Consider the following 72,089-nt stretch of genomic DNA (forward strand, 5'->3'; position numbering starts at 1 on the left):
CATTTGTACTAATGTACAAGCGCTGAGAAATAGCAGGGCATTGATGAAAGGTGAGATAGACCTACGAGTAGGCAATGGAGCACGGGTTGCTGCTATTGCTGTAGGAACTTACCATCTATCTCTGCCCTCTGGGCTAGTACTAGAATTAGATGATTGTTGTTATGTGTCTGCCTTGACTAAGAACATAATTTCAGTTTCTTGTTTAGACAAGAAAGGATTCTCGTTTATAATAAAAAACAAATGTTGTTCCGTCTATTTAAACGATATGTTCTATTGTAGTGCACCTCTGATAAACGGACTCTATTTTCTAGACCTTGAGAGCCCTATCTATAACATAAATACCAAGAGGTTCAAGTCAAATGACCTGAACCAAACCTATCTCTGGCACTGTCGCTTAGGTCATATAAATGACAAGTGCTTATCCCAGCTCCATAAGGATGGTTTGTTGGACTCATTTGATTTAGAATCATATGAGGTATGCGAGTCATGCCTACGAGGCAAGATGACCAAGACTCCCTTCAGTGGGCACAGACCGATTTGTTAGGACTCATACATAGTGATGTATGTGGCCCTTTCAATGTCGCTGCTAGAGGCGGTTATAGGTACTTCATCACATTTACTGATGATTTCAGTAGATATGGTTATGTGTACTTGATGACACATAAGTCAGAATCCTTGGAAAGGTTCAAAGAATTCAAGAATGAAGTACAGAACCAGCTTGGCAAGAGTATTAAGATACTTCGATCAGATCGAGGTGGAGAATACCTTAGCCATGAGTTTTGTGACTACCTAGCTGAGTGTGGGATTCTATCCCAACTCACTCCTCCTGGAATACCACAGTGGAATGGTGTATCTGAAAGGAGGAATCGTACCCTATTAGATATGGTACGATCTATGATGAGTAACACAGATCTTCCAGCATACCTTTGGGGCTATGCTCTAGATACGACAGCTTTTATACTCAACCGAGTTCCATCAAAGGCCGTGATAAAGACACCATATAGGATATGGACTGGGAGAGATGCCCAGGTGTCTTTCATGAGGATTTGGGGTTATGAGGCTTACGTACGACGTCAAGTCTCAGACAAATTAGGACCCAAATCCGACAAGTACTATTTCATTGGATATCCCAAGGAAACTAAGGGATATTACTTCTACATTCCCAGTCAGCATAAGATAGTTGTGGCAAAGACTGGGGTCTTTCTAGAAAGGGACTTTGTTTCTAGAAAGACTAGTGGGAGCGTGTTCGATCTTGAAGAAGTTCAAGATGTGAACAATATCGCTGATGCCTCGATGGAAGTTGAACTGGAACCACAAAGTATTGTGGATGATGTTGTTCCACAAGAAGTTGAGGAACAACAACCAGTTCATGTAGACATACCTCTTCGCAGGTCTGATAGGGTACGTCGTCAGCCTGAGAGATACTCATTTCTCTTGTCTGACCATGATGACATTGTGCTCATAGAGGATGAGCCTACCACCTATCAGGAAGCTGTGATGAGACCAGATTCCGAGAAATGGCTAGATGCCATGAGATCAGAGATGGAATCCATGTACACCAACCAAGTTTGGACTTTGGTTGATCCACCTGAAGGGGTAAAACCCATAGGGTGCAAGTGGGTCTTTAAGAGAAAGACTGACATGGATGGACTTATTTATAAGGGTCGCTTGGTAGCTAAAGGTTTCAAGCAGATTCATGGTATTGACTATGATGAGACCTTTTCTCCAGTAACGATGTTTAAGTCCATTTGGATCATGCTTGCTATTGCAACCTACCATGACTATGAGATATGGCAGATGGATGTCAAAATCACATTTCTGAATGGAAACCTGCTCGAGGATGTGTACATGAAACAACCTGAGGGTTTTGTAGATCCACAGCATACTAGCAGAGTATGCAAGCTGCATAGGTTCATTTATGGACTAAAGCAAGCTTCTCGGAGCTGGAATCTTCGATTCGATGATGCAATCAAACAGTTTAGTTTCATCAAGAACGAAGATGAGCCTTGTGTCTACAAGAAGGTTGTAGGGGATATAGTTGTCTTCCTCATATTGTATGTGGATGACATACTACTCATTGGGAAGGACATCCCTATGCTTCAGTCTGTCAAGACCTGGCTAGGGAGTTGCTTCTCAATGAAGGACTTAGGTGAGGCATCCCGTATTCTAGGGATACAGATCTATAGAGATAGATCTAAGAGATTGCTTGGCCTAAGTCAGAGTACATACATTGACAAGGTACTCCTTCGGTTTGCCATGCAGAACTCCAAGAAGGGATTTCTGCCGATGTCACATGGCGTGAGTCTTTCAAAGACTCAAGGTCCCTCTTCTAGAGAGGAGAGAGACCGCATGGATCAGATCCCTTATGCCTCAGCCATAGGATCGATCATGTACGCCATGCTATGTACTCGACCTGATGTCTTGTATGCTTTGAGCATGACGAGCAGATACCAGTCAGATCCAGGTGAAAGTCACTGGATAGCGGTCAAGAATATTCTTAAGTACTTAAGAAGGACTAAAGAATATTTCTTGATATATGGAGGCAATGATGAGCTAGCTGTAAAGGGTTACAGTGATGCTAGCTTCCAGACCGACCAGGATGACTATAGATCGCAGTCGGGGTTCGTGTTTTGCATTAATGGTGGTGCTGTGAGCTGGAAGAGTTCGAAGCAGGACACAGTAGCTGATTCTACGACAGAGGCCGAGTATATTGCTGCATCAGAGGCAGCAAAGGAGGCAGTTTGGATTCGCAAGTTCATCACTGAACTTGGGGTGGTTCCTAGCATTGCTGACCCTATTGAGCTCTATTGTGACAACAATGGAGCTATAGCACAGGCGAAGGAACCTCGCTCACACCAGCGGACCAAACACATACTACGACGCTTCCATCTCATTCGAGAGATCATCGAGAGAGGAGATGTGAAGATTTGCAAAGTACCTACAGATGCTAACATCGCAGATCCCTTGACCAAGGCTTTGGCACAGAGGAAGCATGATGGTCACACTAGGTCATTTGGGCTTAGAGCCTACACTGATTGGCACTAGTGCTAGTGGGAGATTGTTAGCTAGAGCCCTAGAGCCAATCATTTGATGATTGTATTTTGGACTTATTGTATCATATTCTATATTAATAAAGGCATTTGGTTTTTGGTTATTATACTTACTTATATTGGTGCCAAATAAACTAAGTATAATAACGTCCTTGAGTAGAAGGTTCTTACCTATATCAATCGGTTAGCTGAACCGATAGTGAGATGATATAGGGAACACTACTCTTAATCATTCCTAGTCGAGTATTAACATTCAGGGACAATGTTAATGCAATAAGACTAGCATGTAGGTCAACTCGATGACTTGATCTCACAAGTCATGGATATAGAGATATCAAGTTGACACATGGGTATACATTAGAGAATGTATACTGAATGACCCGCCATGAGAAAGTATCATAGATCGTTATATGAGTGTCATATACTTTCTCATGTGACTATTAGTATGACTACTAGTCCTTAGACCTGAAGTCACCATGGTTCCCTACATAAGGAATTATGTACTTTGGTTTCGTCAAACGTCACCCGTAACTGGGTGGACTATAAAGGCGACTACTGGGTATGTAACAAATTATGCGGAGGGATGTGAGTGATGTAGATGGGATCTATCCCTCCTATATGACGGGAGAGACATCAGTATTCCTGATAGAGTGAGACCACGAAGTGCATGGCCATGCCCAAATGAGTCAATATGAGATATTGAGCTCATTTGATTTAGTGAGTCTACTTGGATTTCAGGATTTAGATTGATCAGAGGATGACACGGTCTATGCCTCATATTGATCAATCTAGATGTCTAGGATAGAAGGACATTTGTCATATATTGTGAGGAGTCACAATTAATAGTCACAAGGTGATGTTGGATCTCAACATTTCTTGTAACTTGGGTAGCAATGATGTATTGCTAGATGCCGCTCATTGTTTATGTTTTTAAAGGAGTTTAGAAACATTGCCAATGTTACAAGAACCTATTGGGTCACACACAAAGAACAAGTGGATGGAGATTAGGTTCATATGATGAACCAATTAGATTAGGTTCATATGATGAACCAATTGGATTCGGATTGATTTAAATTAGACTTATTGAGTTAGACTCAATTAGATTTAATTGTTGAATGAGTCTAATTTAAATTTGATTCATTAAGTCAATTTATATTAATGAATTGAGATTCATTAGATTGAAATTGGCTTGAATCAAAGAATGAATTCAACTCAACATGGAAGAGATTTGGTCAATTTTGACTTGACCAAAATTGGAAGTTGAAACATCAAGTTTGACTTGATGTATTGCCACTTCATGGAGGATGACTCATCCTACATGGCAGCCACATCATCTCCACCTCATGAGGTGTGCCACCTCATGGAGGTTACACCTCCCATTCCATTTAATGTGGCCGGCCACATTAAATGGGGAGGTTACATGTGTGTGGCCGACCACACTCATTGTGTAGGTGGTTTTCATTTTGTGTCATTCAAGTGGTGTTGAATGCTTCTCCTTCCTCCTAGCTTCTTCCTCCTCCTTTGCTGTGGTTGCCGTGAGCTTTCATGGAGGGAGAAGGTGTATGAGTTGTGTTCCAAGAAAAGGGTGAAGTGAAGGTCACAAAGGAGGGTACCTAGAGGATTATGTGAGATCCCTTTTCTTTCTCTCCTTTCTTCCCTTTTAAATCCTACCTGAGAGCCCTAGAGAGTGCTAGCACACTTGGGTGCTCTCTTCTCCATCCTTGAGTGTTAGAGAATACCTCTTGTTCGTGTGGATATCACTAGAGAGTTGTCTACGTTGACAACTTTGAGATCCGGCGTACCGTTGGACGAGCGGGATTTGCGAGGGCACGCTTCGAAGGTAAAAATGTTTTTCCTTTGTAGATCTACTGTAGATCGTAGTTTAAAACTCGTACTCATGTTTTTGGAAAGTTTTCTTCGCACGAGATCCAATGGCTAGGGTGATTCGGGGTTTCGACGACGCGAAAACGCGGTTTTCACCGCCCGAAAAACCCAACACCTTGATCATTTGTTGTTTTTGAATCTGCCAAAGCAAAGGAACACATATTATCTTGGTAGGGTGCAGAGGGACAATCTTGGTCCCGCCTATCAAGGTTTGGGTGAGTACAAACTCAATTAGATTGAGTGCAACTAGTTAACTCAATTTGACCGGGTATAACTATAAGCATTTTCCAACGGTCGGACGATAGGATAAAAATCACATTTATACTAAATCTTGGGCGATTTAGCCAAAGCTAACTCAAGTTTTAATGTAAATGAGATTTTTGATCCTATAAACAAGAGTTGCATAGAGATGTAATTGATAAATTTGTTATCTACCAATCATACTACTCTTGGGCGATTTAGCCAAAGCTAACTCAAGGCGTAGTATGATGTGGATCTTGTCCCACAAGAATTATAGCTAGTTGGAAGAATATAGTAAGTGTGGTTTGACCACATCTATGACTTGATTCCACAAAAGTTCTATAATTCAATGGGAGCATCATTTAATTAAAGGTCTAATTAAATGCTAGTTGGAATATGATATTTATTTTCTGCATTATTTCTATTGTAGATTGCCATGTCGACAAACATGAACACCTTCTCCCTGCGTTCTGTCCTTGACAAGGACAAGCTCAATGGAGCTAATTTCCTGGACTGGTACAGGAATCTGAGAATTATTCTCACTCAAGAGAGAAAATTGTACGTCCTGGAGCAGCCCATTCCCGAGGCACCTCCTGCCACTGCCACGCGAGCTGACCGATATGCTTATAAGAAGCATCAAGATGACGCATTAGATGTGTCATGCCTCATGCTCACAACCATGAATTCTGAGCTTCAGAAGCAACATGAGTTGATGTCAGCTTATGATATGGTTGAACATCATCGTCAACTATATCAAGGACAAGCGAGGCACGAGAGATTCGAAATCTCCAAGGCACTGTTTCAGTGCAAGATGCAAGATGGGACTCCCGTAGGTCCATATGTGCTCAAGATGATTGGGTACATAGAAAACCTACAGAGGTTGGGATTCCCACTTGGCCAAGAGCTGGCCATAGACTTGATCTTGCAATCCTTGCCAGAGAGCTACAGTCAATTTGTCATGAATTACAACATGAACGAAATTGACAAGTTACTGCCCGAGCTGCTAAGCATGTTGAGAACTGCTGAGCTAAATCTTAAGAAGGTAAAGCCCAACTCCATTTTGATGGTGCAAAAGGGCAAAGGCAAGGGCAAGCCTAAAGGTAAGGGAAAGTCCCAAGCCAAGGGCAAAGGCAAGGCACTGAAACCTAAAGGAGTGGTTGCCAAGGATGCTACCTGCTTCCACTGCGGTCAGACCGGGCACTGGAAGAGAAACTGCAAAGTATATCTGGAAGATCTCAAGAACAAGAGAAGTGAAACTTCTACTTCAGGTATATATGTTATAGAAGTCAATCTATCTATTTCTGCATCATGGGTATTAGATACCGGATGTGCTTCTCATATTTGTACTAATGTACATGCGCTGAGAAATAGCAGGACATTGATGAAGGGCGAGGTGGACCTACGAGTAGGCAATGGAGTACGGGTTGTTGTTGTTGCTGTAGGGACTTACTATCTATATCTGCCCTATGGACTTGTACTAGAATTAGATGAATGTTGTTATATGTCTGCTCTTACTAAGAACATTATTTCAGTTTCTTGTTTGGACAAGAAAGACTTTTCGTTTATAATAAAGAACAAATGTTGTTTCATCTATTTAAACGATATGTTCTATTGTAGTGCACCTCTGATGAACGAACTCTATATTCTAGACTTAGAGAACCACATCTATAACATAAATACCAAAAGGTTCAAATCAAATGAAATGAACTAAACCTATCTCTGGCATTGTCGCTTAGGTTATATAAATGACAAACTCTTATCCCAACTCCATAAAGATAGTTTGCTGGACTCATTTGATTTTGAATCATATGAGACATGCGAGTCATGCCTACTGGGCAAGATGACCAAGACTCCCTTTAGTGGACCCAGCAAGAGAGCGACTGACTTGCTAGGACTAATACATAGTAATGTATGTGGCCCTTTCAATATCGCAGCCAGAGGTGGTTATAAGTAATTCATTACATTTACTGATGACTTCAGTAGATATGGTTATGTGTATTTGATGACACATAAGTATGAATCCTTTGAAAAGTTCAAAGCATTCAAGAATGAAGTACAAAACCAGCTTGGCAAACGTATTAAGATACTTCGATCAGATCGAGGTGGTGAATACCTTAGCCATGAGTTTCGTGACTATCTAGCTAAGTGTGGGATTTTATCCCAACTCACTCCTCCTGGAACACCACAGTGGAATGATGTATCCGAAAGGAGGAATCGTACCCTATTAGATATGGTACGGTCTATGATGAGTCACACAGATCTTTCTATATCTCTTTGGGGCTATGCTCTAGACACAGCAGCCTTCATACTTAACCGTATTCCATCCAAGGTTGTGATAAAGACCCCATATAGGATATGGACTGGGAGAGATGCCTAGGTGTCTTTTATGAGGATTTGGGGTTGTAAGGCTTACGTTCGACGTCAAGTCTCGGACAAACTGGGATCCAAATCTGATAAGTGCTATTTTATAGGATATCCGAAGGAAATGAAGGGATATTACTTCTACATTCCCAATCAACACAAATTAGTTGTGGCTAAGACTGGGGTATTTCTAGAAAGAGATTTTGTTTCTAGAAAAACTAGTGAGAGTACGTTCAATCTTGAAGAAGTTCAGGATATGAACCATAGCATTGAAACCTTATGGAAGTTGAACTGGAACCACAAAGTGTTGTGGATGATGAGGTTGTTCCATAAGGAGGTGAGGAACAACAACCAGTTCAAGTAGACATACCTCTTCGCAGGCCTGATAGGGTACGTCGTCAGCCTGAGAGATACTCATTTATCTTGTCTGACCATAATGACGTTATGCTCGTTGAGAATGAGCCTACCTCCTATCAGGAAGCTGTGATGAGACCAGATTCTGAGAAATGGCTAGAGGCCATGAGATCCGAGATGGAATCCATGTACACCAACCAAGTATGAACTTTGGTTGATCCACCTGAAGGGGTCAAACCCATTGGGTGTAAGTGGGTCTTTAAGAGAAAGACTGACATGGATGGACTTATATATAAGGGTCATTTGGTAACAAAAGGTTTCAAACAAATTCATGGTATTGACTATGATGAAACCTTTTCTCCAGTAGCGATGTTTAAGTCCATTCGGATCATGCTTGCTATTACAGGATACCACGATTATAAGATCTGGCAGATGGATGTCAAAATCGTATTTCTGAATGGAAACTTGCTCGAGGATGTGTACATGACACAACCTGAGGGTTTTGTAAATCCACAGCATACTAGTAGAGTATGTAAGTTGCATAAGTCCATTTATGGACTAAAGCAAGCTTCTCGGAGCTGGAATCTTCAATTCGATGATGCAATCAAATAGTTTGGTTTCATCAAGAATGAAGATGAACCCTGTGTCTATAAGAAGGTTGTTGGGAGCACAGTTGTCTTCCTTGTATTGTATGTGGATGACATACTACTCATTGGGAACGATATCCCTTTGCTACAGTCTATAAAGACTTGGCTAGGGAATTATTTCTCAATGAAGGACTTAGGTGAAGTAGCCCGTATTCTAGGCATAAAGATCTATAGAGATAGAACTAAAAGATTGCTTGGCCTAAGTCAGAGTACATACATTGATAAGGTATTACTACAGTTTGCCATGCAGAATTCCAAGAAAGATTTTCTGCCGATGTCACGTGGTGTGAGTCTTTCGAAGACTCAAAGTCCCTCTTCTAGAGAGGAGAGAGACCGCATGAATAAGATCCCTTATGCTTCAGCCATAGGATCTATCATGTACGCCTTGCTATATACTCATCCTGATATTTCGTATGCTTTGAGCATGACGAGCAGATACTAGTTAGATCCAGGTGAGTGTCACTGGATAGTGGTCAAAAATATTCTTAAGTACTTGAGAAGGACTAAAGAATATTTCTTGATATATGGAGGTAATGACGAGCTAGCTGTAAAGGGTGACAGTGATGCCAGCTTCCAAACTGATCAGGATGACTATAGATCGCAATCTGGGTTCATGTTTTGCTTAAATGATGGTGTTGTGACTGGAAGAGTTCGAAGCAGGACACAGTTGTTGATTCTACAATAGAGGCCGAGTATATTGCTGCATCAGAAGCAATAAAGGAGGCAATTTGGATCCGCAAGTTCATTACTGAACTTAGGATGGTTCCTAGCATAGCTGATCCTTTAGAGCTCTATTGTGACAACAATGGAGCAATTGCACAGGCTAAGGAACCTCGCTCACACCAGCGGACCAAACACATACTACGGCGCTTCCATCTCATTCGAGAGATTATCGATAGAGGAGATGTGAAGATTTGCAGAGTACCCACAAAAGCTAACATCGCAGATCCCTTGACCAAGGCTTTGGCACAGAGAAAGCATGATAGTCACACTAGGTCATTGGGCATTAGAGCCTACACTGATTGACACTAGTGCTAGTGGGAGATTGTTAGTTAGAGCCCTAGAACCAATCATATGATGATTGTTATATGGACTTGATGTATCATATTCCTATATATTTATAAAGGTATTTCTTTATGGTTATTATACTTACTTATATTGGTGCCAAATAACTAAGTATAATAGCATCCTTGAGTAGAAGGTTCTTATCTATATTAATCGATTGGTTGAATCAATAGTGAGATGATATAGAGAACACTACTCTTAATCATTCCTAGTCAAGTATTAACATTCAGGGACAATGTTAATGCGACGAGACTAGCATGTAGGTCAACTCGATGGCTTGATCTCACAAGTCATGGATATAGAGATATCAAATTGACACATGGGTATGTATTGGAGAATGTATACTGAATGACCCGCCATAAGAAAGTATCATGGATCGTTATATGAGTGTCATATACTTTCTCATGTGACTATTAGTCCTTGGACCTGAAGTCACCATGGTTCCCTACATAAGGAGTTGCATACTTTGGCTTCGTCAAACGTCACCCGTAACTGGGTGGACTATAAAGGTGATTACTAGGTATGTAACAATTTATGCGGAGGGATGTGAGTGATGTAGATGGGATCTATCCCCCCTATATGACGGGAGTGACATCATGATTCTTGATAGAGTGAGATCACTAAGTGCATGGTCATGCCCAAATGAGTCAATATGAGATATTGAGCTCATTTGATTAAAGTGAGTCTACTTGGAGTTCAAGATATAGACTGATTAGAGGATGACACGGTCTATGCCTCAAATTGATCAATCTAGATGTCAAGGATAGAAGGACATTGTCATATATTGTGAGGGTCATAATTAGTAGTCACAAGGTTATGTTGGATCTCAACATTCTTGTAACTTGGGTAGTAATGATGTGTTGCTAGATATCGCTCATTACTTATGCTTCTAAATGGGTTTAGGAGGATTGCCAACGTTACAAGAACCTATAGGGTCACACACAAAGGGCAATTAGATGAAGATTAGGTTCATATGATGAACCAAGAGGATTAGGTTCATGTGATGAACCAAATTGGATCAAGAGTAATCTAAATTAAACTAATTGAGATTAGATTTGATCAACCATGGGAGAATTTAAGTTAAGTTTGACTTGACTTGAGAGGAAAGATGAAGAGTCAAGTTTGACTTGACCTTGACTTGACCAAATGCCATGTCATTGTGACTTGGTATAGGGTCGACCAATGATGATGTGCCACATCATCAAGGCAACTTCATGGTATGCCACCTCATGAGGGAAACCAAGAGTCTTGACTCTTGAGATTCCATGGAGGTTACAAACCTTATTGAAGTGGCCGACCACTTTGAGTGATGGAATGAATTGATTTTCATTCAAGGCATCATCTTTTTCCTCCTCTCTTCTTTCTTGCTCTCCCTCTCATCCTTGCTGAGACTCCTTGGGGTGCTAGCACACTCTAAGGTTTCCTCTCCATCTCTTGTTCGTGTGGATACTTCTAGAGGTGTGTACACTTGAACACACTTGAGATCCGAAGAACCTTGGACAAGCGGGATTTGCGAAGGGCTTCACTTCAAAGGTATATCCCTTGTCATGTAGATCTAAAGTAGATCTAGAGTAGAAAACTAAGTACATGAAAATTTTAATCTTCGCACGGATCCAGTGGCTAAGAACTTCAGGGTTTTCGCAACGTAAAAAGCGGTTTTTGTGGCCCAAAAGTTCTAACATGAAGAATCTACCCTGAACTTAGAACAAACTCAGAAACAACTAATTAACTTTATAAGAGGTAGGATAAGTCAAGGGGGAGCAAGCAAAAACCTAAGTCAAGAATATGAAGAAGAACATCAACCCCAAGAAAACGAACCAACTAGAACAATAAGGGTTAACCCAAACCATCCATTTGAACAATTAATTGGTGACCTAGACTTAAGAGTACAAATTATATCAGCCTTTAAAAACTTAAGCCAAATAGCCTTAATCTCCAACATCGAACCCAAAACAATAGAAGAATCATTAAGTGATCCATATTAGATCTTAGCTATGTAAGAGATATTGTCCCAATTTGAAAGAAATAAAGTATGAGATCTAGTTCCACTACCAGAACACAAAAAACTAATAAAAACAAAATGGGTCTTTAGAAACAAGCTAAATAAAAAGGGGAAGTTGTTAGAAACAAAGTCAGATTAGTAGTAAGAGGTTTTAATAAGGTTGAGGGACTTGACTACGATGAAACCTATGCCCCAGTTGCTAGACTTAAATCAATTGGAATGTTATTAAGTTATGTGGCCCATAAAGATTTCAAATTATATCAAATGGATGTTAAATTGGCCTTTCTAAATGGACTGATTAAGGAAGAGGTATATATATATCAACCTCCAGGGTTTGAAAACCTGGAATACCCTAACTATGTGTTTAAACTAAAGAAAACCCTTTATGGCCTAAAATAAGCTCCTAGAGCATGGTATGAGAGGTTGACCACATACTTAGTCTCAATCTTCAAACAAGGTCAAGTAGACCCAACCCTATTTGTCAAAATAGACAATCAAGATTTCTTTATAGCTCAAATCTATGTAGATGATATAATATTTGGGTCAACTAATTCAAAACTCCTATAAGAATTCATACAATTAATGGAACAAGAATTCGAAATGAGTCTACTAAGACACCTAACATTCTTCCTAGGTCTACAAATCAAATAAACAAATGAAGGAACTTACGTTTATCAACAAAAATATACACTTGAATTAGTTAAGAAATTTGGTATGGAAAACTCAAAAGAAATTAAAACTCCAATGACCACCAACATAATCGTAGACAATGATCCAAATGGAAAACATATAGACCTCAAATATTATAGATGTCATAGGAAGCCTACTATACCTAACTTTCAGTCGACCTGATATTTTATTTGTAAGTATGTGTGCAAGGTGCTAAACATGTGCCAAGGAGTCACACTTAGCCAATATTAAAAGAATTTTAGATACTTAAAAGGAACTTTCAACATAGGTATGTGGTACCCTAAAACGACGAATTTTGAACTTATAGGGTTTTCTGACTCAGATTATGTTGGCTGTAAATTAGACAGAAAAAGTACAAGTGGTGGTTGTCAACTACTTATCCCATCACTTGTCAACTGTTTAGTAGAAAGCAACACTATGTTGCTTTATCTACTATTGAGATAAAATATATAGCAATAGGAGAATGCGTTGTACAACTATTATGGATGATGCACACCCTAAAAGATTTTAATCTAAACCTTAAAAACATAAAATTACTAATTGACAATGTTAGTTCAATCAATTTAACAAAAAATCTAGTGCATCATTCAAGAACTAAATACATCGAAATCAAACATCACTTCATTAGTGATCATGTAACTAAAGGTGACATGAAACTCAATTACATTAAGTCCAAATCAAATTTAGTTGACATATTTATCAAATCACTTCCTGAAAATGAATTTAATAATTTACATCCACAATTAAGAATGTGTTTCATAGAATATGCCTACTACTCTTCAAATAAATTCTTAAAATAATTTAAAAATTCTAAGGAAAAACCTTTACTTTTCTTTCCTTAAAACTACCATTTCTTTAGACTTTGAAAATTGATTTTAGCCTTAACCTAGGTTAACCCTATAGAAAGTATGTTCCTATAGATCTAGGAAAAAACTTAGAACGGTGTGAGATGCATAGGCAGATTGCCTATATTTAAGATGCTTATATCAGTGCATCAACACAAGTTCGGGTGTAAAATACCAAACACTACAGTGATTAGGTTAAGCTATCCATTTTTAGTCAAACGCTAACTGGATGCATCTATTTAACTTGACTAACCAAGTGAAAGCTACTATCTTTTGATAGTCAGTTAGTAACTAGTGGTTAAACATTTAAGAATAGTTTTTTAAATATTTTTATATCAGGTCCTAGGGGAGGCAATTTGAAGCCATTTAAAACCTATTTTAAAAAGTTCTTGTTAACATGTTTTCAATTTTTTAATATCCTACAAATCAATTAGTTAAAGTAGAGGGTTTTGAAATTGTGCTTGAAAAACATTTCAAAAATATTTTTGGTTTAAAACTTTTTCTAAGCATTTCAAAACTATTTCTAAGTTAAACATACTTCGAAAATATTTTTTAAAGCATTTCAAGTTAAAACATTTAAATTCCCGATTTTGGAAAAGATTATTGCTTACCTAACTAAAGATTTTTTGAAAAAATTTTAAAATGAGTTGTCAAATCCAGTTTTAAAAATTTAGCTATCTTGAAAGCTACTTTACAAAGTATTTTTTAAAACAAGTTAATTGTCTTTGGTTACAGTTCCTACTCCCTCCAATTAACTTGTAAATTTTGAAATTGACAAACTTGATCTTTCGTGCTTAATTTACAAGACTCACTTTTCGTAACTTGCTTAATTTCTTTGTGCAATTTTTTTTAATGAATGTCAAATGGTTTAAGTTAGAAAACCTAAAAAAAAATCAGAATAACTTAACCCTAAAAATGATCAAGAGAATGAAACAAAACTAACTTAGATCATTCTTTTATTATTTTTCATATATATTTTGTATATCTTTTCCTAACTTTAACCTAAGTTATCATTGCATCAAAAAGGGGGAGATTATTGGTCCAATTTACACTAATGGTCTAACTTAGGTGTTTTTGTAATCTAATTACTTTACCAAGTGTGCAGGAATTGATGGCTTGAAGGACCGGACACTAAGCAAAAATCTAGCTAGATCCATGAGACTAGATAGTTAGTATGAAGTCCAAATAGGTTAACGGGCTTATAGAATATCTGGAAGGAAGACCAGTTGGGTCTGCGGGATCGGACAACTGGCAGAAGTCCAGTTGGGTATGCGGGTTGGACAGTTGGCATGAAGACCTAGTGGGTCAAGAGGCTAGTCAACCAACAATAAATTGGTAAGTAAAGATAAGTCACTGGAGGAGAGTGACTAAGTGAGGACATGTCCCGGTTGAGGGATAGTAGGCATCAGTCCAGGTTAGGTCCATTTTGGATTCCTAATCTGAGACCTTGACTAGTTCATGGTCCTGGGAGGACAGGAGCTAATTACTGTTGGAACCCCGAGGTGTTTTGATGTGATCAAACAAGTTAAGTTAGGTCCTGCGTTGTTTAACCCTTGTGTCTAAGTGTGCAGGAACTTAGGAACACAGGAAGTCGAGCGGAAGACGCGGCTAGCGAGAAGGACGGCACGGGAGAGAGCCGACGGGCTCGGTGCGTCCGAGGGACGAGGTGTCCGCGGAAGAGTACACCGGTGGACGAGAAGAACGTGCGCGGCGTTCGAGGGACGAGAAACCGGGAAGGAAGGCTGCTCGAGGAGAAGGCCGGAACATGGGTTCGGGTGAGCCCTATTCCGGATGGCCGAGATCACCCAAGCTAGTGGAGCCGGAACAGAAGATCCGGACCGAGACGAGCTGAACCGAAGCAGAGCGACCGGACGGAAAAAGTCAACCAGAGTTGACTTTTGGGGTCCGGGCGCCCGGAACCATCCGGAAACGAGGTTTTGGACCAGATCGAGTCAAACTCGATCTGAACGTTGGGGGATAAAGTTTTATCCCCCCAGGGCGCCCGGAACCCTTCCAGGCGCCCCGACCAAGGCTATAAATATAGCCTTGGTCCAGAAGCAAAAAAATTCAATCAGAATATCAAACTTGTAATTCACTTTCTCTGTGCTCTCATTTTCATTTGTGCTGTCAACGTTGTAAAGAGGCTACTCCGCCCAGAGGAGATCGTCATAGTGCGCTTACATTCCTTGGATTAGCAATCTCCTGATTGCAAACCAAGTAAATCCTTTGTGTTCAGTTTAATTGCTTTTATTCAGTCTCTGTTTCTTTTAAATTACAAGTATCTGTTAATTAGTTGAAATCCGAGAAAGGTTTTTGGTTTTATTTTGTAGGGCAATTCACCCCTCCCCTCTTGCCGGCCTCCAAAGGGACCTACAAGTGGTATCAGAGCAAGGACGCTTCAGGAGGACTAACCGCCGATCGAAGCAAGAAAGATGGCCGGACCAAGCATCGTTCCACCAAAATTCGAGGGGAACTTCACAGACTGGAAGCGTCGTATGGAGGTATTTCTAAAAACCGAGATTGAAATTTATTTTATTATGAAATACGGTTTTGTAGCTCCAACAAATCAGAACGGTGAAGAAAAAGAAGAAAGCAATTGGACAAAAAAAGAGCAGAATGAGTTCGTAGCAAACAGTCGTGCGGAACATCACCTGCTAAGCGTATTACCGCCTCAGGAAGTAAACCGCATCGGAAGCTACTCATCAGCTAAAGAACTTTGGAATAAGTTTCTAGAACTCCACGAAGGCACATCCGAAGCGAAGCTCGCTAGAAGAGACATCCTCCGAAACAAACTAATGAACATCCGCTTGGAGAAAGGTGAGAAAGTAGCCGATCTACATGCAAAGGTAAAAGAACTAGTTACTGGTCTCGAGAACCTCGGTGAAAAGGTAACAAATCGGGACGCCTTACGCTACGCACTCAACGCCTTTCCCAGAACTCCAGAGTGGACGTCAATCATCGACGCCTACTACATCTCAAAGGACCTGGAGGTAAGTACATTAGAGGAATGTTTTTCTACTCTTGAATTACACGAAACTAGATGTGCAGGAACGACAAAGGATACAACCCAGACTATAGCGCTGAACACAACTCAGAAGGATGAACTCGAGTCAGACTCCGAAGACGATCAAGAAGCGCACATGGTAAGAAATTTTAAAAAATTCTTTAGGTCTAATAAATTTAAAATGCAGAATAAAAAGAATCAAAAAGGAGGAAGAAAGGTGCGATGCTACCAGTGTCAGAAGGAAGGACACATAAGAGAAGACTGCCCAGAACTCAAAAAGGACAAAAGGAAGTCTCCCAAGAAACACAACCTAAAAGCAACTTGGGATGACACTTCTTCATCTGAATCAGAAGCTCAAGAATACGCCGGGATAGCACTGATGGCAAGCTACGATGGACAAAGTATATCAGAATCGAGCAACGATGAAGAGGGAGCGACCTCGGATGAAGGCAGCGAAGCAGGGGGAGAATCAAGCTTTAAGTCCGACATGGTAAGTGAGGTATGCCTCTTACCCCCGATCAACTTTACTCGGCATTAAGGCAATGACTAAATTCATGTATAAATTAGAAAAAGAAAATGCTAAATTAAAAATGAAATTTTGGAAACAAAGGAATTTTAGCAAAATCATGTCTAATAGAGGATTTTGATAAATTGAAAATTCACAATGAAAAACTAAAAGAAGAAATAGAAAGATTGAAAAAATATAAAAGTTCAAATATTTCTACTTTTAGAAATTATAGAGGTTTAAATTGGTATTATAGATTTCATCAAAGTCAAATTAGAAATATATCAAAAATCTATGTACCTAGGAAATACTTGGTTAACCCTGTAGGTAGGAACCTCTACTGGGTTCCAAAAACCTGTTTAATTTAACTTAGCATTTTCAGCAAGGAAATTAAACGACTAATTTCATTATAAGGCTTTGTCTAAGGAAGTGGTTGTTGCTCCAATAACCAAGAAGGCCTAGTGCCTCGCCACGACCTGGAAGCCAAGTATCGAAATGAAAAGTTTAATTGACTAACTGAAAAAGCATTAATTTAATTTACCTAATGCTTTAAAAGAGTTAAAATAAAAATAATAATTTTTTTAAAAAATTAAATTTTTTTCTGAAAATTATTGACTTAGAAATTTTCTGAAAATTGACTTAGAAATTCTTTTTGGAAATCGACTTAAATCTTTTTAAATTAACTTAGATATTTTTTTTAGGAATTTTTCTATGAATACTGTCTTAGACATTTTCCTTTGAAAAATTGCTTTAGAAATCTTTTATAAAAATTCACGTTACAATTTTCTGAATATTGACTTAGAATTTGTTTTACTAAATATTCTCTTTCGAAACATTGCCTTAGAAACTAATATTAATTACCTTAGAAAGTTTTTATGAAAATTCACTTAAATTTTTTTTACCTTAGACTTGTTTAAAGAACCCCTATTTTTAATGTGATCAAAGGGGGAGAAGAATGTTAAGTCTAGGGGGAGGTATATAAATTTTTTTATAAAATATCTTTGGACTTAATTACAAATATATTGTTTTTATTACATCTGTTTTTCCCTAGCTTAACTTGAGTTGCTCACATCAAAAAGGGGGAGATTGTTGGAACCCCGAGGTGTTTTGATGTGATCAAACAAGTTAAGTTAGGTCCTGCGTTGTTTAACCCTTGTGTCTAAGTGTGCAGGAACTTAGGAACACAGGAAGTCGAGCGGAAGACGCGGCTAGCGAGAAGGACGGCACGGGAGAGAGCCGACGGGCTCGGTGCGTCCGAGGGACGAGGTGTCCGCGGAAGAGTACACCGGTGGACGAGAAGAACGTGCGCGGCGTTCGAGGGACGAGAAACCGGGAAGGAAGGCTGCTCGAGGAGAAGGCCGGAACATGGGTTCGGGTGAGCCCTATTCCGGATGGCCGAGATCACCCAAGCTAGTGGAGCCGGAATAGAAGATCCGGACCGAGACGAGCTGAACCGAAGCAGAGCGACCGGACGGAAAAAGTCAACCAGAGTTGACTTTTGGGGTCCGGGGCGCCCGGAACCATCCGGGGCGCCCGGAACCATCCGGGGCGCCCGGAATGTGGCTTTTGACCAGATCGAGTCAAACTCGATCTGAACGTTGGGGGATAAAGTTTTATCCCCCCAGGGCACCCGGAACCCTTCCAGGCGCCCCGACCAAGGCTATAAATATAGCCTTGGTCCAGAAGCAAAAAAATTCAATCAGAATATCAAACTTGTAATTCACTTTCTCTGTGCTCTCATTTTCATTTGTGCTGTCAACGTTGTAAAGAGGCTACTCCGCCCAGAGGAGATCGTCATAGTGCGTTTACATTCCTTGGATTAGCAATCTCCTGATTGCAAACCAAGTAAATCCTTTGTGTTCAGTTTAATTGCTTTTATTCAGTCTCTGTTTCTTTTAAATTACAAGTATCTGTTAATTAGTTGAAATCCGAGAAAGGTTTTTGGTTTTATTTTGTAGGGCAATTCACCCCTCCCCTCTTGCCGGCCTCCAAAGGGACCTACAATTACTACTTCTTATTATCACTGTGCTAACTTTATTTTGTAGGTTAGATGTTTTAGATTTGGACTAACACAACTTGCAGGGTAAAAGGAGCAAAAAGCCTTCGAATGAGCAGTACCCGAAGGCACCTTCAAGCATTGGAAGGCGCTTCGCACTGTTCATGGAAGGCGCCTTCAATGGCTTGAAGGGGCTTTCTAAGGGATAAATTTTGGACCCCGTCGCTGATAAAGCACAGTGAAGTTAGGATCAAATTTACCACATTGAAGGCGCCTTCAATGGCTATGGAATGTGCCTTCCATGCCCTTTATAAGTCAGTCTCGACCAAGCATCAACCAACAACTACTATGCGAGCTACTACACGTCTATTTGAGGTTCCGACTGCTCCGACTTCTTGTTACGACTCTGCTGCGAAGCTGCTCAATCGACAACTACTCTGAGGACTTCCAATCGTGTCGGTAGATCGACACCAACACTCATGCGCTCTCGCTTCGATCCTTACGTATCGGTAACAAAGTTACTTTTTCTGTACTTAATTTCTGCAAATGGAAAGTGTAGTCTGTTACACTTTTCCAATCTTTTTTGTACTCGATCTTCTCTTTCGGAGATATCGAAAGAGATTTTTTAGTGGATTACCCATCGATAGGTCCACAGGGCCTGAGTCTTGGAGTAGGAGTCGTCAAAGGCTAAACTACTTGTGTTCATATTATTTTTCATTTGTCTATTCTCTTATTCCACTATGTTTGTACTTTGATTTGAAAATAGAAAAGAATGAGGTTTTCAAAACCACGTGATTCACCCCCCCCCCTCTCACGTGCGACTTGATCCAACAAAAGATACTTAATTATAACTTGGTTTGTGGAGTTTAAGTTATAGGATAGATGCACTAGAGAGGGGTGAATAGCACTCGTGGCTTTTCATGTTGTTTGTAAAACATAGAATACGCAGTGTAATAGAAAGAGTAAAAGAAAATAAATAATCGACATAAGTTGATTTTACTTGGTTTGGAGTCTGTGATGATTTCTACTCCAAGGTCCACAATCGTCGATCGCTTTCATTGGAAATTCACTATCAATTCCAAATAAGAACAAGCATGAAATTTCAATATTAAAACAACTATAAATGTAAAATACCGAAAATAGGCAAATATTGATAAGGGAATTTTTTCGGAATTTTTGAAAATTTTTCGAAAATTTTTCGGAGCTCGTATAGACGAGTTAACGGGGATAAAAAATGGAGCCCGGAAAAGCCTGTTTAGGATACCCAATTAAGTGAGAAAAAGTTGATTTTTTTTTATTTATTTTCTTTTTCTCATTTCTTTTCTTTGTTTTTCTTCTCTCCCTCACGCACCCGAGCCGCAGCTTCTCCTCCGCGCGCCGACGGGATTCCTCCGAGCCCTAACCGCCGAGCGGTTTCTTTCTCTTCATCTTCTCTCCCGAGCCGCACACCGCCGGCCACCAGGTCCGGCACCAGTCGCAGCTGTGCCCTAGGTTTCTCTTCTCGTGCCGCCACCACAGCGACGCCGTCTCTGTGCCCTAGCCGCCGGCGACGCACGGAGCAGCGCCGCACCCCCCTGGGCCTTAGCCATTTCCGACAGAGCCTTCTCTTCCTCTACTCGCTTCGCCCTCGGGTCGCCACAGCCGGCAACAGTTGCTTGCCGAGTCCTTACTGCCGATTCTCCTCGGACGCCTCTGCCCTAGCCACCAGTCGCGTGCCCTAGTCAATCTTGGGAGGTAAGTTAGTTTGAAATTCGGTTAATTCTTGGCAGGAATCTCCAATCTTGATTCGTGATCTTCTCCTTGCTACTATTCTAGGTCACGGGTTGGTGAGGAAGTGGGGTTGTGGCGTTATTTGATTAGCACTAGAAGACCTTAGTCCATAGAAGGGAGGGTTGTGAATTGAAGGAAGAATTACAGCGGGTTTTTTGTGTGTTGTGGATCAACAAACAATTGCTTGTTCAAATTTCAGCAGCAAGCAACCTTTCACCGCAATCACTTGGATTGTGAATTAGGGTAAGGATTAGGTGTATTTGAATTCTTGTTGTAGATCATGTTCTGAATTGGAGGATTTGGTTAGACGATCATGTGTATGTTGATTAGGTTTTTGTGTTTTTGAGATTTGGGTTTTTGCCTTAATTTAGGGTTAAAGAATTTATTTAGCTATTTATAGGAATTTAGCTAAATAATCGTATATCTATTGGATACAAGACTTTGACGCAAGACGAGTATCTCGGTGTCGGATTTGGACCATTCTATTGGAGGCGGGTACTTTTGACTTTATGTCGTTTGATATACATAGTAGTGAATTTAACAAATTGCATTAATTATGTTCCTCATTCTGTTTCAGTTAATCACTACCCAAAACTTGTTACATGCTTGATTGATTGCTTGGTTTGCATCTCATGTATACTTTACCTGTTTATACATCCTTGTAGGGATAGTGATACACCATGCTTCACCATGTTCAGGACCTAGATTGTATACCTTATCTGATCTGTGTACCGTTGTTTTGCTTTGTTGACTTATGGTGCACATTCTATATATATACATGGTTTAGCTCAGGATATGTTATGGTTAGTGCCATGCATCATTTGCATGATTGCATGCTGTGCGATAGTCCGCTCCATTATTGTTGAGCACATCGCCAGTTACATGGATCTGCACACACTACCACTCATGGGTTAGTGGTCGATTCAGGCAGTGTGTGTTGCAGTAGGGACTTTGTTTGGCTCCGTTGGTCCGCTCATGGGTAGCGTGATGCAACGTGTTAGCCGGCAGGGATTCCTCCCCGTCATCGTGTACCGGGAGTTGAGAGCATTGCGCTCCCCCATTTATGATTTGGGGTAGGAGGATAGGTGTACTCCGACAGCATCCCGTCCACTCGGTCACTCATCAGGAGTAGTGATGACAGAGTGCACGGTTGTTACAACCCTACCCACTCGGCCTCACGATTGTGTGAGATGATCGACTGGCGTCAGGGGTGACCAGGACACATCTTGGCATCATATGCATGATGCATTTATTGTTTGTGTTTGTGTTTGTTGCATTTATATGCTGCATATTGTTTGGATACCTATGTTTGACATGCATACAGGATTCCTATACCACTCAGACTGTTTGTCCTTATACCCAGGTTCTGGTTAGTACAGTTTCTCTCCTGTTTATTTCAGATGCATTTTTATCTTTCTTATATCAGGAGACTGTACGCATGATTAGTGCTAGGTGTTATTTCCCTACTTTGTATATCAATTGTACCTGCTGAGTGTTGGACTCACCCCGCCTCCATTATTGTTATTTTTCAGGTTGATGCCGTCAGGAGAGAGTTCCAGTTGCTAGTCCCTACAGACCTCGAGGATATTATTGGTCTTTTGGTTTTCTTACATAGACTGTGCTAAATTTATTTTGTTTGATGATATGGATATGATATGGATTTTGTAATGTCGATGGATTTGGTTTGGTTTTGCTTTTACTACATGCCTACCTAGACGGCAGAAGAGGTAAATTGATCTTATCGTCGGATTTGTGTTTTATGAGTGTAGTTGAGTAGGGTGGATTTTGAGTCTTCTATTCATTGCTTATTAAATTGCGTGGAATGTCTGTATGTTGTATTTTATTTTCTGTTATCATTCCAGCCGCATATGGCTGAGGTATATGGAGATGTAGAAAGTTTCAGATTGTCCACCGTACAGGGGAGATGCTGCCGAAATTTCTTCGGACAGGGACTCCTCCGGGGCGTGACAATAAAGTAAATTATCGATAACTACAAATTTAAAGATTCTTGTGCTAGATCATTGGAGTAGCATTATAGCGTCGCTGAGGGCTTTTCTAAGCAGCATGCAAGAGTGAAAGTCATTCAGATTATTGTCTTCAAGTTGCTAGTCGAACCCTCCTTTTATAACCCTATCCGAGTGCCTTAACCCACCCCCAGGCGCCCCCACTAAGCAGTTGTTACATGCTCTCGTCGAAACTTGATCCAATAAAATTTATCCATGTTTAGGCACCCGAATCGATCTAGGTGCCTAGATCGGTGACGTGGGTCGGCCAGTTGAAATGCTCCAACTTAGCCTATGGATGAAGTTTTATTGGTTTGGGCATTTGGAGCAACTCTGGGCACTTGGACCGTTTGAGAGCCCAAGGTGATGAAGGCTGACCGCCTAGGCTCACCCTCGTAGCCACTAACATGGGTTCTTGGAGTACCTCCGGGCGCCTGGAGTACCTTTAGGCACTCAGACGCCCGGGCGCCTGGACAAGCTCCGGGTGTTAAGAACCCTTTTTTCAGCCACCTTTCACTTTTAAACAATTGCACCATAGAGTTAGAAAAACATGCATAATATTTAAAGCATGGGTAAATTTTAACAGTCTCCAAACTGTCCGGTCCTGACTTTGAGTTTCACTAAAACTCTGTTGGGTTCGTCGGGTCGCGAAAACCGCTTTTTCGCGTCGCGGAAACCCCGAGTCACCCAAAGCCATGGATCTCGTGCAAAGATTCGTAAACAAAAATTTTCGAAAAACCTTTTTCTTGTACGAGTTTGTAAAAACTTTAGATCTACACTAAAGTTAAGATCATTACCCTTGTAGCGAAGCCCTTCGTGTTCCCGCTTGTCCAAGATGTCGCCGGATCTCTAGTTGTCAAAGTAGACATCCTCTATATGTATCCACACGGACACAAGTAGAAGGAGATGACCAAAACACAAGGTGTGCTAGCACCAATGGAGTGTTCGGCCAAGGAATGGGAGAAGGAGAAGAGAGAGCACACAAGGGAGAAGAAGAGTGAATGAATCAATGAGAGGAAATTCAAAAAACCCCTTAGCCATCAAGTGGCCGGCCACTCTAGGAGGTGTAACCCCCCACATTAATTCCAATTAATGTGGAGACCATTAAGAGTTGTAACCCCCATGAGGTGGTACTCTAGGATGATGTGGATCAACACTATTGGTCCACATCTTGCCACCTCACTAAATGACATGGCAACAAGTGTAACCTCCTCATTTAATATGGGTCGGCCACATTAAATGCTATGGAGGCTTGTAACCTCCATGAGGTGGCACACATTGATGATGTGGAGCAATCCTATTGGTCCACATCTTGCCAACTCACTAGTGATGTGGCAAAAAGTCAAGTCAAACATGACTTTTTCTCTTCCTCTCAAATCAAGTCAAACTTGATCAAATCTCTCTCATGGTTGATCTAATCCAACCATATGATTCAAGCCAACTTAATATAATGAATCTAATTCATTAAATTAAGTTGATTTAATGAGTCATAATCTAAATTAGACTCATTGAATACATGAATCAACTTGAGTCCAACTCAATTAGCCCAATTCGGATTACTCTTAATCCAATATGATTCATCAAATGAATCTAATCCTCTTGGTTCATCATATGAACCAAATCTCCATCTAATTGTCCTTAGTGTGTGACCCTATAGGTTCTTGTAACGTTGGCAATGCCCTAAACCCATTTAGGAGCATAAGTAATGAGCGGTATCTAGCAACACATCATTACTACCCAAGTTACAAGAATGTCGAGATCCGACATCACCTTGTGACTACCAATTGTGACTCCTCACAAAATATATGACATTGTCCTTCTATCCTAGACATCTAGATTGATCAATGTGAGGCATAGACCGTGTCATCCTCTAATCAATCTAAATCTTGAACTCCAAGTAGACTCACTCGATCAAATAAGCTCAACATCTCATGTTGACTCATTTGGGCATGGCCATGCACTTAGTGGTCTCACTCTATCAAGAATACCGATGTCGCTCCCGTCATATGGGAGGGATAGATCCCATCTACATCACTCACATCCCTCTACATAATTCGTTATATACCCAGTAATCGCCTTTATAGTCCACCCAGTTACGGGTGACGTTTGACGAAACCAAAGTACATAACTCCTTATGTAGGGATTCATGGTGACTTCAGGTCAAAGGACTAATAGTCATACTAATAGCCACATGAGAAAGTATATGACACTCATATAACGATCCATGATACTTTCTCATGGCGGGTCATTCAATACACATTCTCTAATGCATACCCATGTGTCAGCTTGATATCTCTATATCCATGACTTGTGAGATCAAGTCATCGAGCTGACCTACATGCTAGTTTTATTATATTAACATTGTCCCTGAATGTTAATACTCGACTAGGAATGATTTAGAGTAGTGTTCCCTATATCATCTCACTATCGATTCAACCAATCGATTGATATAGGTAAGAACCTTCTACTCAAGGACGTTACTATACTTATTTTATCTGGCACTAATACAAATAAGCATAATAACCAAAAACCAAATGCCTTAATATATATATAAGAATATGATATACATGAGTTCATACAATTATCAAATGATTGGCTCTAGGGCTCTAACTAATAATCTCCCACTAGCACTAGTGCCAATCAGTATAGGCTCTAAGGCCTAATGACCTAGTGTGACCATCATGCTTTCTCTGTGCCAAAGCCTTGGTCAAGGGATCTGCAATGTTAGCTTCTATAGATACTCTGCAAATCTTCACATCTCCTCTATTGATAATCTCTCGAATGAGATGGAAACGTTGTAGAACTGCTGTGAACTCTGCCAGCTCATAGCACTACCATTCAAGCAAAAACACGAACCTCGACTGCGATTTTTAATCATCCTGGTCGGTCTGGAAGCTAGCATCACTGTAACCCTTTACAGCTAGCTCATCATCGCCTCCATATATCAAGAAATATTCTTTAGTCCTTCTCAAGTACTTAAGAATATTCTTGACCGTTATCCAGTGACTTTCACCTGGATCTGACTGGTATCTGCTCGTCATGCTCAAAGCATACGAGACATCAGGTCGAGTACATAACATGGCATACATGATAGATCCTATGGCTGTGGAACTACAAAAACCCTCAGGTTGTGTCATGTACACATCCTCGAGTATGTTTCCATTCAGAAACGCGGTTTTTTGACATCCATCCGCCATATCTCGGAATCTGGTCTCATCACAGCTTCCTGATAGGTGTTAGGCTCATCCTCTATGAGCACAACGTCATTATGGTCAGACACGAGAAATGAATATCTCTCAGGCTGACGACGTACCCTATCAGACCTGCGAAGAGGTATGTCTACTTGAACTGGTTGTTGTTCCTCAACTCCTTATGAAACAATATCATCCACAACACTTTGTGGTTCCAGTTCAACTTCCATCGAGGCTCCAGTGCTATCATTCGCATCTTGAACTTCTTCAAGATCAAAGGTACTCCGACTAGTCTTTCTAGAAACAAAGTCCCTTTCTAGAAAGACCCCAGTCTTTGCCACAACTACCTTGTGCTGACTGGGAATGTAGAAGTAATATCCCTTAGTTTTCTTGGGATATCCAATAAAATAGTACTTGTCAGATTTGGGCCCTAACTTGTCTAAGACTTGACGTCGTACGTAAGCCTCACAACCCCAAATCCTCATGAAAGACACCTGGGCATCTCTCCCAGTCCATATCCTATATGGTGTCTTTATCACGGCCTTGGATGGAACTCGATTGAGAATGAAAGCTGCCGTGTCTAGAGCATAACTCCAGAGGTATGTCGGAAGATCTGTGTGACTCATCATAGACCGTACCATATCTAATAGGGTGCGATTCCTCCTTTCAGATACACCATTCCACTGTGGTGTTCCAGGAGGAGTGAGTTGGGATAGGATCCCACACTCAGCTAGATAGTCACAAAACTCATGGCTTAAGTATTCACCACCTCGATCTGATCGAAGTATTTTAATACTCTTGCCAAGCTGGTTCTGTACTTCATTCTTGAATTCTTTGAACTTTTCAAAGGATTCAGATTTATGTGTCATCAGGTACACATAACCGTATCTACTGATGTCATCAGTAAATGTGATGAAGTATCTATAACCGCCTCTAGCAGCGACATTGAAAGGGCCACATACATCACTATGTATGAGTCCTAACAAATCAGTCGCTCTCTCGCTGTGCCCACTAAAGGGAGTCTTGGTCATCTTGCCTCGTAGGCATGACTCGGATATCTCATATGATTCAAAATCAAATGAGTCCAGCAAACCATCCTTATGGAGCGACAGTGCCAGAGATAGGTTTGGTTCAAGTCAGTCGACTTGATCCTCTTGGTATTTATGTTATAGATAGGGCTCTCAAGGTCTAGAATGTAGAGTCCGTTTATCAGAGGTGCACTACAATAGAACATATCTTTTAAATAAATAGAACAACATTTGTCTTTTATTATAAAAGAGTATCCTTTCTTGTCTAAACAAGAAACTGAAACTATGTTCTTAGTTAATGCAGGCACATAACAACAATCGACTAACTCTAGTACAAGCCCAGAGGGCAGAGATAGAAAGTAAATCCCTACAGCAACAGCAGCAACCCGTGCTCCATTGCCTACTCGTAGGTCCACCTCGCCCTTTGTTAATGTCCTGCTATTTCTCAACGCCTGCACATCAATACAAATGTGAGAAGCACATCCAGTATCTAATACCCAAGATGTAGAAATAGATAGATTGACTTCTATATACCTGAAGTGGAAGTCTCACTTCGCTTCTTCTTAAGATCCTCCAAGTATACCTTGCAGTTCCTCTTCCAGTGCCCGGTCTGACCGCAGTGGAAGCAGGTAGCATCCTTGGCGACCCCTCCTTCAGACTTCAGTGCCTTGCCTTTGCCCTTGGTTTGGGACTTTCCTTTACCTTTGGGCTTGCCCTTGCCCTTGTGCTTCTGGACCATCAGAATGGGCTTAACCTTCTTAAGGTTAATCTCAGCAGTTCGTAACATACTAAGTTGCTCGGGCAGTGGCTTGTCAATCTCGTTCATGTTATAGTTCAGAACGAATTGACTATAGCTATCTGGCAAGGACTGCAAGATCAAGTCAATGGCCAGCTCTTGGCCAAGTGGGAACCCCAGTCTTTGTAGGTTCTCTATGTACCCAATCATCTTGAGTACATAAGGACCTACGGGAGCCCCGTCTGACATCTTGCACTGAAACAGTGCCTTAGAGATCTCAAATCTCTCATGCCTCGCTTGTCCCTGATATAGTTGGCGAAGATGCTCAACCATATCGTAAGCGCCCATCAACTCGTGTTGCTTCTGAAGCTCAGAGTTCATGGTCTCGAGCATTAGACAGGACACATCTAATGTGTCGTCTTGATGCTTCTTGTAAGCATCTTTGTCTGCTCGCGGGGCATTGGCAGGAGGAGCCTCCGGAATGGACTGCTCCAGAACGTATAGTTTACATTCCTGGGTGAGAACTATTCTCAAGTTCCTGTACCAGTCCAGGAAATTCGCTCCGTTGAGCTTGTCCTTCTCAAGGATAGATCGCAAGGAGAAGGAATTCATGTTCGACGTCATGGTTATCTACAACAGAAAATTTGCAGAAATAAATATCATATTCTTTTAAATCATCTAATTAGGCCTTTAATTAAATGATGCTCCCACTGAATTCATACTAATCCTTGAGTTAGCTTTGACTAATACGCCCAAGGCTTAGTATGATCGGTAGGTAACGATTACCAATCACATCTCTATGCAACTCTTGTTTATAAAATCAATATCCGCATTTATATTAAAACTCGAGTTAGCTTTGGCTAATACGCCCGAGAGTTAATATAGATGTGATTTTGACCTATCCTTTCCAACCGTTGGAAGAATGCCTATAGCTGACTCGATCCAACCGAGTAACTAGGAATACTCAATCTAATTGAGTTTGTATTCACCCATGCGTTGATAGGCGGGACCAAGATTGTCCCTCCGTACCCTACCAAGATAATATGTATTGTTCTGCTTTGGCAGATTCAACAATATGTGATCGAGGTAGTGATAGGTATCACGGCACGGTTAGGCATTTAGAGTTGATTCGATCTAGATCTAATCTAATCGAGAAGGATGCATCTTGTGCACGACTTAGATCTAATCTAATCACAAGGGTGCATCATGTGCACGACTTAGATCTAATCTAATCGTTAAGGCACTAATTAATTAATTAACTATTAAACATGCATCAGATACATAACAATTAATTAATTAATCTATTTGTGATTTAGTCATGGCCCTACTACGATCTTCTCAAGCCAATGAGAAGATCGAATGGTCAACCTAGGGTCAACAGCTTCTCCAAGCTCCTCCCTTTGACCACCTTGTGTTGCTCGTGCCCGCCTCGGAACTCCGTCTCGTGTGGACCCTCCACCGCTCCAATTCGTATATTACAATTTGAAACTCGAGTTACATTCGAGTCTAAATCTAATTTACAACCAGAATAAGAGAAAGGCACGACGCGTAGGTGGAAAAAATAAAAAACACATAACGACACGCAGGCCGTATTATGAATTACAACAAAAATCCGATCTTATTGGGTATTTTGGGCCATGACTATCAAAAATTAATATATAATTCAAAATTATATATTTTTCATAATTTTTCTGTAATTTTAAAAATAATTTTTACAATTTTTATGAGTAAAATTTCCCGGCGGTCCCGTTTAGCGGTTTCGGGCGCAATCGCCGAACAGATCCCCTTGCGGGGCCCAGGGGCAGCGCCCCTACCCACGTTCTAACCATCGCGAGGGTTCCTTTGCGATCCAACAGCGCCTAAAACCGCTGTCCCAAAACGATTTGGGTCGAGACATTGCCGTTTCGGAAAAATTTTCCCGGCGGGTTCGTTTTTAGCGATTTCGGGTGCAATCGCGGAGCAAACTCCCTTGCGGAGGTTAGGGGAAATGCCCCTACCCACGATCTAACCATCGTGAGTTGCTCCTTTGCGATCTAATGGCACCCGACCCCGCTGTCCCAAACGGATTTGGGGCAAAACGAAGCCGTTTAAAAGAAAACTTTCCGGTAGCCGAAGCCTACAAGTGCCGAGACACCAGGCTTGGACATATCTCAAAAACTATAAACTTAAAAACTCATTTTTACAGAAAAAATCACAAGTTTTTCTTCAAATCTATACAATTGGGTCCAGTAAGCTTTGTTGGGTTTGTCGGGCCACGAAAACCGCTTTTTCGCGTCGCGGAAACCCCGAGTCACCCAAAGCCATGGATCTCGTGCAAAGATTCGTAAACAAAAATTTTCGAAAAACCTTTTTCTTGTACGAGTTTGTAAAAACTTTAGATCTACACTAAAGTTAAGATCATTACCCTTGTAGCGAAGCCCTTCGTGTTCCCGCTTGTCCAAGATGTCGCCGGATCTCTAGTTGTCAAAGTAGACATCCTCTATATGTATCCACACGGACACAAGTAGAAGGAGATGACCAAAACACAAGGTGTGCTAACACCAATGAAGTGTTCAGCCAAGGAATGGGAGAAGGAGAAGAGAGAGCACACAAGGGAGAAGAAGAGTGAATGAATCAATGAGAGGAAATTCAAAAAACCCCTTAGCCATCAAGTGGCCAGCCACTCTAGGAGGTGTAACCCCCCACATTAATTCCAATTAATGTGGAGACCATTAAGAGTTGTAACCCCCATGAGGTGGCACTCTAGGATGATGTGGATCAACACTATTGGTCCACATCTTGCCACCTCACTAAATGACACGGCAACAAGTGTAACCTCCTCATTTAATGTGGGCCGGCCACATTAAATGCTATGGAGGCTTGTAACCTCCATGAGGTGGCACACATTGATGATGTGGAGCAATCCTATTGGTCCACATCTTGCCAACTCACTAGTGATGTGGCAAAAAGTCAAGTCAAACATGACTTTTTCTCTTCCTCTCAAATCAAGTCAAACTTGATCAAATCTCTCTCATGGTTGATCTAATCCAACCATATGATTCAAGCCAACTTAATATAATGAATCTAATTCATTAAATTAAGTTGATTTAATGAGTCATAATCTAAATTAGACTCATTGAATACATGAATCAACTTGAGTCCAACTCAATTAGCCCAATTCGGATTACTCTTAATCCAATATGATTCATCAAATGAATCTAATCCTCTTGGTTCATCATATGAACCAAATCTCCATCTAATTGTCCTTAGTGTATGACCCTATAGGTTCTTGTAACGTTGGCAATGCCTTAAACCCATTTAGGAGCATAAGTAATGAGCGGTATCTAGCAACACATCATTACTACCCAAGTTACAAGAATGTCGAGATCCGACATCACCTTGTGACTACCAATTGTGACTCCTCACAAAATATATGACATTGTCCTTCTATCCTAGACATCTAGATTGATCAATGTGAGGCATAGACTGTGTCATCCTCTAATCAATCTAAATCTTGAACTCCAAGTAGACTCACTCAATCAAATAAGCTCAACATCTCATGTTGACTCATTTGGGCATGGCCATGCACTTAGTGGTCTCACTCTATCAAGAATACCGATGTCGCTCCCGTCATATGGGAGGGATAGATCCCATCTACATCACTCACATCCCTCTACATAATTCGTTATATACCCAATAATCGCCTTTATAGTCCACCCAGTTACGGGTCACGTTTGACGAAACCAAAGTACATAACTCCTTATGTAGGGATTCATGGTGACTTCAGGTCAAAGGACTAATAGTCATACTAATAGCCACATGAGAAAGTATATGACACTCATATAACGATCCATGATACTTTCTCATGGCGAGTCATTCAGTACACATTCTCTAATGCATACCCATGTGTCAGCTTGATATCTCTATATCTATGACTTGTGAGATCAAGTCATCGAGCTGACCTACATGCTAGTTTTATTGTATTAACATTGTCCCTGAATGTTAATACTCGACTAGGAATGATTTAGAGTAGTGTTCCCTATATCATCTCACTATCGATTCAACCAATCGATTGATGGTAAGAACCTTCTACTCAAGGACGTTACTATACTTATTTTATCTGGCACTAATACAAATAAGCATAATAACCAAAAACCAAATGCCTTAATATATATATAAGAATATGATATACATGAGTTCATACAATCATCAAATGATTGGCTCTAGGGCTCTAACTAACAAACTCTAGGTTGGACCGACGCTTACTGTTCCCTCTACGGGGAACACTTCCTCACCTACTCCTCTCAGGAGAGATTACCTTTTGTCAAATTGGTCCTCCAAACCGTTTGAACTTTTACTCAGCATCCGAGATCTCAGAACTTTTCGCTAGACGTTCGAACCCCGACCCCTCTAGTCTTGCACCTGGTGTCCATAACCCCCAGGACTTTCACTTAGTGTCCTCCATCCTAGGATTTTGCCTTATGTCCTCAACTTGTCAAGACTTTACCTAATCTCATGGACCAAGATTTCATTGTCTAGTTGCAGTTAGGACTTCTCATCTACCTAGTGTCCATTAGGACTTCTTTGCCTAGCCTTAATTAGGACTTTCACCTTACCTAAGATCACTTAGAACTTTCCTGTACACTCAGTTAAAATTATTAGATCACAACATAACTTAATTTTGAACCTTTGCCAAATAACAAAACATAAGTTTAATTAGCTTGTGCTTCTAGTACCAACAATCTCCCCTTTTTTATTTATGACAATCAGTTCAAAATTAAGTAAAACATTCAAGATAATAAAGTAAGATTTGTAAAACAAATAATAAGTAAGCATTTAAATAACATTTTTCAATAAATAAATAGTAAATAAATGTAAATGTTACTCACTCACCCTTAAATGTTACTTTTCTTTAATTAAATTTACTTTTCTTTTAACACCTCCCCTCCCCCCTGACATATATAAAAAAGATACTAAGTAGAGAGAAAAGTTATTAACTTGTAAAAATAGTACTTAAATTTGAAAAAATAACTTTTAATCTTTTTCTAATAAAAAAAATTAACTTCAAGCTCTCCTGAAAAGTCTCACTTAACTTTCCTTTTAAAAAAACTTAGGTTTTCTTCTTTTCTTTTTTAAAAAATACTTATCTTTAAAAAGAATTTCTTTGAACACTACTTAGCTAAATACTTAGCTTTACAAAGGAATTACTTGGCTAAATGCTTAATTTTAAAATGAATTACTTAGCTTTAAAAGGGATTTCTTTAAAATATACTTAGCTTTAAAAATAATTTCTTTTAAAAAAAACTTAGCTTTTGAAAAAAAAAAATTGACTTGAGATTTTCTTTGAAAAATACTTAGCTTTTACAAAATTTTAAAAAATTGACTTGAAATTTTCTTTGAAAAATACTCAGCTTTTGTAAATATTGAAATACTTAAATTTTAATCTCTTTTTTTTCTCTTCCCCTTGATTAATGTTTTATTTTCAAAAAAAAGTAAGTAATTATGTCATGCCCTAGAGGAGTCCCTGTCCGACAAAACAATAACATCTCACTTGTAACTATCATGCCTTAGAGGAGTCGCTGCCTGACAAATGGAAAACATCTCCCCTGTAACAGTGACAAATGAAACCTGGATACATAGTCATCTAGCTGTACAAGTATAATAACCTACAACACATATGACTAGAAATAAAACAAAATAATAAACAACCCACACGACTATAACAAAAACACAGTGGAAGATATAGGAAAGCCACATAATCCAAAATGATACATTGCGTGCCGGCACGACTTAAACACAACAAATACCAAAAATGGTAAAATAGTCACAAGGCTAAACACCAAGTCCAAATCTAATTATTACAACACCAAAACCATAAGGAAAGCATGCAAGAAAGTAAACGCAAAGTAAAAAAATCATCCTCAGATGTGACGTGGGACTGACAGATAGAATACTCCAAGTGATTCCACAATCATCTACCTGTTACTTGAGAAAAGAGATAATGCATAAATGGGGTGGTGAGTCGGGTGACTCAACGGGTAATAAACAATATAGCGCATGATCATTATAAAACATAGAGATCAAAGCATACATCCTCAGTAGGGAAATAAGAACATGATCATATATAACATAATCAATGTACATAATCCTAACTGACATAATAAATGCACATACCTAATCTGGATCTAACACACATGATATAGTGATAAGTAAACTCACTAGGGATCAACAACAGATCTGCTCGTAACACCTGAGCCATATAACCGACAATATATATATGTATTATAAATGAACATATATGAAGCATGTCAACCATATGTAACAACTATATCTTAAGAAAGTGCAACAATCATAAGTAAATGTAGATATATTTCTGAAAGATACACTATGCATAATATACATATGCACATGCATGCAACATGGTCACTCTCACCCACCTCTCAACATGACGACCTTTGTGTGACTGAGAGGTCAAGACAATAACAACTGTACTACCCTCTAAATACCACTATAGAGTGGCCGAGACGGACAGTTTACTAAGTAGTTATCTAATTATATAGCAATGAGGTCCCTGATTGCTCACAACACCGGATATCACTATCCCTGAGTGGCGGGGTAATATGACATGATAAGTTATGTTGGGATGTATACTAAAAGCCTAGCTTTTGGTATAAAATATTTATTTGAGAATCACATTGGTCATGCCTACATTTAGTTAAATGTAGTTGCCCATTTAATTTATATTGTAGATAACATGGTGTTTGGTGTGACACAGAAGATCATGTTATCAGTTCCTTATAAATTATAAATAGTAGCTCACAACCAAGATAAAATGAGACAAACCATTGGAGTGGTTATAGTGTAATTTGGTATTAGTTTATCTTAACTATAAAATTACACTAGTACACTATGTGTGTATTGAGCAGGACCATTTAGGGTTGTTTTTTTTATACTGATTGCATAAAAGAACAGGACCTCTGTTATTATGGAAGTGCGTACTCTTAATCATGATATAATAATAAGCACGTATACTTAATATTTATTTCTTTAATTTATCAAAGGGTGAGATTTAGTTCGTTAAATCAATAGGCCCGATAAGTTGGAAAATGATATTATTTATATGGTGTGTTGTTGATTATAGAATGAAACTGTGTCCTAGTGATCTAGGTTGGTGATGCCCCTTTGAGGAGCTCATAAGGATTGTCATGTAAACCCTGCAGGTGGACTTAGTCCGACATGACAATAAAGTTGAGTGGTACTACTCTTGGAGCTAAATATTAATTAAGTGAGTTGTCAGTAACTCATTTAATTAGTGGACATTCGATATCTTAAACACAGGGAGATTAATGCACTCATAATAAGAAGGAGCCCATAATATAATTTGGGATTGGTGCGGTAGTTCAATAATAACTCTTTAGTGGTATGAGTTATTATTGATGAACTTGAGCTGGGTGTTTGGGGCGAACACAGAAAGCTCAAGCTCATTAGGAGACCAAAACCAATTTCTTCTCTCGGTCTCTGTTGTAGCCTCTATAAAACATTATATCCACAAAGTCCACTTCTTACCTAAGTAATGAGCCGACCACATCCTTACTTGGTGCAAAGGGGCCAACCAAGCATGGGCTTGGAAGCCAAGAGGTGGCCGGCCAAGCTTAGTGCCCAAGCTAGGGGTCGACCACTAGAAAAGGAAAAGGAAGTTTTGTTTTAAAACAAAATTTTGTTAAAATCTTTCCTTATTTGTAGTTATCTACAATGATTAAAAAAGAGATTTTATTTTGTTAAAATCTTTCCTTTTTTATAGTTATCTACAATGGTTAAAAGAAAGATTTTAATTTCCTTTTATAGCCATCCTAATGGTTTTAAAAGAGATTTTTAAAATTTTAAAATCTTTTCTTTTATATCTTTCTACAAAAGATTAAAGAGAGATTTTAATTTTGTTAAAATCTTTCCTTATTTGTAGTTATCTATAATATTTAAAAGAAAGATTTTAATTTTTGATAAAACTTTCCTTTTTTATAACCATGATTTAAAAAGAGAAGTTTTAATTAATCTTTCTTTTTTTGTAGTTGTCTACATGTTTTAAAAGAGAGAATTAATTTTTAAAATTTTCCTTTATTGCCATTTACAGTAGGAAATTTAAAAAGAGAGAGATTTTAATTATTTTAAATCTTTCCTTTTTTGCTTTTGTGTGACCGACCATGTATTGTTTAAGAGGAAGTTTTAATTTTTTATTTTAAAACTTTCCTTTTAGTCATTAGCAAGGATTAAAAGGAAGTTTTAATTTTTTTTTAAAACTTTTCTTTTTTGTCTTGAGCAAGGATTATAAAAGAGAGGGAGAGGGAGAGGGAGAGGGAGCCTTCATGATAACATAATTCTATTCCCTCCTCTCTTTTCCTTAGGTGGCCGACCACTCTTCTTTTCTCTTCTCCCTTTGGTTTCTCTCCTAGACGCCGACAACAATTGTCTTCCTTCTTCAAGCTAAGGCTGGTGGTACAAGAGAGGAAGCTTTCCACCCTAGAGCCGACGGCAAGAGAAGAGGCTTTCTTCCTTAGGGCCAGTGGCAAGAGAGGAAGCTTATCTTGTTGTGGCCGGTGGCTTGGAGGTAAGGAAGAAGAAGAGAAGGAAATTTCCTATTTTGGCATCCCTTGGTGGCTCGAGTTTCTTAGAGGCAAAGAAGTGGTTCGGGTGGAGTTATCTTGGTAGATCGTCGTTCACACGACGTCTAAGAGAAGGAGAGGAATACAATAGAAGATCAAGAGGTCTTTTAGCTATAAAGAAAGATATAACTAATTAATGATTTTCGCTTCGAATTAATTAGCTAGTTTTCTTTGCATGAATTCTAAAACACCAACACAAGAGGCTAGCGATTTTATGTTTCGATTTTGTGCTATCGATTTTGTATTTTGATTTAGCGTTTCGATCTTGTGTTTCTATTATGGTCTTTGTAGTTAAACCTAGGGTTACTGTAAGAAGTTAAATATCTGATTTTTTTGAAAGACTTTGTCTAGGAAGTGGTGGATGATTCCATACCCAAGAAGGCCTAGTGCCTCGCCATGTTTAACCTGAAAGCAGATTTTTGAAATAGATATTTAATTAACTTCTATAATATGATTTAACTTATGAAGAATACATCGGTTTAACTTGGAGTAAAAATGTTGAGTATCGTTTTCAATCCAAGTTTAACTTCTGAAGGATAATTTGGATTAATAATATTAAGCATCGTTTGCAATCCAAATTTAACTTCAGTAGAGCACATGGGTAGTTAGGATAGTTCTATGTTTGTACAAATTTTTGTACAGGGGAACTAGAACGGTATTCCGAGTAGCAACCAACAAGTTAAACCCAACTCCAAGCTACAACTATCCCTTAGTGGCCAAATGGGCAGTGAATATGATGACAATTCTATCAACCACAGAGGGAGACTTAATTATCAGCATACAGTACAATTATGAACATATGTAAATAATCATAATGCCAACACAGTCATCATCAATGCAACAATACAATCATCATAAGTAGCTCTAATACATGATCTATCTAACACCTATATATATAGATATGGATAGATCCAACCGGTATTTACTAATCGACACATAAGATACAAAGTACCCCTTTGCTTGACCTCCCAAAATGGTTATCCTCATGCAAATTCCTTCCGGCTAGAAATCACTAGACAATGATTAAAAAATATAACAAGTCAAAGTGGTTTATGGAGATTCTTAATCCAAAACATGCCATTATCAATTTAGTGAACATTAAAATGTAACAAACCATCATTAAATAGCACAAAATTTTGCATAAATTATACAATGACCCGTTAAAAATTGAGAAGCCAAAAAATTCGAACAATAATCAATAACAAATAATTAATAAACTGTGGAAATCGAATAAAATATGATTAATCGATCAAAAAATTACAATAAATAAAGGAACTTACTATTTTTCAAGGTGACTGGCTAGCTTTGACTTTGTCTCTTTTCTTACTTGCTTCAGTCTTCTCATCGATGGGTTTGGTTAATCGGTGGATCTCAATGGTTAGGACTTTACATTATTATTGGTGGGGATTGGTGGACTGATGAATTTGTTTGATTAGAATTTTTCTTTCATTGGGATGAAGATTGTGCCTGGGAAAATAGGTGAGAGGGAAAGAAATTAATGGAGTAACTTTATAAATTGATGTATTAAGGAGTGAAGAAAAAGTTTTAGGGAATATAAAGTAAGATTTCCTAGTGGACATAAAAAATTATTTATGATAAGAGATTTTTTTTTCTTTTTAGCACCATTTGTCAAAATATATAAATTTAAAAATGCATGTTAAAGGTTTAATGACCCTACTATATTGTCTTTTTAGTTATATATATATATATATATATATATATATATATATATATATATATATATATATATATATATATATATATATATATATATTTTGATAATCTTTCTGGTGTTTTTAAGGAGATATTCATAAAAAAAAGATCGTTGATGCGGTAATGAATAACGTTAAGGGCTGTTTAAAGCACAATTGAATTGCTCAGAATATATTTTCAGGGGAAAAAAAATATTAATGATGCTCATTGCGCAGATGCTTAGACTTAGAAGTTAGTATTATTTAGGTGCTCCATCTGAATGGAAATGCTCGGGCCCTGGAACTGGTCGCTCCCTTCCACCCATTCCTGCTGCTCGCTCGCTCGCTCGCGTCTGTTCCTTCCTGCTCCTCTTGTTCGCGCCTGTCCCTCGATCCTCCATCCCTGATCCTGCAAGGCTTCGAGTGCATTTCTCTCGAACCCTAGTCTCCAGATCCTTTTCGCGCCGCCATCGCCCCGATTCATGGATTCTTCTCGCCTTCCTTCCTATTTCCTTTAGGTTAGAACCTACCTTTTCCCCCATTTTTTCTAGGGTTGGAGTTTGGCCCCGCCGACTTTCGGTTTAGTGTGGATTCATCGGGAGTTGATTGGGTTGAGCAGTGGGGTGCTGGGGGCGTAGGATTTCTCTGTTGTTTTGCTTGCGTGAATTTGATTTTCTGCTTCACTTGTTATTTTGTTAGTCGGAGCTAATTTTGAATAAAAAGTATTGACTTCATGTTTTTGACGCGGTTTAGACTTATGTTTTTCTTGTTACCTACTGAAATAGGGAAAATCTTTGACCTTCTCAGCAGGAGAGCCTTGTCTAACGAAGTTGATGGAGAATAACTAATTTCTTTTGCTTATGGGTGCTGGTTCTTGGTGTTGTGGACAAAAAAAAATAACCAGATTTTGTTGTTTATATTGTTAGTTTGACTGGAAATCAGAGGGGAGCCTCATGTATTTTGCAGCCACAGTTTATTTGTAGCAGCTACTGTGAGCGATCAACTTTGGTGTACTTTGCTAAGAAAGTCTCTGGAGATGAATTTCTGCATTTGAAGAGGAAGAAGCATTCAAGACGTGATTGTTATCGCCTGAACATAACTTCACATGGGTGATCATGGAGTTTGGACACAGCTGAATGACCTACATCCAAATGGTCTTTTGCCTGCAGCAAAGACCAATGTGACCCAAGCGCTTGATGCAGATAGATGGCTTAAGGCAGAGGTGCACACTACAGATCTGATCGCAAGAATTCAGCCCAATCCCTCGTCTGAGGAGCGTCGAAACGCTGTGGCCAGCTATGTCCAGCGTCTGATTACAGAGTGCCTCTCCTGCCCAGTGAGTGTTTATGCTATTTTCCTACTAAATTATTAGTGATTTTGCAAACTACAAAATATAATTTCATTTGCATCCCTTGGCTGCATAATTTTGTGCACCAGCTTCCCAAGATGTTCCCCGATCTTTTTGGAATAAGTTGCTGCTCAGAAGTATGACTGGACCACTTGTTGAGTGTAGTCGACACATTAATTATGGGTTTTCTATTAATTTTGAGTTATGTGGACTGTTTGGCTATCATGAGAAACTGTCATGGAGATATTGTACAAGGATAAGGTTTAGGATAGGCGTATATAGGCTAAATTCATCACGCCCCAAGTCTAGTCTTTCCCTTGGCATGGGCCTAGTTTACTTAGTGGCAGAACAATCCAATTGATATTCATTATGCTATGATTAGGAAAATAGTAAAGGCATCAAAAAAATGCATACTAATCCTGTTTATCCACTCATTCCTAGCAAGATTTAATAATAAAGGGGCAATTTACTGAAACTAACATAATGAGCAAGAAACTATTTTCAGGTACATACTAAGACCATTAGTTCATGATTTATTGTAGTTGAGTGTGATTTGTTGTTTTCACCCTACACCTTGATATTGCACGAAGTGCTACACTGATGCAGGAGGATTCATTAGCTGATTTTTATTATTTTTAGTAAATTATTTTTTTTGTAATTTCTGGATTTTTTGGTGTTTTAGGTATTTTTGGTAATTTCTATTTTTTATGTTTTTGGATTTTGAGTTTGTTTAGGGATTTTAAGATTGTGAGACTCCTACTGTTAGGATTTTTTTCTTTATTTTGCAAGTTAAGAATTCGGTCTATAAGTTAGGATTTCTTTCCTTTCTTTGTGTCGTAAGGTTTAGAGTCTCTATAAACATGTGTTTAGCTATCTGAGGAATTATTCTTTATATTGAATAAAGTTTTTTTTGGTAAAACCTATAGAACGACGGGATTCTCTTTGTTTTTGACTGATATTGCTATCTTGTCCGACGTCAGTTGGTAATAGATGGAAGCCGACGTGGTCTTGTTCTGGTTCTGATTGAGGAAGTTGAGCACCGTGATCATAGGTGTTCAGGACATAATGAAGATTGAGGATTTACAGAGGCAAGTCGCAGATTTACAGCGACGATGGGAATTTGAAAGATTGCGAGATCTTAGATCGTGACTCTGAGTCTACCTTTGAGAATCTGTATCACCATAGGGCTACATACCAGGAATGTTGTGGTCGGGAGGAGCCTCATGGAGACTTCAATTTTCGGGTTGATTTGCTCAAATTTTCTAAGGTTTCGTTGATTGGATCGGTAAAGTGGAGCGGATCTTTGATTATGGTTGAAAGTTAAATTGGTTGTCTTTAAACTCAGAGGTCTAGCACTGGTATGGTGGGAGCACTTGTGACTCTCACGGGACTGACAAGGCAATGCCAAGATTAAGGATTGAGAGAAGATGAAAGATCACTTTTTTCCTTTCGGATACACTCAATTTCTATCTCATCAACTTCATACATTGAGGCAAGATGCAAGTTCCCAACATGCCGTAGTTGGTGAAAAGTCACAATACTGAAAGCCAATGACTAAGGGTGATCAAAACCGACTTACCTTCAGTATTTGCGTTCTATCCGGCAGTCACCACATGATAATAATTTGTTATTGAGGAAGGCGGGGGAGACGAGACCGAGGTGAATAATGACCCAATCTATGACGAAGATAAAGTAGAAGAAATTATCGAAGAAGTTGATGATGTGCTTCATGGTGAGACAGTGCAGCTTGTAAGTTATCCAAAAGATGTTTTTGGCTTCTCATGACAGTCCAACTTTGAATTATTCACCGGACAAGGTAGCCACATCAGAAAGTTCTTCTGCGAGCATTCTTGAGACGGCAATGCAAAGCACATCGCCAACAAATAATGTTGGATCTAGGGGAACATGTATAATGGAGGTTCAGTGGAGTGTCTTCAGTCTTGGCACACAGCAGTTTGACAATGATGGGTTGGAAACTTCTTCAGATTTCTTTGTTGAGAATGTCAATCCATCCTCTGACAAATTGAATTCAAATGCTGATTTTAATTTTCTCCATGTGGAAAATCATGTTAAAAACGTGGACACACACACACACAGATTCCCAGAGTAATCAAGAGTTGCAGCTTTTCAGTTCAGTTATTGATCAGAACACAAGTGGTGTAGATGCACAATACTGGGAGACTTCACCCTGGTTGGAAGTATGATTCAATCACTGGGCAATGGTATCAGTTGGATGGCTATAATAAAAGCATAATTACACAAGATAATTATACATCATCAGGAGTAGATTCACAGGGAAATTTTAATGACAGTGTAGAAGCTGCTGCTGTCACTTCTAACTTGGGTAGTTCAGAAGATCTATATCTTCAGCAAATTTCGCAGTCAGCCCCGGAGACCATAGCTGAAGAAAGTACATCGGCTAATACTGCTACAACTTACAATTGGGACATTGTTTATCAGGAGAACATGGAATTCCCTCCTAATATGGTCTTTGAACCTCAGTTTCCAGGGTGATATTATGATACCAGCCCCCAGCAGTGGTATACCCTGGAGTCGTACACTCAGATTACAAAAATACCAAATGTAGCTCAGAATGAGGGTATTGCTTCAGCTGGCTTCTTAGAAGGGAGCTCTAGTGTATATGATGAAGTTGGTCGACCTGATCAAAGAACTGATATATCCCTAGGGAGCCAAGAGTTTGGCACTGGGCTGATCTATCAAGCAGCTACCCTCATCAGCAACATGCTGTAGGCGAAACAAATTGACAAAAATAAATTTTCTCAAAACCAGCAGATGCAGAGCTTTTATAACCCAAGAATTATCTTCAAAAGCTGCACATAGAATGCAACAAAGTTTATCCAACATCTTTTTAGGCAGTCATAACACAGTTGACTTTCAACAGTCATCATTTTAAGATACAAAGGCAATAAGACATGAAGCTTTCACACACATGGATGACCAGAAAGAATTTGTGCAAAATGAGCTGAATGATTTGTTTCCACATCTTCTTGTTAATATTGGTTCTGGAGTTAGCATTAATAAGGTGGAGGTGAAAGGGGAAGTCATAGAAGTGCTAGAATGGTTTAAATGTCATCTTCCAATATTTGATTGTGATCTGCTTATAGGGGAGATTTTTTGAGAAATTTGCTGTAAAAGAAAACAGGGAGTTCCAAAGTATGATGGGATACTCAAATCAATTCCTTAACATCGGGAAACAAAACTCAAAAACATTTAACTTCCCAATGGCATTTCAAAATATATTTCCACATCACTAAGTTGCAAATGTGGTTGTTTCTGATCGTGTGGTTGACTCACCCTGTTGTCGGGAGATTATGGAGATTCAATCAATTTGCAAAAGAAGATGAAGTCCAGCTGCTAGTAGATTTTATCGAGTTGATACCACCGGACAGTACTTTAAACTCGAGACCGGTTTGCTTTTTTAAATTCGGGGTGACTAATGCAGGAAGATGATGATTTTTATTATTTTTAGTTTTTTTTTTAATTTCTGGGTTTTTTTTGGTGTTTTAGGTATTTTTGGTAAATTTTATCTTTTATATTTTTGAATTTTGAGTCCGTTTAAGGATTTTTAGGATTATGAGTCTGAAATTTTCTTTTTTGTTAGGATTTCTTTCATTTACAAGTTCGAAATTTGGGTTTATATTGTAAGATTTCTTTTCTTTCTTCGTGTCTTAGGGTTTAGAGCCTATATATTTCATTTTTTTTTTGGTAAAACCTAGAGAACGGTAGGTTTCTCTTTGTTTTTGGTTGTTTCTCTTTTTACCTTCTCAATTCTCCATTTTCGTCATCTCGCAGGATAATCGCTATCTTGTCCGGTATCATACACAGTATGCTCGAGCATGTGTGTGATTGCCATAGTACTAGCAATTTGAAAATGCACATTCATCTATGACCAAACGAATGTGCTACGGTAAAATGCTTGCATGTCTACCAATGAGTCAACTCAAGGTTCAAATTCATCATTATACTATCAGCATCACTTTATTTTGTTCATAGTTGACACATCTCAATTTATAGACTACTTTTCTTTATCTATCAATGGTGATAGCATAGATATTACAAAAATTCAACTAGCTACGCCAATGTGTAGAAGCATAAGTTGACATTATGGTAAACATCAATGGTGAAAGCATACATAGTGAAAATCAAGTATCAAGGACAATGCAAGTGTAAAGAATCAACTATCGGTAACAATGCAAGCGTGCTAATAATATGGAACCATTAATAAATCTATTATATCAATATGCAAGTACTGAGTTTTCTTTCCCTTCCATTTATACCTTATCAAAAACCTGTCCTGTCCAAACTTTTATTTGAACATCCAAACTGAATCAAACCAAATTTTATTTATCAAAAACCAAATTGAACTGAGAATTAGGTTTTATTTGAATGATGAGTGCTCCTGATATTGCCATACAAAATATGTAATTCACTGTGTATACAGAAGAGGTTCTCATCTAGCTAGGTTTCCCTGTAGATTAACTTTTCTTTTGGTCAAGTGTGATCAATTCCAATTCTATTTCAATTCTGGTTTGCAGGTTTTCACATTTGGGTCAGTTCCTCTCAAGACCTATTTACCTGATGGAGACATAGACCTTACTGCATTCGGTGATAATGAGAATATGAAGGATACGTGGGCTGCTGCAGTCTGTGCTGTATTAGAGAAAGAAGAGAAAAATGAAAATGCTGAATTCCAAGTAAAAGAAATTAAATATATCCAAGCTGAGGTGTGCAATTTTTTTCCTTTGCCCCTTTTTTTGTGTTCTCTAATACAGTCAATTTCCTCTTGACATGGTCATTATATTATTTTGTTATATTGGTTATAAATTACCATATATTCAGTTGTTGTGAATAATGTTGTTAACATGTTTGTCTTTTGGCTTGCCCTTTACAAAATCAACCTTGATCCTTAAACTAAGAATAGAGAAATTTAGCTTGGGTTCAAGTTAAAGGATAATTTACCTTTCTTGGCATATATCCAATCCATATCCAATCTTAATTTACTATTTGAGTGGTGGTTTGATTGCTGGGATCCACCTCAAGGAAGTGTTTTGACATAATTGTAAATTTTATGGCTTAGTTTGGAGAAAATCTTGACATTCTAGATTCATGGAGGATTACAACTGGTTACTATTAATGGAAATAGGTAAAACAAACAAGATTTTTTTTTTATATATGAGGAGTATCTTATTTAAATATGAATGATCACTACGGGGCTTTATATTGGAAATTTGTTTCTTTAGTTTCCGTCTCTATTTTTCTTTTATACCAAATGATTACTTTTATGTTGAATATACTTTTCTTAAGGCATCCTTCAAAACTATTGCTTCGGAAAGCATGATTCATTTGCTCTATGTTAATGGTTCTTGCTTTAGTGTGTGTTTCCTATGAGGGAATGAATTAGGAAGGAAATAAGGTGATAGTAATATCAGGTTTTTACTGAACCGCGTAATTATTTTTGCCAAATACTCATTTCACGTATAGGCCTTTGTAAATTACCAAATCACATATGGGATACCAATTTTACCCTCCTTTTTTGTCATGACTGTCGCGTGCATCCAAACCAAAAGAGAAATCCGAACCATGTTCAATTTCTCTTCGCGACGAGCGTCCGAACCAACACTGATAGTCGACGACGGGGTGCAGCTTCTTCGTCAAACCTAAATCTAAACACCACGCTATTTCCAATACCGACGTGTTTCCGACGGTCTGCAGCACAATGTAGCAACTCAACGAAGACAAACCACCCTCCCCTCCCCACCACCAAAGTTCTAATCGGCGAAACGCAAGCTTCCTCTTGGGCGTCTCTGATTGCAATGGTCGAGCGAAATTCAAGTATGTTCTTTTTTTGTCAGCGCTTAAATCTTACAGTAGGGAGAAGAATCCTTAAAATTGAAGTTTCACGTTATGATTTGGTGTAAATTACTGTTTCGGTAGCTCCAAAACTCTCGACACTGTTCCAACAATTTTAAGCATTCAAGAAAAACTCCAAAGCTTTTCACTTGATTAATCGAGACATGTATGTTTTCTTATATTAGATTTTAGTTGTCTTTTTCCCTTTGATAGATTAATATTATCAATTTGTAGGAAGATTAACATTTTTAATTTTTAGATATCTTTATCAAAACCCTAATTTCGGTTTTATCTAAAATATAATTGTTTATAAAAGGATAAATCTTAAAGATTTATAGTATAATTTTAGTAAAATACACATTTAATGATTTATTGACTTCCTCTACTTGGTTATTGTGTTTCTTAAATATACACAATCTTAAAAGACTTTTTGTTGGCAATATGGTTAATTTATGATTGCATTAATGCAGGGAAGATCAAATTTCTGATGAGTGCTCACAGTTATGATGTAATCTATGGATTCACAAATAGAGAATTGAAACAAATCTATTACTCCAAATATAAATATGAGTCCTGGCAATATAACTTCTTCTAGTGTTGTGGTCAAACTAGAGAGACTATCAATTACCGTTTCAATTTGAATGAACAAGCTTCTAGTTATGAGGATGACCTAGTACTTATGAGATTGGAAGATTTTTTTTTGAGGATACATGGACTGAACAAGAATATAACGAGAATAGAATGTAAGCAGAAATTCAAATGGATGTTTCTGAGGATGAATTCTTAGCAACTGATATCCATTATTCATTAGATGAGCCAATCAACACTAACAAATATAGAGACCTTGAAGAGCAGTTTCCATTAGCTGAAGATGCATATGAAATGAACACTAGACTTGTTCCATTGCTAATGGAAGAAGTAGATGACTCTCTCGAGGAATTTTGTGTTGGTCAGCTAATGTATTTTTTTAAACTTTTATAATGTTATTTCAACTCAATTTTAGTAGTACTAACATAAACATATATTAATTCTTATTGTAGGTATACGCAATGCGAAACATTTTAAAGATGCACTTGCTAAATATGCTATAAAGAGACACTTAACATATAAAATAAAGGGCATCAGGAAGAATAGAGTTAAAGCAATTTGTGATGAAGAAAATTGCACATGGACAATAATTGCAAGGGGATCTATTGAGTTCATGGTTACAAAATATATAGAGCATCATCAATGCGGTCTTAGTATAGCAACAACTGATCATCGTGCATGCACATCTTCATTTATAGTTTCTCAGATTGAAAGTCATTTTGCGGCATCAAAAGATTATAGAAGATGAAATCCCGATTTGGAGTAAATATATCATATTGAAAGACATACTATGCATGTGTGGAAGCTATAAATAAGGTGGTAGGTAATTTCGATAAGGATTATAGTGATATCTTAGACTATTTCGTGAGCTAAAATATAGAGACCCAGATATATACGTTGCATTGAAAAGAAATGCTGATAAATTCCAACATTGCTTTTGAGCTTTTGGTGCGTGTGGAAGAGTTTTTCGAGCATATTTTCAAAAATTAATTGGAATTGATGCAATACACCTTAGGAACAAGTATCTTGGTGTATTATTGATGGCCATTGCAGTAGATAATAATGGAAATCTTCTTCCAGTTGGCTTTGCAATTGCTGAGGTTGAGTGTGGCTCTACATGGGAGTGTGTTTTAAATCATTTAAAGATATTTCTTGCAATTGATCCATCAAATATGATAATTATATCTGATAGACATCGTGGAATATTATCTGCATTAGTAAAATTTACATATTGCTTACCATGGATTATGCTATCATCACCTGTCTTACTCATGATAGACCTACATTGGGATTGTTTTGGATTGCATCTAGAGAAAATACAATTCCACAGTTTGATCGAATTATGCACACTCTGCCAGAGACACATGTAGATGTTTATAAATGACTGCAAAATATAGAACCTACAAAATGGGCAAATGCACATTTCTATGGTAGAAGGTACTCACAACAAATTATTCTAACAGTATGAATGCATTATTCAAGAAAACTCGAGAACTCTCAATTACAGTACTAATAAACAATACAATGAGGAAGGCTGCTCAATGGTTTTATAGCCGTAGGGAGCAAGTGGTCAATTCTGCAGGAGTATTGACACTATTAGCTATGAAGGAGATTGACATTGGGAGACAAAAAAAATTGGGTACTATACGATTCATTCACATACCAAAATAGAAATGGAGGTACAAACTTCATCATCATCATATATAGTTGACATGGAGTTTTGTAAATGTGATTGCAATGAGTTCCAGATTTCAGGTCTCCCTTGTTCACACGCTTTGACAGTGTGTTTATACAGGAACATGGGGAACATGGATCCGTATAAGTATTGAGTATTATTTCTTATTTGAAACTTGGAAAAGTACTTACATAGATCATATTTATCCATGTAGAAGTAAACAATATTGGACAAGAATGTATTGTTTTACCACCTAGTAGCCTTGTACAACCTAGAAGAAGGAAGAAGGCGAAGATCCCATCTAAGCACACGGGAAAGGTTAAAAACAAGTGTAGTAGGTGCAAACAATTGGGTCATAATAAAAGATCGTGTAGAATGCCTCCAACAAGTTGATACATGTATTGGTTTTCTTTTGTGATAGTGCTCAACTTTTGTATGTATTTGGCACACAAGCCTATCATTATGATGAATGAACATATAAGTGTATTTTGCTAAATATATTCAGATGTGTATTTTGCTAAATACATTTAAATATCTCAATGTAATGTTGTTTATGTTATGTTTCTATATTTATATGTTCTTTTATGTAGAGATATAGATTGCAAGTGTTGGCATGCGCAATTAAAAGGTTTTGGATGCAATGTTTGAAAAATGGATGATAGACATATTCCCATTCAGACAACCTAATGAATTGTTATTGGATTTTGTAAAATTGTTGTGTTGTGTTGTGTTCTAAATTAATTTTTTATTGGATTGTCTAAAGTATTGTGTAAACTTTATATGTCGTGTAAAGTAGTGTTAAAAAAAATGCTCCTCTCGATATGGTGTATCATAAATCCGATGTCGTTTAATCCATCAGCTGATTTTGACCAAAATCAGCTGATGGACCTTAGCAACTCTAAAAATTGAAATTATCATATCATAAGAAAGACGAGAGATCAATGATCTCAAATATGGTGTGTTTCAGTAATCATTGTCGCCATATCATTTTTATTGAGCTTTCGACATGATGAATCATGTTTAAAAAATAGCTGCCCTCGATATAGTCACAATATTGTTTGAGGGCATGTATACATAAGACTAGCCTGAGCGCATAGGAATTGATTCCATGTAAAACTGATGTTGTTTGGTCCATCAGCCGGTTTTGGTCAAAACCGGCTGATAGACCTTAGCAACTCTAAAAATCGTAAATTTCATAACTTAAGCAATAAGAGAGATAAAGGATCTCGAATATGGTGTGCTTGAGTGATCATTATCGCTGTATCATTTATTTAGATTCCAACATCATTTGTCAATCAATCGAATTTATTTGTCATTCAGTTGATTGATATAGTCATCAATCGAATCGATATTGCTATTAGTCGAATCGATTCGTCTCTTTTAACTTCATAAATTGAAACAGTCAATTGATTTATCATATCAATCGAATTGATTCGTCTCTATTTACTTCAGAAAATGCACCAATTGACTGATTTATCAAATCAATCGAATTGATTCATCTCTGTTTACTTCAGAAACTCAACCAGTCAACTGATTTTAAATATCAGTTGAATTGATTCGTCTGTGTTCCTTTCCTATTAACTTCCTAGTCGAATCGATTATATATATTAGTCGAATCGATTCTATGATCAATTCGACCGATCAAAATATCAGTTGACTGATTTAAATTGTTCTATGATGTAGATATATAAATTGGTGTGTTGTGTTGTAAATCGATGTGTTGTTGTGTTCTGAATTGTTTTTGTATTGGAATTTTCATATTCAGGAGACCAGCTCGGGCTTATAAGAACTGGTCTTATGTCAATTCGATATCGTTTGGTCTATTAGCCGGTTTTGATCAAAACCATCTTATGGACTTTAACAAATTTCATATCTTAAGAAATATGAGGGATCAAGGATATCAAATATAATGTGTTTGAGGGACTGATATTAGCGTATCATTTATATTGAGCTTATAATGTCATTTATCGTGCCCGAATCGTATTAAAAAAATCGTTGTTCTCAATAAGATGTATTATAATGATGTTAGAGGACATTTTAACATTTAGGAGACCGGCCCGAACACATAGGACTTGCCCCATGTTGATCCAATGTCATTTGGTCCATAGCTGATTTTGACCAAAATCGGCTGATGGACTTCAATTACCCTAAAAACAAATTTTTTAATATCATCAGAAAGAGAGAAGCTCAAGGATCTCAAATATGGTATGGTTCAGTGATCATAATCTAAGTTTCATTTATATTAAGTTTATGACGTCATTTATCATGGCCGAATGGTGTTAAAAAAATCACTGCTCTTAATACAATGTATTGTAATGATGTTAGAGGGTATTTTCATATTTAGGAGACTAGCCCGAACACATAGGACTTGGGCGATCCGATGTTGTATAGTCTACCAGCTGGTTGTGGTTAAAATCGGTTGGACTTCAACTACCTTAAAAATAAAAAATTTAACCTCATAAGAAAGAGAGAAGCTAAAGGATCTCAAATATGATGTGGTTCAGTTATTATCATCTAAGTTTCATTTATATTGAGCTTACAATGTCATTTATCGTGCCCAAGTCGTATTAAAAAAATCGTTACTCTCAATAAAATGTATCATAATGATGTTAGTGGGCATTTTAACATTTAGGAGACCAGCTAGAACACATAGGACTTGGCTCCATGTCGATCTGACAGTCGATTTTGACCAAAATCGGCTGATGGACTGCAGTTACCCTAAAAATAAAAATTTTAACATCATCAGAAAGAGAGAAGCTCAAAGATCTCAAATATGGTGTAGTTCAGTGATCATTATCTAAGTTTCATTTATATTGAGCTTACGACATCATTTATCGTGCTCGAATTGTGTTAAAAAAATCACTGCTCTCAATATGATGTATCGTAATGATATTAGAGGGCATTTTCACATTGAGGAGATTAACACAGACACATAGGACTTGGCTCTATATCGATATGACATCATTTGGTCCATCCGTCGATTTTGGTTAAAATCGGCTGATGGACTTCAACTACACTAAAAATAAAAAGTTTAACATCATCAAAAAGAGAAAAGCCCAAGGATCTCAAATATGGTATGGTCCAGTGATCATAATCTAAGTTTCATTTATATTGAGCTTACGACATCATTTATCGTGCCTGAATCATGTTAAAAAAATTGCTACCCTTAATATGATGTATCATAATGATGTTAGAGGGCATTTTCCAATTCAGGAGACCAACCCGAACACATAGACTTGGGCGCAAGTCGATCCTATGTCATTTAGTCTATCAACCAATTTTGGTCAAAACCGGATGAAGGACTTTAACTATGCTAAAAATAAAAAGTTTAACATCATTAGAAAGAGAGAAGTTTAAAGATCTCAAATATGGTGTGTTTCAGTGATCATCATTTAAGTTCCATTTATATTGAGCTTATGATGTCATTTATCGTGCCTGAATCGTGTTCAAAAATTCACTGCTTTTAATATGATGTATTGTAATGATGTTAGAGGGCATTTTCACATTCATGAGACCAGCTAGAACACATAGGACTTGACCCCATGTCAATTTAATGTCGTTTGGTCCATTAGCCGATTTTGGCCAAAATCGGGTGATGGACTTCAGCTACCCTAAACATAAAAAGTGTAACATCATCAAAAAGAGAGAAGCTCAAGGATATCAAATATGATGTGGTTTAGTGATCATCATCTAAGTTCCATTTATATTGAGCTTACGACATCATTTATCGTGCCCGAATCGTGTTCAAAAAATCGTTGCTCTCAATAAGATGTATCGTAATGATGTTAGAGGACATTTTAACATTCAGCAGATCAGCCCGAACACATAGGACTTGGTCCCATGTCGATGTGATATCGTTTGATTCATCAATCGATTTTGACCAAAATCGGCTGATGGACTTCAGCTACCCTAAAAATAAAAAGTCATTATCAGAAAGAGAGAAACTCAAGGATCTCAAATATGGTGTGGTTCAGTGATCATCATCTAAGTTTCATTTATATTGAGCTTACGACGTCATTTATCGTGCCCGAATCGTGTTCAACGCTGCTCTCAATACAATTTCATATTCAGTAGAAAAGCCCAAACACTCATGCAAGCATAACATAGAAGCTGAGGCACTTCCCCATATAACACATCAAACATAAAAGATGCGGCACACCCCCAAAAGATCAACATAAAGTATAATAGTTGTAAAAATGTGCCTCTCAAGGCATAATCAGTAGAAGTCAACATACAAAGTACTAGGTGAACCCATATTAATACATAAATCATAACATGTGACACCAATTCTAAGCCCATAGGTGGATGCTCGGCGGCATCAGTTGCATCACCGGTAAGAGGAAGTGATAGAGGAGGATGACCCGACATCCATGAGCGCACTAGGTCATGCAATGAAGCTATGCTTGTCTAAAGATCAATTTGTCCACGTTTAATATCCCCAAGCTTTGTACGCACCACAGTTATATCACGTTCACGATCCATGTGCAACTCCTCAAATCGCGTATCGATGGACTCAAAAGATGCCTCCAGCAATCATCTCGATCCTCTAAGGAATGATCATCATCTGTGGCTGCCGGGGTTGTTGCTGGAACTGGCAACCATGGTGCACACTTAGCCTCACCACCAAGCTCGTCGGCATGATAATCATGGCTAGGTTCCCACACCATAGTCTCGTCGCCCTCCATCCCAGGCAAGGAAAAGTGCATAGGCCAATCCCATCGTACTCAGTCAGGTTTGATATTTGCCTTGTCCTATGGATGCCAACCATGCTGTAATGAGGTGTGAGAAAGGCATGTGGATATTTTTCTAGATGAGTTTTGTGTAATGCAAAATGCAATGAAACATGTTCAGACTTATATCTACATCTAACCTATGACAAAATGCATACAATAGGAATAGATGACTCAGTCTAACAAAGGATAGAGCATGAGTGATTATCGGCAATATGCACCCGACAATGACTTTATAGAGGGCATTGTCGGGAGCTAATTGGCCTTGAGTAGAGAAAATTCTCTTGTTCAAAGCTCTAGATTGACGGTAAAAGTACTCAAACATGACATTTATGGTCAAATGACCAAAAGGGTCAGGAAGAGGATCTCTGTACATAGGATATATTACAAATTTGTTGTTGGCCGGACGACAACCTAAGAAGGATCTCTAAATGTCCGGTGTAAAGTCGAGATCGTGTTTGCTTACGCGAGTTCGGTACATCGGACCATCACTAACAAAATGCATGTTATCATAGAATTTAGCCACTAGGTCTAGATGGATAGAAGTGTTGTAAAACATAATTTTTTCTAATTTATAATGGGCGACAATTTCTAAGATATCAGGACATTTGTCACGAAAGAATTCTATATGTAGATATTGAGCAGGAATGATTTTGAATGAGTGAGGCTGGTCACTAGGACTCTTTCCCCATAGGAAATCCTAGAGGGACCTTCACCAGCTTTTATCTGCCTATGTTTGGGTCTACATGGATGCATGAATGCATCAATAATAGGATTAGTAACAATGATATGAATCATAATGTAATGGAATATAACCATGGCCAAGATAATTACTTGGAGTTTAATAACTGCTAATATTTTCACCTTGCATTTACTTTTAAAATTTGCATTAGTTGTTTTGAGTAACTAGTTTGATTAAATTGTTCTTGAATTTTTTGTGACGTAAATGCTGATTTGATGTGCATTTATGACCATCAATTAGAATTTAAGATGAATCTGTTTGGTTTTGTACTTCTGTTACCAGCATTGTCTTTCATTTATCAGTTTTATGGTGCTGTTTTCTTCTGTGCAGGTAAAGCTTATAAAGTGTCTCGTTGAAAATATTGTCGTTGATATCTCTTTTAATCAAGTTGGTGGTCTATGCACACTCTGTTTTCTGGAAGAGGTTAGTAGTATGTGGTGTCTTTGAAATTGATGTTGTTCCCATTTGTCCCCATGCATCTTTACACTCTTATAACCTCTGGATATTTCATAGATGGACAAAGTAATAGATCGAAATCATCTATTCAAACGGAGCATTATATTAATCAAAGCATGGTGTTATTATGAAAGTCGAATATTGGGTGCTCATCATGGTCTTATATCAACATATGCATTGGAGACACTGGTGCTTTATGTATTTCATGTCTTCAATAATTCATTTCTTGGTCCACTTGAGGTAACTAAACTTTGTGGCATTGATCTTTTATTTCTCACAGTACTTGGCTTTGCGTGATGTTCTTCCAAATTTTTACAATACAGGTCTTGTATCGGTTTCTGGAATTCTTTAGTAACTTTGATTGGGACAACTACTGTATTAGTCTTAGGGGACCGGTACCTATCCGTTTCCTTCCAGATATTTCTGGTAAATTTAAGTTTTTTTTACTGAACTAATAATACTCAAGTTATCATCATACTCATCAACTGTCATGCAGCGGAGCCTCCTCGAAAAGATGATGGCAAATTGTTGTTTACCAAAGACTTTATTGACAAATCCACTGCAGAATATTCTGTCATGCCTGGTGGACAAGAAAATCACAGCCAACCTTTTGTTTCGAAGCATTTTAATGTTATTGATCCTTTAAGGACAAACAACAATCTTGGACGCAGTGTGAGCAAAGGTAGGAGTGCTTCTATTTCTTAGCTGATCCTCACTGATGATATCAGTTTGTTCCATTTCAAATAACAATCAGTGTAGTTTGGTCGTGCTTTAGATGATATAAGGGAGTGAGAGATGGGAAAAGAAAGCAGAGAAGGAGAAGGGTGGGGAGGAAGTCTAAATGTCAGTAATGAGAAGAAAAAGAGAAAAAAAATATATAAGAAGGAACGAAAGGACCAAATCACCCCCATTTGTCCATATATTCTTTATAAAATTCATCTTATTTTGTTGCTTCTCGAAAACCACTTGGTTGCCACTTACAACCTCGAATAAGCACTAGATCTGCAATTTATTAAAGTAATCAACAAAAAAGGGACCTTTACTTTCTGTATATAGCCTTAAACTTTCCTTTTTTTTTTGTGTGTGTGGGGGAATTTTTCAATTAGAGATTAGCAGTAGCAAAGAAAGTAATGCTAAAGTCTGAAAAACATAGTATCTGTATTTGTTTTAAATTAGTTGTGTTAGCCTATTCTACTTACAGATGTGGACTAAGAGATAAATTCCAATACTAAATCTCTTAGGACCATTATTAATATGCATTTTATAAATTATGAGATTAGTCTTAGTAGGATATTTCAATAACCTATGTTTTATTTGATGCATGACCCTAATTTTGCAGTTTGGTTTAAGTATAATCATTAGTCAAGATGCCTCCTGTATTCTTGGGACTTATTACTTTAAAATTTTAATTCCATTGATTTTATTATTGCTATAAGCTTGCATTTGATGTAAACGATCTAAATGGAACACTCATTTGAGTTGATCTTGGCACTTGAGATTGTGCAAAGTGACAACATGACATTATATTGAAATTGTACCATCTAGTTAGACACCAAAACTTGTTACTAAAACTCCTCCACGGAACACTAGGTATGGTTACTGTAAACCATGATTCGTACTATTCTCATATGTAATAAAATATTTGTTTAGGTGATCTCGTGTGATTGAAGATGGACAATCTGGAATTTAGATGGTATACATGATTTTGCCTTCTAGCTATAAATGGAAACTAGATTGACATAACTAGCAGCATATCATTAATGTATCAAAATCTGTTGAATTTCATGCTGGAAGTGAGCCATTCAGGTACTTGTTGGTTTTACATATTATTTTTCTGTGTAATTAGAACTTTTTATGCTGTAAATGTTTGCAGTTAGTTGCGAATTTTAATTTTTATGTGTTTTTGTTGTCACCTGCTTCCACATGCTAAATCAGCTTGATAAAAGAATGAATAGATGCATACGTAATTTAATTCATGCATGTTTACCTTTTATTAAATGATTAAACTGTGTATATTTCGTCATGTCTCCTAGTTGCAATGTCTGCAACATGTTATATTATACACTGAAGTTGAGTTTTAGTTTAGAAATTCGTAAATTCAATTAGTCCATTTTCATCAGTTCTTCTCTTGCATGCTGCATGAAGCATGACATTCTACATTTTCTGGAAATAAATATTGAACATTTTTGTCAGGCAATTTCACCAGAATACGTAGCGCTTTTGCATTTGGAGCCAAAAGATTAGCGAGGTTACTTGACTGCCCAAAAGATGCTATAATTATGGAATTAAATGAGTTTTTTACTAACGCATTGATAAGACATGGTACTGGTAATCGTCCTGATGTTCATAGCTTGAATTTACAACCTTTTCAACAACTGAAAACTCTTCCAATTGATTCAAAAAACCTAAACACCAGTACAAGTGTCCGAAAGAAATTTGAGAATGGAATATTGCGAGTTGTTGAGGAGCATTTCCCTGAAACTAGCCAAAGTTCTCTTAATTCAGTTAATGAAATGATTTGTAATCAGGAAATGTATAAGGCTAACACTTTATCTGTAGTTGCTCATGATGAGTGTCAGACGAGTCGCATAAAACAGATCAATTCAGGATGTATTGATCAACTGGGAAGAAGCCATGGCTCCACAGGATTTGTTCAAAGTAGCAAAACCCAGAAAACTTTGAAATATAATTACTCTGTCAATCCATGGAAAGAGCAGGGTAAACTTCATTTTGTGAGGACTAGATCTAGTCCTAACCTGACAGAAACATGTTTGGATTTATCTCGAGCAAGGCATAGTAGAGCAATGGAAACACTGAAAGTACAAAGCCAAGTAAAGTTTGATTCTGGTATCAGTAGGAAAAACATGGGATCTGAAATGACAAGCAGTCATAATTCCAAGTCTTTTGATGATTATACATCAAAGTGGCAGATTGCATCACACAAAAACTTTGATATGGCTTTTGACACAAATAATGTTTCAAATAGCCATCAGGGTTATTGTAGATTTTCTAACATGGGGGATGAACTTGCTTCTGTATCAGAGACCTTGGAAATGCAGCAGGAAGAACAAGACTTGGTGAACATGATGGGATCTTCTGATATTCATAGTTTTAATGGACAGGTTACATATCAAATGCCTATAGCTGCATATAGTTTGCCACTAACATTTTCGCCTGTTCCAACTTCAATGGGTTATGCTAAGAGAAATTTGGATGGAGTTCTGCCTTCAAATTTGCCTCCTATTGGGGCTCCCTGGATGTCGTCTATGCAATTTAATCAAAGTCTTACTTCCTTCCCCCTTTATCATTACATCAATGTTGCAACATTTAGTTCAAATGCAGATGCCATTATTGATTCTTCTAATGATGGTTCTGCAGTAGTGGAGCTCAAGGCAGATGAAGTTGGTCACAACCACTTGAAGGAAGACGAAGCTGTACTCTCCAGAGGGTCTAATCCTGGTCACGATGTTTCTCTTGACAAAAATCAACAGAAATTAAAAGGCAGTTTGACCTTAAGTCCCACAGCAAGAGACATCAATTATTGTTTGACCACGAGTCCCACAGGTAGAGGCATCAAATCTGGTTTGTCACGGGAATATGATAGGGTAGGCAGAGAAGATAGAAGTTTGATTAGAGAAGATACTAATGCCTCATTTCAACCCAAAACAACTAAAGGTGATGATATTCAATCTAATTCCTGGACTGCAAATCCTAAGCTTTTCCCTCTGGCGCTGGCACATTCTTCTAGAGGTAAATCTGTATTAGAAAATCATAGAGACAAGCCATCTGCAACCTCAGAGTCTGCCAGGGAGAAATGGGGTAGAAGATCAAGTTCATCAGTTTCACCATCCCCTCATGGAAAAGACAACGGTAGATTGCAATTTGAGGGTTCCTCTGACAATGGCTTGGTCAAGGTAAATAATGATGTTCCAGATTGGATATCCTCAACTGCAGGAAATGATATGCCTGAAAGAGTCACAGAATCAGCATCTTTGGTTGCATCAGTTTTGAGAAGCCAGCATCTACTGGGTCATGAATCTGAGCAAAATCAATCAGATTCATTGACCCCTTTTGCACCAGTTCTTGTTGGCACTTCCGAGCAGAGGGTTACAGATTATTGCAAGTTTATCCCTACATTTGTTGCTACCGGTCCACCAGTTCCATACTTAGTATTTCCCTTTGGTAATTTCACGTCCAACTCTGGAAAACCAGATGGATATGCAGGGCAATTGGATAGGGAGGAGGAGTCAGATCAGTTTCAAGCAAGTCCTGAACACCACATTGATTTATTGGAGAACCTTGAGCAATCTAAGGCTATAGTGAGCCCAACTGTCTCAAGGAATTCTGCTTCTGAGTTCTCCAAGGAATCTGCTTCTGACATTCTAAACAGTGACCTCAATGGCCATCAGCAAAATCTAGTATATGGACGGTTCTGCCAAAACCCTTATAATGGAACTTTATTCTACTCATCGCCACCTTTTGTAGGGTCACAAATCTATCTTCCCAGTCATTATCCATGTGATGGTCCTGGCAGATCTCTCACTGCTAATCTGAACTATGCACAACCTATGGGATACAGTTCTCGTTTGATGCCTGTTATGCCACTCCAGTCTGGTCCCGGTGGGACCTTTGTTGCCTTCCAACATAATGTAGATGAAGCACCAAAACATCGTGCTGGTACTGGAACTTACCTTCCCAATCCTGTAAGATTTTCACAACATTTTGATATTATAAGAAAATCTGTAAGCTTGCTAGAAAACTTTATATTTGTCCTGAGATGATAATAGATGTTTCATTGAGTTGTTCTATGCCCTGTAGTTCTTTATCCTGTTTGTTTTGATAACAGTTAATTTTTTGTTTAGATTGTGCATCTAATGATCATAAAGCATGACTTTATTATTGTTATCCCTAAGAATTATAAAGCACAAGAATATTCTGTACCTATGGACATTTTATTAGTGTTTGCTCTTTACTACTAACTTCTAATGGTTACTTGTGAGCCCTTCTAATGCTAAAAGAAGCTTCTAACTTGCCTAAATGAAGAATAAGTTTGTAAATTCATAAGAAGCTTCTTTTTCTTATGAATTCCAAAGTTTCTTCACTTTGTTTCCTTTACCTAGTCACAAGTAATGGGGCTTAATGCTGGACTGACTTTTGCCCATTAACTCGATATGATGTTTTCAGTTAGCTATCTACAACTTTGTAATTTGGAAGTTTTCTGAAGCTTCAATCTAAAGAGCAATGTATTAGATCTGATTTACTTTATATAGTGATTATCCTTTCTATATGCATCCTGTTCCATATCTACCTTTAGCCGTTGTAATGCATTTTCATTTGCATGCAAGCTTTGATGCATCATACCTGGGCCATCATGCTTGCTCTTTGCACCACAAGGCCATGCACACTTGACTTTTAATACCTTTCATACACTCCCTTGCATTTTCTTGTGTTTTGTTGGCAATGGTTGATTTTTCGGCTATTCCCAAGTATAATGCTCTCTGAAAGTTAGGTTTTATTTGTAAAGAAACAATCATATCGGCTATGATTGATTAAACTATATTCTTCCCAAGTTTGTCTCCTCAAAGTTATATTGTGTTGGGCCCAGCTTCCATCCTCTTTGATATGGGAGTGGGATCTAACTGAAGGCATTAAACATTGTTTATCATTGTATACAACCTATACTTATGAATATACAAATATATGTGCTTTCTTCCTAAAAGGGACAAGGGAAGTTTGATAAATAAATAAAGCTGTGATCTGTACTTGTATTATATGACATCTTGAACCCATTGATAGTAAAATCTTTTCTTATCTTTGCACAGAAGGTTTCTTATAGAGATCGACAAACTAATTTGAGGAATCGTGGGAGCTGGAACTATGACCATAATGATCCTGGGGACAGACCAAGAGCTTTTGATCGCCATCACAGCCGCAACCAATCTGATAGAGCAAGCAGTCGGCCTGACCGCCTTCCTGCAGCCAAAAAGTCATGAGGATAAAAAGATGGGAGTCATACAAGCTTGAGCCTCTCATCCACAGAGATCATGACCACCCATTTGCATCTACAAATTCACCGAATAACCTAGAAAATGCCATGGCATGTACCTGCAATTTGCTTCCAGTTTGAATGGTGTTCTTCCAACTGACCAACTAATGGCTCCTGTTGTATTCATGTGCCCATATGATCCAGGAATTGTAAATGGTTAGCCTGCTGACCGACTTGAGTTCAGTTCTCTGCGGGCTCTGCATCTACCTAATGGCACAAAAGAAACCCTAGAATAGGAGTTTCAGAAGGTGAATGGTATGTCAAAAATATTGTAGTAAAAGATAATTACGTTTATCCGAGATGTTTCTCATAGTCCGTTCTCTTGTGTGAAGGGAGATAAATCATATGGCCAGCTTATAGTCGATCGTCAAGTGATTAAAGAATGGAAGGAGTTTTTTCTCAAGGGCACGTGCCCACGTAGAGGTTCTCATTCTTCTCCAGATCAACCTTCTTCAGCATAACTATAAATGTTACTCATTTCGGTTGTAGTTTTTCCAAAATTTTCTTCTGTGTACATATTCATGTTGTAGCTTATTTTTGAAGGCAGAAAAAGAAAATGAAAATACGGTAGAAGCAAATAAAGACATCATTGACATGAATGTCGTCTTCCCAGGTGGTCTTGATAATGCTTCCTTTTCAATTCCCTTGTCTTATAGTCACAACTTTGCTGATCCCTTTCTTGACTCAAAAACCTTTATATTTCTTTCTTGATTGATTAATCACCTTTAGCAACAATCCAACGGGAAAAATGTAATTCGGGTATATTTTTCCTATTTCACGGTGCATAGATCAAGGGTTGAGTAGCTTCCTATTTAGGATGCCACATTCAAATTTGTAGTTGTCTTGAGTTGTAATTTATCTCCTTGAAGACCTCTTCATCATATTGGGTCCCCGTTCATCTTGGATATTTTAGTTGCAGTAATATTTGATAAGAAAGTGGTGTTCTTATTAGGTAACAACCCTATTTTCACAAAATGTCCGGACTAGTTATTGATTAGTCGTTTGGGAAGACAAGTTATGTCGGTAAATTTTTTGTATTTATGAACTAGTGGAAATGTTGTTACTGTCTTTTTCAGTGTATTAAGGCTTATTCACTTGGGAAGATGGTAAAGTGGAAGATAAATGCTAGAGAATCGACGGATATAATTCGGATGAATTGTGAGTATATTATGTGCTCCATCACTCTATTTATGTGGAAAAATTAAATGACAGAAAAAGTGAATTTTCTCAAAAACATCACTACTATCCCTCACTTTCTTAACCACTCGTGTAGACATAAGTAACATTCGACTTCATTTTCGCTCTTTTGTTGCATTTGTGTGGGACGACAGGCATCGGCATTGCAACAGTCATCACCAATTTGTCAAGACGTTTTAGTTTGTTGTTCATAGTGTAAGCTTGATGCCTCCACAAAGAATGTCGTCCCTCTTTCAAGGAGCTTGCAAGGAAGCCTTAGGGATTAAAGACAATCAAAACATCCATATTAATTTCTCTTTCCTTTGATTTCTCTTCGTTAACATTTTCAGTTTGTTCTAAAGATGAAGGAGATGAGACTAATTGAGCGCTTGACCTTGACATCACTAGCGTTTTTGTAAGAAAGAGTTCTTTTATCGCGAACAAGGGACATGACGTGAAACCCAACGCCATAGAAGTTGGGCAATATCTTCGACTATTTCACCTGTAATATAGCAAATTGTTAGGCTTTGAGCTGATGTCTTTTTACCTTGGAGAACAACTCAATCTAACTAAAAATGTGATTGATTTATATAAAATTCAAATCGAGACAATACAATAGGATCTAATATATATAAATGAATGATAAAAAATAACTTATTTACAATATAGATTAATTTTAAATACCTTTAATAAATTTTTATATCATTAACTTAATCATTTAAAATTAATTAGTTTAAAATCTTATAAAATGATTTTTAAAATTAAATATTTTTTTATTGTTTTGTAGATATGTTTACATAGACCCAATATACTATTCATATACTACATTAATACAATCCCTTACCTTCTGATTTTGACAATACTGAATAAGCACCCACTTGGTAGAATAAATTTAAGATTTACTGCCTTGCATCCAAATTATACACTTGTTAGAGAAGAAATAATATATTACTTTAATTATATTTTTAAAATATTTTCCCCACTACTACATTATCTTTTTCCAAAATAAATATCAAAGAGATTTTCTTTTTAAAAAATATGACCTACAACAAGACTCTTTTGACTAAAGCCTAAGGATTGAAAAAATTATCATTGAGCTCGTTTTAACCTTAAAATGCAGTTACAATTCTAGAAGACCATGGTGGAGAGCATTAAACTTCGTTTCTAGGCAAACAAGAAGTGTCGCAACTTTTGTATCTCAAGATTAACCATGAATTTTTTAACTTTGGTAGTGGTTTTGGGCACAAAGAGGACACTAACTCATGCAGGTGGAGTTTATTGAATATCCTAAGGGCATAGATACAAAATGGGTTAAGGTTTGTACTTATTAACTCAAAATGATTCAACATTTCTAGTACCAAACCTAAAGGGTTTCAAATTGTCTAATACTAAGACCTCGATCATGACCTTCTATTTTATCCTATTATAGATTTAAAAAATATTAATGATTATTCAATGATGGAAAAACATTTTTTTTAAATTTTAAAATTTAAAATTAAAATTTATCTCAACGTAAAGAGATATGTTATCAGACTAGTAGTATGCTTACAATAGCCGTCTCAACAACCCTTGAGGCTCTTTTTTTTGGGGGGCCTTAATATATATTTTTTATTTTTTTTAAAATAAATTTTTATATAAAATATTATTAAAACTATTTAATTAAATTTCATCCATAAAATGTTAAAAATACTAGTTAAATTTGACAATGAGTGGTAAATTATTATAATACTATTATATACATTTTAATTGTTATTTTAAATTTTTTATTGATCAATTTAACTTCGATGAAGAAGAGTCTTAGCGCGGAAAAAATTATTGTCAGAAAAACCCTTAAATATTTATCTTGAGGGTAAGGATGTATCCTGTCAATACAATTTTCACTATAGAAAAATTAAGTTTACCAATGAAAATTTTTCATCCAAATTGAATTTGGCTGGTAAACATTTAAAATTACTAACCAAAATAAATTTGGCTAATAAAATAATTATAATTACCAACTGATACGGGATATAACAAGTGGACCTAGGAGAGGACGTGGCGATTAAGGTTAGGGTGACTTGACGGTCAAAGTCAATGGAGGAGAACGTCTCCCATTCGGCTTCCTCAGTTACCCAACTTAAGGCTTTCAGGTCCAGATGGGCTAGATTATAGGTCAGGCAATCAGTGGCTGACCGACTTAAGTGCCAGTTGAATATACAAGGTCTTATACTCTACCTAAAAGATAACCTGTCCAGTCATTTAATAACCGACTGAGTTGTGGGTGGCTAGTCTTATAGGATGACCGATAGGTCCTGCCCATCTCTCAATCGACCAGCTATAGGTTTGGTTAGAGTATGGGTCGGCCTCCTCGAGGCTCACAAACCTCTTTATGTGGGCCCGCTCGGGAAAAGGGTCGTCTGGGTTTGAAGCACTTATCTCTATATTACTACCAGGATGGACTTCTAGGGGACACAAGGCATCCTAATTATTTTAAAAATAGATCTCTGATATGACTAAGACATTATATTAGTATTCTCCAAGTGAAGGACTCACTAATGTGCATAATATAACTGAACGCCTTAATGTCGAGACAAATATAAAGGCAAGCGACCTTACAGGTCGACCAAGATACATGCAATATAATATGCGGTAGAACAAACTATACAGAATGTGACTGAGCAGCTCAATAAGGATGGTCGACCTTAAGGATTGGTCGAGACATACTCAGCAGACAACTTCTTAACAGCCTTCCAGAATAACAACAATGTGTCGGAGAATATTCTTTTGGAAACTTCCTCAGGGACCATCGTGTCTCCCATCGACAGACCAATTATAACTACATATTCCTTCAACAACCTTAGTAATAATAGAAGCCACAAACGATAAAAGAGGTAAACATGTGGGTAAAGGGAAGATTCCTCGGATAATCATTACATATTACCGCGGTGGTATAATTCCCTTTACCTAACAAACTCTGACATATTTTGCCACCTCACGACTGCGGAGGTTAGGTGAGGAGGTATATAAAGGGGAGTCCTCTCCGTGGTGAATGTACGTTCTCTAAACATTTGCAACCTTACTCTCACGCACACGTTCTTACAGTTTGTCATCCACCCGTTCAGATTGGTACTGACTTAAGTGTCGGAGGGCCTTCGTCAGGGACTCTCCCCTGGTTTCTAGGCGCTGATGTTTGGTTGTCTCGTCTCTTTGTGCGCAGGATAGAGGAAAAGTTTCTTCTTAGAGAAAAAGGTCTCCTACCAGTCAATCACCAGTCCACCGTGCCCAGCGCGCCATCTCTTCTGTTTTCAGACAGGATCAAATTTGGCACCGTCTGTGGGAAGATTCTCCTAAATATGAAAATCAAAGATGGAGGAAACTGGAAGACTCACCACCTTTACCTTAACGCTAGAAGATTTAGATTTTCTCATCAATGCCCGAGTGTAAAAATTATTACAATAACAACAACAACAACAACAACAACAAGTGGCTACCCGTGATACCTTGCCACCACCCAATCCTATCGTATCAACAACATGCCATCAAAGGGAGAGAGGAGTTGGGGAGGAAGGCCTAGTTCCTCCACCACGGGCATCCCACTCGCCGTTTTCACACCATCGTGCACTCTTCTGCACACCGCCCGAGCATTTGGGCCAAGAGAGATTGCATCAAGAATCCTCTGGAGAAGCGCCCGTCCGAGAAAGATGTAGGGGAAAGGCTCCAGCAAGATGCAGCTCCCCCAAGGAAATTAGCACCCGATTCTCTCCGAAGGTGCTGCAAGACAAGTTGCCAAAGCATTATCAAAATTTAGCGATAGGTGAATATTTAGGGTCAATTGAACCTGAGGATCATCTCCTTAAATTCGAGCACGCTGCCCTTCTTCATCAATTTATCGACAGGGTAAAGTGCCCGGTGTTCCTCACCACACTCGGTGGCTCGACGCAAAGGTGGTTTAAGCGACTACCGGCCGAATCCATTCACAGCTTTATGGATTTTCACAAGATTTTCCTCCATCATTTTGTCAATAGCAGATGTACCAGAAGACTCCCCTAAGCCTTTTTTCACTCAAACAAGGGCCAAAGTGTTGGACCCCGTGGTAGTTTTGATGTGATCAACCAAGTTGGTTAGGTCCTACTGTATTTGATCTCTGTGTCTGAGTGTGCAGGAGCTTAGGAACACAGGAAGTCGAGCGGAAGACGCAGCTAGCGAGAAGGACGGCACGGGGTTCGAAGGACGAGAGAGCTGCGGAAGAGTACTCCGGTGGGCGTGAAGAGCATGCGCGGCGTTCGAGGGACGTTAAGCCGGGATGGAAGGCTAGAAATTAGGTTCGGGTGAGCCCTATTTCGGTTGGTCGAAATCACCCAAACAAACGGAGCTTCGGAAGACAAAGTGAAGAAGAAAAAGAGTCAAAAGAGGCTGGAAGTTACTGTAGCAGGAACCTTGAAGGCGCCTTAAACACATTGAAGGCGCCTTAAACACATTGAAGGCGCCTTGAATGGATTTAAGGCGCCTTGAACGCTTGATTGGCCGTTCTGCGGATAAAGTTTTATCCAGATTGAGTTGGGCGCCTTAAACCTGGAGGCGCCTTGGACTCTGGATAAGATTTTGGGGCCTATATAAAGGCTCTGGAGCTAGGAATTGAATAACAACTCAAGCAATCAAGCTAGTGTTTCCTTGCAATAGTTCCGAGCTTCCAAAGTGTAATCTCCGTGAGAAGGAGAATTTTTCTTTAACTTTTCTTCGATTAACATCCTTCTTGGTTGTAACCAGGTTAAAATCCTAATATTCTCTGTATTTCTTTATTTAGTTTTTATTGCTTTATTAATTTATCACTATTGCACTAATTGAGTTGAAAGTACGAGGAGGGTATAGTTTAATTTTTATTTTAAGCAATTCACCCCCCTCTTGCCGGCCTCCGCTGCACCAACAAGTGATATCAGAGCCTGATCGCCTCAGAAGGACTAACCGCCAACTGAAGTACTACGATCAAGACGATGGCCGAAGCGAACATCCATCCCCCGAAGTTCGACGGAGACTTCGCCACCTGGAAGCGCAAAATGGAGGTATTTTTTAAAACCGATTTTGATATTCTTATTACAATGAAATATGATTTTGCAGCGCCGAAAGACAAAGAAGAAAACACATGGAGCAAGAAGGAGCAAGCCGATTTCGTCGCCAACGGAAAGGCAGAGTTCCACCTGCTCAGTGTGCTGTCGCCGCAGGAGGTAAATCGGATCGGAAGCTACGACTCAGCGAAAGATCTCTGGGAGAAATTCCTGGAGCTTCACGAAGGTACTTCCGAGCGAAGCTCGCGGCGCGACATCCTCCGGAACCAGTTAACGAACCTCCGGATGAACCAAGGCGAGAAGGTAGCGCAACTCCAAGCGAGAATCAAAAAACAGGATTCTATCCGATACGCACTCAATGCCTTCCCAAGAACTCCAGAGTGGGCCTCCTTAGTAGATGCATACTACATCTCTAAGGACCTCGAGGTAAGTACGTTAGAACAATTATTTTCGACTTTTGAACTTCACGAATCTCGAGTTTCAGAACCCAACGGAGCAGAGAAGACAAGTCAGAACATTGCCTTAAAGGCAAAGATGAAGCCTTAGTCGACGAATCCGAAGCGGCACTACTTGTAAGACGCTTCAATAAGTTTTTCAGTTCTAATAAATTTAAATCACAGAGGCATCATCGAAAGAAGAGGACGGTTCGTTGCTACAACTGCAACGAAGAAAGGCACATTAAGGAGGACTGCCCAAAATTGAAGAAAGAGGAGAAAGAAAAGGAAAAGCCAAAATACAAGAAACCAAAACCCTCCAAGTACAAGAATCTGAAGGCTACTTGGTCAGATTCGTCAACCTCTGAGTCGGACATCGAAGAATTCTCAGGGTTAGCGCTATTGGCGAACCATCAACCGGAAGAAGACTCAAGCTCAGAGATGAGCATCGATGAAGGGGGAGGAACATCGGAAGAAGAAAGCAGCAGTGAAGGGGGAGCGTCACCAGACCAGGTAAGTAAGGTACGCAATCTAACCCCAACTCAATCTTTTAAATTTATCAAGTCTCTTTCTAAAGAGTTAGATCAATTAGAAAAAGAGAATGTTGAACTAAAGTTGAACCTAGTAAGAGCATGCCCGTTAGAAATGTATGATCATCTAAAATCAGAAAATGAAAATTTGAAATTAGAAATTGAAAAACTGAAATCTGATGCATGCTTAAATCAATTTCCAAATTCAAAATTAAGAATTTATGGTAAATTAAATTGGTATATAAGGAAGCATCAAGGTCAACTTAGAAAAATACCAAGAAACTATGTACCCCCTAGATTTTTGAATAATCCTGTAGGAAGGAACCTCTATTGAGTTCCAAAATCTGTGCTTAATTAATTTTTTAAAAAATTAAAAGCTTACAGTGAGAAAATTAAACATTGAAATTCTTTATGGAAGCTTTGTCTAAGGAAGTGGTTGTTGCTCCAATAACCAAGAAGGCCTAGTGCCTCGCCACGACCTGGAAGCTAAAATATTGAAAGAAAATGTTTAATTAACTTTCTGAAAAAGCATTAAACAAGAATTAAATAATGCTTTGAAATTTTATCAAATATTTGTTAAAATAAACAAAAATTCCTTAGAAATTTTTTTTTGAATTAGAAATTTTCTTCTGGAAAATTCTAATAGTTCATTCACTTGACTTAGAAATTTTTTTTGGAACATTTGAACATTTACTTAGGATTTTTTTTACTTAGAAATTTTTTCAAAAATTCATTTTTAACTTAGAAAATTTTTAAAAACTTTAATCTTACTTGAAGATTTTTAAGACCCCATTTTTTGCTATGATCAAAGGGGGAGAGAAAAGTACAAGTTTAGGGGGGAGTTAGAGAAAACTTAAAATTTTTTTATAAAAAGTGTTGCAATTTTACTAATTGCAAAAATTATTGTTAACTTGTTAGTTTAGTAATTTTTCTTTAAAATTACTGTTTATGTCTATTTTTAACCCTAACTTGAACTTGGATTGATGCACATCAAAAAGAGGGAGATTGTTGGACCCCGTGGTAGTTTTGATGTGATCAACCAAGTTGGTTAGGTCCTGCTATATTTGATCCCTGTGTCTGAGTGTGCAGGAGCTTAGGGAACGTCGAGAAGCGAAGACAAGCGGGCAGGGAGGAGACGGGCGGAGAGCCGACGGGCCGGTGCGTCGCAAGGGCGAGAGGCTGGAGAAGAGTACTCGGCGTGAAGGCCGCGGATGGGCGTGAAGAGGCGTGCGCGGCGTCGAGGGGCGTAAGCGGGATGGAAGGCTGCTCGAGGAAGAAATTGGGTTCGGGTGAGCCCTATTTCGGTTGGGAAATCACCCAAACAAACGGAGCTTGGAGACAAAGTGAAGAAGAAAGGAGTCAAAAAGAGAAGTTCATCGAAAAGTGATAAACATTGCAAAGCTTAAACACATTGAAGCGCCTTAAACACATTAAGTGTTTAAGAATGATTTAAGGCGCCTTAAGACCGATTGACCAGTATGCGGATAAAGTTTTATCCGCAGATTGAGTTGGAGGCGCCTTAAACCCTGTTGGAGGCGCCTTGGACTCTCGGGATAAGATTTTCAGGGCCTATATAAAGGCTCCTGGAGCTAGGAATTGAATAACAACTCAAGCAATCAACTGTGTAGTGTTTCCTTGCAATAGTTCTGAGCTTCCAAAGTGTAAAAGGCTTCTCCGCTTTCAGAGAAGGAGAATTTTTCTACTGCACTTTTTCTACTGCCCTGGATTAACAACCTTCTTGGTTGTAACCAGGTTAAAATCCTGATCTTCTCTGTATTTCTTTATTTAGTTTTTATTCTTTATTAATTTATCACTATTGCACTAATTGAGTTGAAAGTACGAGGAGGGTATAGTTTAATTTTTGTTTTCAGCAATTCACCCCCCTCTTGCCGGCCTCCGCTGCACCAACACAAAGGAGTCACTTAGAGCTTATATTAAAAAATTCAATCAAGTGGCTATATATGTCCCTATAACCACTACTGAGATTTTGGTAAGGTCCTTTTCTGAAGGGTTCAGCAATAATGACTTCTTCATCTCTTTGGTCAGAAGACTTCCAAGAAACTTTGATCACTTGTTGGACCGAGCAACTTAATTCATCAATGTGGAGGAGGTGTTGGCCACTTGGAGGAAAGACACCACTGCACCAGCTCTAGCTTTGATGCTCGAGCACCGAACCTTACTCGCTCCTCCGCCTAGGGGGCCTCGAGCAGGTCCTCAACCTCGAATTCTGGAACCGCGACCTTAGACAGTGCAACATGTCGAGATCGAGCGGGAAAGATATCCCGAGCTCCCTCGGGAAGCTCCATTGCGATAGTGCACATATCACCAATCTGTTAACCATGATACGAAGGATTGTTAGAACCTGGTGAACTATCAGAGCAATAATCATTGCTCTCTATCACCGAATTGTTGCCCTTATCGATGGCCAAATAGATCGTCTAGGAGAAATCAATGAGAAGCTGGGCAACAAGCTCCAACCAGAGCTTTCTAACACCTCTTCCCTTTCTAACCACAACCTTATCGAACACCTCTACCACTAGAAGACCGAGCACAAGCTGTAAGGAACTAGGGTGCTAAACATGCGAAAGCGTAGTGAAAAACATCTAGTTCAAGTGAAGAAGTAACTTAGAGAGTCCTAATTTCCAGTAGAGTACCTCCTGTCACAAGGTCGACCCCGGGTTTACGTCTCTAAATTACGTAGGTCACTATATGATTAAAGAAAGCCCATTAGGTTAAGTGAAAGACTCATCCATACATAGAATTATTCTCTCTTAGAAGGTTATGCTCCATATAGAAGGATAGTTACTTAGATACTCAACATTAAACAAGCATCTTAAAGTCATGCCGAGCTATATCAGAACATACACTCAAAAGAGGTAACAATCTATGTATCAATTCAATGAAACTTAAGATTCACGCTTAGATCTAGATACACAGTAATGTATCTAGTACAGAAATTAGATCTACGCATACAAAAATGTAATCTAGATAGATAAATTCAGGTCCATAGAGAAAGCCTTCTTGCAAGCATTTCATCAAATAGAACAAGTGCCATAAAAGATTCATTAAACAATGAAATACAATTACTTCCTACATCCTAGAATAATACAGATCTACTCCATAACTAGAAGAAATATAATACAAAAACTCAAAATGATAGAAACTTTGAAACCCCAAAGGAATGAGAGAAGAAGCTTATCCTTTGATGTTGAGTGAAGCGCTTGGATGCAGATCTTGGAGTATCGATTAGGATGGAATAGTAGAACAACCTCGGATCATCTAGATGACGACTCTTGGTGCAAAGATTCGACCTAGGGGGTCTCCTTCTGCCTTGGAATTTTCCTCTCTCTACAAAGGGGATGAAGTGCCCCTTATATAGAGGTGAGGGCATGGGATAGCCATGCCTAAGGGCATGTCCCATGCCATTTGGCATGGGCCAGGCCACTCTCTGGCTATCTGGCTATGCCATTTGGCATGGCTAGAGTTATCTTTGGCTTCTTGGTTGTGCCAATTGGCATGGCCAGAGTAGAGACTGCTCTGTTTTAGCCGTCTAGGCTATGCCATTTGGCATGGCTTGATCTTCAAACATGCACTTTTCTAATTTTTAGAAGCATAGTCGTGCCTCATGGCATGGCTCAAGCCAATGTTACTCTGGAAATCTGCATGAGTTAACTCCTAGTCGTGCTATTTGGCACGATCATTCCTCTTCTTGTGCTGATTCTCCTTCCTGGCTATGCCATTTGGCACGACCACTCCTCTTCTTGTGCTGATTCTCCTTCCTAGCTATGTCATTTGGCACGACCAGTGTCTTCTCTGGTTCCTTGGTTGTGCCTTTAGGCACGACCTTTCTTCTGGAGCTTCTCCTGGCCATGCCTCAAGGCATGGCTAGGTCCAATTTGACTCTAGAAGTTTCTCAAGTCCAATCCTTTTGCCTTCCTTACCACAGGTGAGACATGGCTAGGTCAAAGTCTTCTTCAAATGATCTTCTTTTGAATCCTTTTCCACTTCAAACTACTCTTGAAAATGAAAATAGACACCGAGAAGATCTCTGGATGTAAAATAATAATTATGACAATTAACATGATAAAGGGTGCAAAAGCATAGATCATAAGCAATGAATACAAAAATATGTATGTTAAATAGGTAGAACTAATATATATAATCTATGCACATCACTAACAGAGCTCTAATACTACTTGTAGGATCGTTATGCACTTGAGGGGGGTGAATCACGTGATTTTAAAAATCTATCTTTTTTATTTTTAAACACGAGTACGCATTGAAATAAAATAAAGTAGAAATTGAAAAACACAAGTACATGAGGAGTTACTTGGTTCGGAGCCTTTGGTGACTCCTATTCCAAGACCCACCATCTCTCGGATAGTATCGATGTGCAATCCACTAAAAACCTCTTCCAAAACTACCAGAAGAGGGAATCAAGTACAATAATGAACCAAGGACAAGTGTAATATATATGATCGAGACGTGCTAGGGGGGGTGAATAGCACTCGTAGTTTTTTCATACTTTCAGAAAACACAGAATAAATGTAGCAGAAATAGTAAGCAAAATAGCATAAGTAAAACAATTGCTAGCACGTGTTGGTTTTACTTAATTGGGAGCTTTTGACGACTCCTACTCCAAGGCCCACGATAGTTGATCGCTTTCGTTGGACAATTCACTATCAATTCGAATATTACAACTTTGTATTAAGTAAAATATACCGACAACTAAGGATCCGAAAAGTCACGCTTTCGGTCGTTGGAGTCGCATTGCAGAGTCGTAGGATCGTCCTTGAAGTAGTGCACAAGTGAAGGATTGGGAGAATGAGTTCTATTCAGCCCTATGCTTGAACCAGACTTTTATAGGATGTTGAAGGCACCTTCAACCTCCTTGAAGGCGCCTCCAGCTCGGATCCTTATCCCCGAATCTGTGGAGACGATAACTCTCGCATTCTGTGAACTTTATCCCTCCGAAGGTGTCTTCAAGTGCATGGAAGGCACCTTCTATCCCATATCCAAGGCCCCTTCATGTGCTTGGAAGGCACATGTTGGCGCAATGAAGCCGGCAAGAGGAGGTGAATTGCTTGAGAAAGAAAACCAACACCTTTCTCGTTCTTTCAACTCAAATTAAAAGCAACAATACTAATAACTCAGATTAACTACTAAAAAGACGAGGCTTAGAATTTACTTGGTTACAACCTAGGTGGTTGTTAATCCAAGGACAATGAAAGCACTAAAAGATCTCCTTAGTATAGGCGGAGAAGTCTCTTTCAATCGTTGAATGCTCAGACAGTTACTAAGAAAAGATTACAAGAGTTGTTGCCTATTTCCTAGGTCCAGGGGTCTTTTTATAGCCCTTGGGAAAACTTATCCAGAGCTGGAAGACACCTTCAATAAGGTGAAAGGTGCCTCCAGCGAGGCACCAAGGGATAAAGCATTATCCCTTGGCAACGGTAACATCAGCCTGGTCAAAGGCACCTTCCATAGGGTTGGAAGGGGTCTTTGTATTGTTTATCGAAAGCGCCTTCCAGCCATGGAAGGAGCCTTCCACATCGAGGCTCTGAGGCACCGCGGAGGCGCCACGAAGGCCCCTTCAATTCCCATTGAAGGCGCCTCCAGCAACATCTTCATCCTTCTTTTGCTCTCCTACTACTCCAATCGCCTGAGTGATGTCAGCCAACCGAAATAGGGCTCACCCGAACCCAATTTCTAGCCTTTTCCTCGAGCAGTCTTCCGCTCCGGCTTCTCGTCCC

General features: G+C 38.5%; 1 protein-coding gene across 10 annotated transcripts; it reads left to right on the forward strand.

Moving 5' to 3' along the window:
• Nucleotides 1-37,942: 37,942 nt before the first annotated feature.
• Nucleotides 37,943-59,753, forward strand: LOC122045627. 10 transcript variants are annotated; one of them, XM_042605937.1, is made up of 11 exons: nucleotides 37,943-38,216; nucleotides 38,484-39,034; nucleotides 43,603-43,791; nucleotides 52,983-53,075; nucleotides 53,166-53,348; nucleotides 53,432-53,534; nucleotides 53,605-53,790; nucleotides 55,302-57,785; nucleotides 58,931-59,205; nucleotides 59,299-59,409; nucleotides 59,487-59,753. In XM_042605937.1, exons 2-9 carry the CDS (start codon nucleotides 38,804-38,806, stop codon nucleotides 58,942-58,944), a joined length of 3,483 nt encoding a protein of 1,160 aa, XP_042461871.1. In that variant the 5' UTR covers nucleotides 37,943-38,216; nucleotides 38,484-38,803; the 3' UTR covers nucleotides 58,945-59,205; nucleotides 59,299-59,409; nucleotides 59,487-59,753. The 10 variants fall into 10 exon arrangements, with proteins under 10 accessions (XP_042461871.1, XP_042461872.1, XP_042461863.1 ...); XM_042605929.1 differs by having other exon boundaries at nucleotides 37,944-38,216; nucleotides 55,302-57,811; XM_042605928.1 differs by having other exon boundaries at nucleotides 37,944-38,216; nucleotides 55,302-57,811; nucleotides 58,931-59,409.
• The last annotated feature ends 12,336 nt before the right edge of the window (nucleotides 59,754-72,089 follow it).

Source organism: Zingiber officinale, chromosome 2B (genome assembly GCF_018446385.1).
Source record: "Zingiber officinale cultivar Zhangliang chromosome 2B, Zo_v1.1, whole genome shotgun sequence".
Taxonomy (NCBI): domain Eukaryota; kingdom Viridiplantae; phylum Streptophyta; class Magnoliopsida; order Zingiberales; family Zingiberaceae; genus Zingiber; species Zingiber officinale.

What these genes read in the sequence shown, in the direction of transcription:
- LOC122045627 (XM_042605928.1), top strand. Translation starts at nt 38,804, where the DNA reads ATGGGTGATCATGGAGTTTGGACACAGCTGAATGACCTACATCCAAAT. An exon ending in CACTCTGTTTTCTGGAAGAG is followed by an intron (nt 53,076 to 53,165) that starts GTTAGTAGTATG and finishes GATATTTCATAG; the next exon opens with ATGGACAAAGTAATAGATCG. An exon ending in TGGACGCAGTGTGAGCAAAG is followed by an intron (nt 53,791 to 55,301) that starts GTAGGAGTGCTT and finishes CATTTTTGTCAG; the next exon opens with GCAATTTCACCAGAATACGT.